The following is a 63834-nucleotide window of genomic DNA, read 5'->3' as shown; positions in this document are numbered from 1 at the left end:
AAGACAGGTGATTTGACTGGATAAAGTCGGCTAGCCTGAAAAGTGAAACAGAAGGCTTTGCTGCTCAGAACCAGTCACTTTTGCATCAAAATGTAAATTATGAAATGTAGATTATGCAATAAATGTGATGAGGCTGTCGAACACATTGTGAGTGGATGTCCAGCTTTGGCACAAACACAGTAACTTCAGCGACATGATGGTGTGGCTCGATCGTTGTATTACCGTCTTCGCAATGCTTGTGTGTTTTGACTAATGTGATTGAGAAGATTCAGGCAAAACATGGCAAATATGCAGACCTCACTTTCGAAATTATTCTCGGTGCCTTAGGTTTGGTACATCCCAATTTGTTGACTGACAACGGGAGAGTACCCGGGTTTGCTACCAGGAATACAGCCCTTCTGACAATCTGGGTAATACAGAAGGCTTCAGTGTTGGGGAGACTTCACATTCTCCGAAAAGTTCTTGTTGGGTTTGACTTGACAGCGCTTCCTGGGAGAAGTCCCATTCGTTGTCTGGGCTGCGTGTAGAGGGAGGGGGCAAGGACCCTGAGCTGATGATGAGCCTAACAAGCCCGACTGTGCCAGGATCACCCAAACCCTTTTTGCTGTATTTTTATTTCAATCTGTAATGTGGAATATCCCATAGACGATCAGAACGTTAGACGAATGAGCCTTCACACTTCATCTCAGTGTATATCTAGAGTCAGAAAACTGAGTAGTTGCCAGGGAATGTCAGTGCCAAATAAATCGGAAGCATCCAAAGCTGCATGGTCAAGTTCTATGAGTGAGTGAGCTTGTTTTACGCCGTTTTTATCAATATTCCAGTGCTCATGGGTTTCACCAAAGTGGTAAACGTCACTTTGGGATTTCCGCCAAAATTAAGCTTGGGACACGCTGCGATATATATAACTAGAGTACTGTTCAAAGCAGCGTTAAACCTCACTCACTCACTCACTCACTCACTCACTCACTCACTCTACATCATATGTGAGTGTGTATTGGCTAACTTTCACAATCCCACTGGTAGCTGATCATGAGGTAGTGACTGAAAACTGTCCAGAACATCATGTGGGAAGCCAATGTTTGGTCCCCATGATACCCAGTTAGCTGCCTTAGGTTTGGTTCCCCGGGGTCTGTAACCAATCTTTCTGATAGATAATATATATTGTTCATAAAATATGTTTCATTCTTGAACTAGTATGTTATAATAACAAATTATACTGCCATTTGTTGACAGTATGTAATAATATGAAACTTGTTTCGATTGTTATATGGCTGAATATTGTCAATGTGATGGAAAACTTACGCGCAACAGGTATCGCGAGGCGGAATAGATATTTAACGGCCGCTTCAAATTTGAGAACGCAAGTTTCAGCACAGCAAAATGTACTTACTCCAGAGGCTAAAGTGTACCTGATTCTTTCATATCACTATAGTTACTCTGTCAGTACTTACAACTCCAGAGGCTAAAGAGTACCCGGTTCTTTCATATCACTATAGTTACTCTGTCAGTACTTACAACTCCAGAGGCTAAAGAGTACCCGATTCTTTCATATCACTATAGTTACTCTGTCAGTTCTTACAAGTCAAGAGGCTAAAGAGTACCAGATTCTTTCATATCACTATAGTTACTCCGTCAGAACTTACAACTCCAGAGGCTAAAGAGTACCAGATTCTTTCATATCACTATAGTTACTCTGTCAGAACTTACAACTCAAGAGGCTAAAGAGTACCAGATTCTTTCATATCACTGTTCATGACAGATTAGCTGTAGTGATATGAAAGAAACGTTGGTGTTCTTTGTTTCCATGACAGATTAGCTGTAGTAATATGAAAGAATCGGTCGTTCTTTAACTTCGTTTGAATGGTATATACCCAAAGAATCATGGTTAGACTCTAGGATTTGGTTGACTATATGCCATCGTATCCGATGTCGCAGGCTGCTGATCATGGTGGCCCATACTCTGTTTACAGGTCACCGCCATACAAATGGAACTGGAAGATTGCGGCGGTGTAGTAGATGTTAAAGCGCTCGCTCTTGAAGCAGACAACCCACGGTACGATGGGGAATCAGACAACTTAGTACTTGGGATGAAAGCGTGACATTTCGAAGGTGACATCCGCATGTTTGCCATGCATTTCCTGAATATGTCAATCACATTAGTGTCAAAAGGACAGAAAATTCAATAATGTTAATGATTGCATTGGATTTATCATAAAGCACAAAATTAGGTTTGTTGGCCTTGATACACATGAGGCTGTACACGGGCCTTTTCCAAAGAATTTTGTATTCATCATTTTCCATGACGCCCTCAACATATTCTTCATGTTGTTCATATTATTATTCATATTAGTATTATTATTACGGTCGTACAGTTGATTCTGCTTTAACCACAGTTTTCTGATAAATATGGAGAATGTTCTGTGGCATTTATTCACTACTTTGTCAATGACAGATAAAACATTACCTGCCCATGGGCGATTATCAACACCATCATAGAAATAACATGCTGTGCAATTATTTAAGTGTCAAAGGTAGGCTTGTTTGGCTGGAGGGGTAGTATGATATCATCTGAAGGAGTCTAGACGTCTAGAGTGCCCCTAGTTTTCTTCTCAACGTGGTACCTTTAGTACGCAGTTAATGAGAGTTGCTTCTTAACCCTACAACTTACGTCTGGCCAAGAGCGATTAATTCCCTGCCATTGTCTCCCGTCCCGACAAACAGCGAATGAACTTTTGAGGACTAGACTTCACAGTATTGTGATTGTAAAAGGTCATAGGATCATTGAACACTTGCCTCGATCAATTGCATTCATTACCTCCAAGGATAATTTAATCTATAGTTTCTTTGAAAGAAGAGTTAAACAAGTAAAACTAGAAGTCCTCATTTTAGACATGTTCCATTCGGCAAAAACCTAGGAGTGTGGGTTTGAATCCCATTCAACATTATCGTCAATACCTCACGGAGTTGAATACCGTCTTCCATCAGAAAAAGGACTGTTGACCGTTGTGGTATCCGATGGGCCATGAACACCTCCATCGCTCCCGTAGGGATTCCGGGTAAGAATATAGGTCCCCAGCACCATATGCTTGTCGTTAGAGGTGACTACATGGACAGGGTGGTTATCTGTATGCCATCGTATCCCAAATACGAGGAACGATGCTCATGTTGTCAGTCACTGGATTGTCGGGTCCAGACTCGATTGTTTATAGACCGCTGTCATATGTAGCTGGGATTGTTCTAAAAGTGTGAAAGCGTTAAACAACAAACAATTAATCATATCGATCAAAACACAAAGATAGCCAACACATATTGAACAGAGTAGAAGAAAAAAATATTTCAAATTCAAAATAATGTTTTGAAATTGCTATTATCTTTACAGTAAGATGTATTTTTAGGCATTAATACCAGTGTAGGATAACCAGTAGACGGAACTATCCAGGTTCTTATATTTCGACCATCGGCGCTAGCTGTACCTACAATGTCAGCCAATGAGTGTAGGTTCCAGAAAGATTCACTCAACTAGAGCGGATTTGACCTCCGTCCGTTGCACATGGTCACATATCATTATTTGACTAAAATTAGAAATCGTCACCACGACGATCCATCCTTTGTGTTGTGTAAGTCATTGAATTGTATACGATACAAATAGTTCGCTACAATGCAAGGTTTTAGTGCATGCATGTGTTTGTTTGGTTCTTGTTTAACGCCGCACTATTCCAGCTATATGACGACGGTCTGTAAATTATTAACCAGAAAATCCAGTGATTGACATCATCAGCATCGATCTACGCAATTGGGATTCGATGACAAGCATCAATCCAGTCAGCCAAATTGACCACCCGATCAATCAAACACAACGTTAAATGACACAATGTATTGAGGCCGTCTCGTGGTTTCCTTCAGAGAAAGGATCAGAGGCCGTTACAATACTGAAACACTGTGACAACATGAGATAATCAAACACAACGCTGTACCGGTTCGAATCTCATTCCATGTGTTTGGAGGTCGACTTGAGCACAAAAAAACACATCTTTTCTGATTTCGAGTTGAAGTTGATTATTCTTATGATCAGCATATGTTTGGCCTAAATTATTTTGCAAATGTACAAACACGTAATAGAAATATTTATTCACAGCATAAAAAAACACAATTTGCATCTTGGCTTCATCGATATTAGCTCATCATTTAAACACAAGAAGTAACAAAAAATGACAAGCGCAAAGCATTATAAAAATGAAAACGGTCAAGCCAAATACATTTGTGAACTCTGTACAAATGTATAGACAGATGTAATGTATTTTTGTTGCATGGCGACCTTCTTTTCTAGTAGTTACTAGTGTAGTGAAACATTGACTGTACAGTGCACGCACATCGCGTTAGTTCCCACGATTGATCAGTACAATGACGATGACGTTCACAGCACTCCCGATGACGTCAGCACCACCCCCGATGACGTCAGCACCACCCTGGCGTCCATGTGTTGTTGTATCTCTTGGGGTCCCCTTTTGGGTCAGGGTGGTCAGGGTAGTTGGCTGGAACCATATGTCTCTTATATTCAAGAAGGCGCTCTCGTAGCTTAGCAACCATTTCTGGCATGGCTTCTGCAAGATCATGTTTTTCCAGGGGATCATCTGAGAAAGTGAAAACGAAACGGCTCTATAGGTCAACTGGTTTAAATACATTAACAGAGAAACGCTGAAATTTTTATGTAAATCGTCAATGTCAATTAACAAACAGATTCCTTTGGGCATAAAAGACAATTGTACTGAAAATTATATTAAAGGATCACTGAAAATCAATGATGACACCAGGCATTCGTGGAAGGATGAGCATGTCCTGCTCTCCCAGAAGAACCCGCCACTCACACAATTTGCATAAATGAAAAATAATGATCACTAATAGCTTCTTATGTTCTTTGACAAATCATTTATCAGTTATGTCTTATAATGACTGGTAAGCTTCAATATAATGACAGATCACATACCAAATCATACGAGATTCATTGTGATCACAGACACTGACATTCTAAGCTCAACCAATCAACATGGTTTATTCTTGACATTGTATTTTTAGGCCATAGAAACGCTTGTACTAGTCTGGATCTGTGCCAGTATGATAGCGCTACTCCACTGAGATACCAGTCCTTGTGTTATCCCTTCAGGGACCGCCCCCGTGCTTGGGTGGTAGAGCGTCCGCCCAGAGAGCTAAAGGTCCGGGGTTCGATCCCTGACCGTCATACCAAAAGACGTTAAAAGATGGTACTTGTTGTTACCCTGTCTGGCGCTCGGCTAAAACAAGGACTGGTCGGCTCGGAGTCAGTATACTGTGTCTGAGTGTGGTGTTCATGTTAAACTGCGGCATGGTATCGCAGTGAGCTAGCACTATAAATCGGCTTCAGTCCGGACTAGTACACACACATGCGTGCATGCACGTCGCTATATAAGTGCAATAATCTTGTACACGGCTTTAAACCCAATTTCACCTCACCTCATGCCTTTATGCCAAGCGCCAAACGTTGTTTGGTTAACGCGGACGGCATTGAAACACCTTTCGCTGTCGGAGCAGCACAGACAGATTGTAGTTTACACATACACTTACAGAGCTGTTACACACACCGCCAATCCCACGTGTTTCGTCAGAACATTCATAGGGGATACGGACCCTTGGAGATACGGGGTAGAATATGATGACAGCAACCCATGCTTGCTGTGAAAGGCGACTAAGCGTGTCGTAAGAGGCGACTAACAGGATCGGGTGGTCAGGCTCGCTGACCTGGTTGATGCATGTCATCGTATCCCAATTGCGTGGATCGATGCTCATGAAATCAATCACTGGATTTTCTGATCCAGACTTGATTATTTACAGACCGTCTTCATATAGCTGGAATATTGCTGAGTGCAGCGATAAACAACAAATAAACAAACAAATAAACAGAGGATACGATTTTTAAATGTCTGTTTAAGTGGAAATATGTACTAAGAGGTGTTTCACTATTTCTAGGTTTAAATATGAACAAAATATTAAACATTGTATTGTTCTTTCGGTTTACTTCAGGGATGTCAAGCGACATAGGTTACGTTGGTGTGTTATTCATATTTCAGTTTTTCACTCCATTGGTGATTTGTGCTTTGTATCGTACTTTACAAATTGGTTCAACATTTGGACTCCGATCTGTGTACCTTTGAGGTTGAACAAGTGTGTCTCCTTTCCCTGAGGGTCGTACAGGTGCTTCTCGTATATGTCATCCTTGGTGTTGTTCATGGGACGATGCCATCCATCCTGAGTTCCGGGGTATCCCAGCAACAGCTTATAGTCCCCCATCCTGCAAAGACACGGATATTGAGGCTGCTTGTTTCCCTCTGTGCGCGCTCATGATAAAAGATGGCATCGCCGTTGATATGAAAGCGAAAGGTGTGATAATTGCGTTAATTCTCATAACCTAACAACCACTAGAGGCCAGTTTCACAGCTGTTGTGTTTCATACATCCAATCATTACATGTTAATTGTAATCTGTACAAATGTTATTGGCAGCGTTAACCGATGATGAGGCCTAACAGCATCCCTAAATGGAATATGGTGTTTAAAAGGTAACAGATGAGGTGAGATGAATTGGGGTTCGCGTTCACTCCTACAGCTACTTAACAATATTAGGGGTGGTCGGGTAGCCTAGTGGTTAAAGCGTTCGCTCATCACGCCGAAGGCATGGGTTCGATTCCCAACATGGGTACAATGTGTGAAGCCCATTTTTGGTGTCCCCCGCCGTGATATTACTGGAATATTGCATGGGTTCAATTCCCAATGACAGAACAGAAACACCGGTCAAAGTGGCGTTAAACCAAACTCACTCACTCACCCACTCACCTTATGCCTGCTTGCCCTTGTAGTGGTATGACGTAGTCGTCTAGATTGTAGATGAACTCTGACCTCTTTGAGGGTCCTCCTGTGCTAACAGCTTGCCACTGATCAATCCCATCGATACCCTTTACTTTATAGGAAAAGATCAAATAAATAAGACATAATAAAAATATAATTATTTCACGTCATCTGTGATCTTTTGTACCCTTTACTTTATAGGAAAAGATCAAATAAATAAGACATAATAAAAATATAATTATTTCACGTCATCTGTGATCTTTTGTACCCTTTACTTTATAGGAAAAGATCAAATAAATAAGACATAATAAAAATATAATTATTTCACGTCATCTCTGATCTTTTGTACCCTTTACTTTATAGGAAAAGATCAAATAAATAAGACATAATAAAAATATAATTATTTCACGTCATCTGTGATCTTTTGTACCCTTTACTCTATAGGAAAAGATCAAATAAATAAGACATAATAAAAATATAATTATTTCACGTCATCTGTGATCTTTTGTACCCTTTACTTTATAGGAAAAGATCAAATAAATAAGACATAATAAAAATATAATTATTTCACGTCATCTGTGATCTTTTGTACCCTTTACTTTATAGGAAAAGATCAAATAAATAAGACATAATAAAAATATAATTATTTCACGTCATCTGTGATCTTTTGTACCCTTTACTTTATAGGAAAAGATCAAATAAATAAGACATAATAAAAATATAATTATTTCACGTCATCTCTGATCTTTTGTACCCTTTACTTTATAGGAAAAGATCAAATAAATAAGACATAATAAAAATATAATTATTTCACGTCATCTGTGATCTTTTGTACCCTTTACTTTATAGGAAAAGATCAAATTAATAAGACATATTAAAAATATAATTATTTCACGTCATCTCTGATCTTTTGTACCCTTTACTTTATAGGAAAAGATCAAATAAATAAGACATAATAAAAATATAATTATTTCACGTCATCTGTGATCTTTTGTACCCTTTACTTTATAGGAAAAGCTAAAATAAATAAAAGACATTAAAAATATAATTATTTCACGTCATCACTGATCTTTTGTACCCTTTACTTTATAGGAAAAGCTAAAATAAATAAGAGACATTACAAATATAATTATTTCACGTCATCACTGATCTTTTGTAGTCATGTTAAATTCCATACACTGGACTAAAGATATATTTTACAAACGCTTCAACAAGGGAGGTAATTGTCTGGTCGAGACTCGATTATTTACAGACCGCCATTATAAAGCTTGGAATATTGCTGGATGCGGCGTAAAACAAACCAAACCTAATTGAAATCCTCATTGATTGTTTATAAATAAGATGAGGGGAGGGACACTGGTGCCCCCCGGTCGTCAAAAGCTGAGCATAGTTGCGTTCCTTGCATGGTCGCGTCAGAAACTTCGTGGGTTCGAAACCAATATTCGCCGTCATAATAATTCTCAGTTTATCAACGCCATGCCATAAGTTGGTTTCACTGAAGTGTCCATAACACCAGCGCCACTTCGGGTTTTCCTCCCACATTTAGCTCACGCTGACATCCTGTGCAAATCACTTACGCACATTATGATGTGTTTCTCGTGAATCGCCCTGATTATCTGTTAGTTGATGTTTTTCAGTACCATACCAGTGCAAGTTTGGAACAGTAATTCACTTATATCACGGCATGTCAGCTTACTGTTGGAGGAGGGGGCACGGTGACCCAGTCGTCTCAGGCGCCGCAATTCGCTGTGCAGAGTTGCGTCCCTTGGGCAAACCAGAAACTTATGATTGTGGGTTCGAATCCCTATTCGCCCCGATTATGTTTCAAGGTTTGTCGGCACCATACCTGTGCTCGTGGGTTTCACCGAAGTGGTAAACGTCTAAGACCTGCATCACTTTCCTTCCACATTCAGTTGACACGCCGTGAGAAAACTGGAATACTGTTAAAAGCGGTGTACAACCCAACTAACTCACTATTATTGAAGGAAAGCACGAAGTGATACAGTTCAAAGACGTTTATAGATTTGGTGAACCCAACAAGCACAGCACGGGTATGATGCTGAAAATACAGCGGCTTTAAACAACATTGTGTCAGTTATATCACCAACTGTCTGTTTGATGAAACAACAAAGCCCAAAGCGATAAAGGTCAAGTTTACCACTTTGGTACAAAATATGTTCCCTCACCTGGGGTCCCCCCTGCAGCAGAGATGAGAGTCGGCATCCAGTCCACTGCATGGATCATTCTGTGAGCAGGGACAATAATACCAGCATGAGGACGATGTTAGAGAATAGCATAGGAGCCAAGAGGAATTCCTCTCCCGAGTGAATGAGTTCATTTGGAACCTTTAATGCAAACTATCATTATATATGTTCGTTTTACGATCACAAGTAGGTCAGCTGAGTCAATTTATTATTTAGTGATGAAAAATATGATGCGATACATGTACCGTTTTTATCCGAAAATATATGATGAGATACTGTTTTTATCCGAAAATATGTGATGAGATAGTGTTTTTATCTGAAAATATGTAATGAGATACTGTTTGTATTTGAAAATATGTGATGAGATACTGTTTTTATCAGAAAATATGTGATGAGATACTGTTTTGATCAGAAAATATGTGATGACATACTGTTTTTATCTGAACACATTTGATACTTTTTTATCTGCAAATATAATATGAAGTACTGTTTTTATCTGAACATATATATGATGAGATACTGTTTTCATCTGAACATATAATATATGATGAAATACTGTTTTTATCTTTCGTGTGAAATAACACTTTATGTTGGAAATTATTCCAGAGAACGAGCGTGACGATGTACGGGAAAAGGCGTAATAAATCACCTTTTTAATGTCGCTACTGGACCAATAATATGTTTATCTTGTGACCTGATAAAGTTGTCATTTAGAAATGAATGAATGCTACACATGTTACTTGACAAGCAAGTCATCTAAGTTGGAACTACGTCACATGAAACTGGCATGGACAATATTAGATTTATTCTGATCGACTCTCCCTCTGATGCTCAGCATTCGACTGAGAATCAAACAAAACAATAAAAACAGCCCAACATCAATACTACAAACAGTCCATCTCACCCGTTATAGGTGTAGCCAGTCTTCTTGAGCCCCGCCCCGTGCAGGAACGCCGTGCCCCTCGTGCCCCCCTCCCAGATGGAATGTTTCCCCCCTCTCAGGGGCCAGTTGTTGCCGTGGCTGAAGATCTCGGCTCCATTCTGGCAGCATGTAACATGCAGTATACACACAATGAAAAGACATATTTCAGTTTGATCGAAACCTTCTGGAAATGTGACTGAAATAAGGAACTGTGCACAGTCAAGGTCAGCATTGTGTTTTGTGTATCTCAGTATGTTCATATCTGTTTTCTCTCCACCCCAAAACGTATAGCATTTACCTGAGTATAGCATTTACCTCTGTATAGCATTTACCTGTGTATAGCATTTACCTCTGTATAGCATTTACCTGTGTATAGCATTTACCTGTGTATAGCATTGACCTGTGTATAGCATTGACCTATGTATTGCATTCACCTGTGTATAGCATGTACCTATGTATAGCATTTACCTGAGTATGGCATTTACCTGTGTATAGCATTGACCTATGTATTGCATTCACCTGTGTATAGCATGTACCTATGTATAGCTTTTACCTGAGTATGGCATTTACCGAAGTATAGCATTTACCTCAGTATAGCATTTGCCTAAATATAGCATTTACGTAAGTACAGCATTTACCAGAGTACAGCATTTACCTGAGTATAGCATTTACCTACGTACAGCATTTGCCTAGGTACAGCATTTACCGAAGTATAGCATTTACCGAAGTACAGCATTTACCTACCTACAGCGTTTACCTATGTACAGCATATACCTACGTATGGCATTTACGTCGCTACATAAGTGCAATAATCTTGCACGCGACGTCAAACCCAATTCACCTCACCTCACCATTGTAGAATGTTTGACGTTCTTGATGTGAATCGTCTGGAACGTTGAGTTTCCGTCATAACGGAGTCTGGACTAACGAGGGTTCGCGGTACTAATTGCCGAAACAAGTGTAAGAGAAGTGTATAAGACACTACAGAAATATGCAACTCACATCCGTCGTCAAGAGAAACAGTGTGTTGTCATAGAGACCGGTTTGTTTGAGAGCAGCGGTTACGTTGCCAATCGCTTCATCGAGAGCAGAGACCATTCCTGATGGATACAACAATAACATATAAAGAGTTCAGTGGACAAGACGTCTCTTTAATTGAAATTGCCTGGAACGTCATTAAAATAGTGAACTTCCATTGCTGTATGTTAAACATATTTTGGGGACGTCATGTCATACAACTAGTTGAACAAGTAGTCTAAATATGTCATATCTTCCCTAAACGCCATACCAATGCCTCCCAGACCATTGCAGTGATCAATCATTGAAATGATAGAGCATTTACGGAACATGATACGTACCGCTGAAAACCCGCCTTCCTTCGTTGTTAACATTCTTGTACAGATTAACATAGCGTTCGGGAGCCTGTAAAACATGGGAAGAGAATCACAATTAACGCTTTGTGGGATGGTGTTAACCATTCCTGCTGTTATCAAACAGATAATAATAGTGACACACATAGCACCCATGTCCATCTTGTATCAGAATGTCTTCAGACTTGATGCCAAGTGATGGGGTCCCTTCGTGGAAGTCTGTTGGTTCAGAGCTGTGTTATGTGCCTTCCTGGGCTCTACTGCTTACACGTCCGTCTCGTGTGGCCTTATACCAGATAGAGTGCCTTGAGATTAGAATTTAAATATGCAAGTTTCATCAAAACAGCTCCTCAGCAGTTACCGTGGATCACTGGATACTTGATCAGAAGTAATCTGTCAAGGACGCACGAAGAACGTGGAGGGGATACACACGAAATCTTTAGCTTGATTTGTGAATGTGACATTCAAAATACAGTCACTTACAGAGTAGAAGGGTGTCTCATGTTTCAGTACCTGTGTGTCTGTCTGTGTACCTGTGTGTCTGTGTCATTGTACCTGTGTGCGTGTGTGTCAGTGTACATGTGTGTCTATGTCAGTGTACCTGTGTGTCTGTGTCAGTGTACCTGTGTGTCTGTCTGTGTTCCTGTGTGTCTGTGTCAGTGTACCTGTGTGTGTGTGTGTCAGTGTACCTGTGTTTCTGTGTCAGTGTACCTGTGTGTCTGTGTCAGTGTACCTGTGTGTGTGTGTGTGTCAGTGTACATGTGTGTCTATGTCAGTGTACCTGTGTGTCCGTGTCAGTATACCTGTGTGTCTGTGTCAGTGTACCTGTGTGTGTCTGTGTCAGTGTACCTGTGTGTCTGCATCAGTGTACCTGTGTGTGTGTGTGTCAGTGTATGTGTGTGTGTGTGTCAGTGTACCTGTGTGTCTGTGTCAGTGTACATGTGTGTCTGTGTCAGCGTACCTGAGTGTCTGTGTCAGCGTACCTGTGTGTGTGTGTCAGTGTACCTGTGTGTCTGTGTCAGTGTACCTGTGTGTCTGTGTCAGTGTACCTGTGTGTGTGTGTCAGTGTACCTGTGTGTCTATGTCAGTGTACCTGTATGTCTGTGTCAGTGTACCTGTGTGTCTGTGTCAGTGTACCTGTGTGTCTGTGTCAGTGTACCTGTGTGTGTGTGTGTCAGTGTACCTGTGTGTCTGTGTCAGTGTACCTGTGTGTCTGTGTCAGTGTACCTGTGTGTCTGTGTCAGTGTACCTGTGTGTCTATGTCAGTGTACCTGTGTGTCTATGTCAGTGTACCTGTGTGTCTGTGTCAGTGTACCTGTGTGTCTGTGTCAGTGTACCTGTGGGTGACACAGTACCTGTGTTGGAGAGTGCACAGACTGGAACGGCAGATAGAGGAACAATGGTCGGCTCTTGTCATGTTTTTCAATAACACTGACAATCTTCTGGGAGTACAGGTTCTGGAAACCAAAGTCGAACTTTGTACGAAAGTGTGTATTAACATAATACCGTTTTGTATGGAGTATCATTAAATAATATATCATATGATTTCCAAAGATGTATGAGCTCTCACTAACTTTGAGATATTGAACAAAAGTACATTAAACTGTAGTCCTGTGTATGACAACAATGAGGGTATTATTTCGTTATATAAACATTGTATTCGTTGTATATTTCATGTCATCACATGAGTGACGTCACACACACATACCGCAGAATACTGGCCTTCGTACTGCCACGCAGCTTTCTGGTCATCCCGGAAGTCCAAATATCCTGCTGTAATACAAGCACCGGGGTCAGCGGCAAAGTCCAGACAACTTCGTCTACACTCAAACAAGTACATGTTTTGCATAAATGTAGTAATAGTGAACACATGAGATGTTTCACAGACGTTGGATGCTCATTAAAATTACAAGAGGAGGGGGGGCATAAAATTGACTGTCACATTGTTGTGATTGCACTGGTTCATTCATGCCGCTTTCGGCAATATTCCAGCAATATCACGTCCGGGGTGGGGGTGGGGACACCAGCGTGAGTGAGTATGGTTTTACGCCGCTTTCAGGAATATTCCAGCAATATCACGGTGGGGGACACCAGAAATGGCCTTCACACATTGTTCCCATCGAACCCGGGTCTTCGGGTATCCCACCGACCTCAGAGACCATTCCTAACACCACAATGAAGTATTCAGACTACAGAGCTGAAGGTTGATAAACATGAAGGGTGGCTTATATTATCTTCAGCATCTTTCCATTGAGATATGTCTGTCATAACTTATCACAAACCAACAATCATAAATGACAATCAATAACACAACAATCTTTCAATCATGTATATGTGTGAGTACTTAAACAACAGCAATTTGTGTTCATGCAGGGAATCCCAAGGGGTTTCCGAGGAATTTGGAAGTGGCGATGTTTACGTCATTATGAAAACCCGTCTCGACAAAAAGACATTTGAATGTCAACATGTGTCCTTCACCTCTAGGGTCACGTGACGCGCCTCTCGTCCAATAGAAAAGGCGAATGATGTTTGACCTTCACTTTAAAATCGAGTAGTAACTAAATCTCTGTTGTACTTACACAGTTTATGGCTGTAGTAGTCCTCGCGAGAGTTGTAGTAGCCGAAGAAGCTATCGAAGCCTCTGAAGGTGGGCGTGCAGTCCCAGTTGCAGAAGCCGAGATGCCATCTTGGAAACAAGAACCGAAAATTGCGTTTCGTTAAAAAACCGTTGAACACCATTAAAATACCAAATAGATAAGCAGTACAGAAATTCATAGCTTTTTGTCGATCAAGGTGTTACTTTACTAAAACGCAACAATATGTCACACAATTGTAGAATTACGAAACTCTGGTAAAAGACTGAAAGGATTAATGATGATAATCATTACAATTGCGCGAACATCTTTACAAGTGTTTCAGTAAGGTAACTTATGCGCCAACACTAACTTGCCCACGATGTGAGTTGCATAGCCCAGGCCTTTCAACACTTGAGGCAGAAAGGTGTGGTTCAAAGGGGAACAGACGTTTTGCCACTGCCAGATGACTATGTGCTGCAACAAACAAATGTGCGGATTCAACACGAATCATTCAAGCAAGAGGGAGTTCAACACGAATTATTAAAGCAAGAGGGAGATCAACACGAATCATTCAAGTAAGAGGGAGTTCAACACGAATTATTCAAGCAAGAGGGGGTTCAACACGAATCATTCAAGCAAGAGCGAGTTCAACACGAATCATTCAAGTAAGAGGGAGTTCAACACGAATTATTCAGGTAAGAGGGAGTTCAACACGAATAATTCAAGCAAGAGGGAGTTCAACACGAATCATTCAAGCAAGAGGGAGTTCAACACGAATTATTCAAGCAAGTGCGAGTTCAACACGAATTATTCAAGCAAGAGGGAGATCAACACGAATCATTCAAGTAAGAGGGAGTTCAACACGAATCATTCAAGCAAGAGGGAGATCAACACGAATCATTCAAGCAAGAGGGAGTTCAACAGGAATCATTCAAACAAGAGGGAGTTCAACAGGAATCATTCAAACAAGAGGGAGTTCAACACGAATTATTCAAGCAAGAGGGAGTTCAACACGAATTATTCAAGTAAGAGGGAGATCAACACGAATTATTCAAGCAAGAGGGAGTTCAACACGAATCATTCAAGCAAGAGGGAGTTCAACACGAATCATTCAAACAAGAGGGAGATCAACACGAATTATTCAAGCAAGAGGGAGTTCAACACGAATTATTCAAGTAAGAGGGAGTTCAACACGAATTATTCAAGTAAGAGGGAGATCAACACGAATTATTCAAGCAAGAGGGAGTTCAACACGAATTATTCAAGCAAGAGGGAGATCAACACGAATTATTCAAGCAAGAGGGAGATCAACACGAATTATTAAAGCAAGAGGGAGTTCAACACGAATTATTCAAGCAAGAGGGAGTTCAACACGAATCATTCAAGCAAGAAGGAGATCAACACGAATTATTCAAGCAAGAGGGAGTTCAACACGAATCATTCAAGCAAGAGGGAGTTCAACACGAATCATTCAAGCAAGAGCGAGTTCAATACAAATTTTTCAATCAAGAGGGAGTTCAACACGAATCATTCAAGCAAGAGGGAGTTCAACACGAATCATTCAATCAAGAATGTGGCAAAGTATTCAGACAGGTCATCGAGCGCGCAAACAAGACACACATTAAACTTGTGTGTTTGTGTCACTTATTTATTCGTTGTAAGCATCCTTCTTGTCCAAATTTTATATTTTCTTACGCTTTTGGGTAAATCAAATGCGTGTAACCACAAGCTAAGTGAAACTTCCTACCTGAAGACCCACTTTGAAAGGATATACACCTGTCATGAAAGCATTGCGAGATCTGAAACACGAGGAGTAACACATTCAGAAACAAATTACCAACTACTGGTGCTGCTGTTGCTATTACTACTGCTACATGTATTACTACTAGCGCTACTGCAACTCCAGATGCTACTTTTTGTTTGTTTTGGGGGGTTTAACGCCGCACTCAGAAATATTCCAGCTATATGACGGCGGTCTGTATATAGTCGAGTCAGGACCAGACAATCCAGCGATTGATATCATGAGCATCGATACACGCAATTGGGATCGATGACATGCATCAACCAAGTCAGCGAGCCTGACCACCCGATCCCGTTAGTCGTCTCTTACGACATGCATAGTCGCCTTTCAGGGCAAGCATGGGTTGCTGAAGACCTTGTACTGCTGCGACTACCGCTGCTGCTACCACTACCACTACCGCTACTAATACTGATGCTACTTGTACTGCTACTACTGTTGCTGCTGCTACTAATACTACTACTGCTGCTACTACTACTACCATCACTATTACTACCTCTACTACTGCCACTAATACTACCACTACTACTGTTACTACTACTGTTGCTAATACTGCAACTGCTTCTACTACTGCTACTACTACTGCTACTACTACTACTGTTACTACTACTACTACTACTACTGTTACTACTACTACTACAAGTACTGTTACTACTACTGTTACTACTACAACTACTGTCACTACTGTCACTACTACTGTTACTGCTACTGCTACTGTTACTACTACTGTTACTACTACTGCTACTGTTACTACTACAACTACTGTTACTACTACTGTTACTACTACTGCTACTGTTACTACTACAACTACTGTCACTACTGTTACTACTACTGTTACTGCTACTGTTACTACTACTGCTACTGCTACTGTTACTACTACTGTTACTGCTACTGTTACTACTACTGTTACTCCTACTGTTACTACTACTGTTACTCCTACTGTTACTACTACTGTTACTACTACAACTACTGTTACTACTACTACTACTACTACTGTTACTACTACTACTACAAGTACTGTTACTACTACTGTTACTACTACAACTACTGTCACTACTGTCACTACTACTGTTACTGCTACTGCTACTGTTACTACTACTGTTACTACTACTGCTACTGTTACTACTACAACTACTGTTACTACTACTGTTACTACTACTGCTACTGTTACTACTACAACTACTGTCACTACTGTTACTACTACTGTTACTGCTACTGTTACTACTACTGCTACTGCTACTGTTACTACTACTGTTACTACTACTGTTACTCCTACTGTTACTACTACTGTTACTCCTACTGTTACTACTACTGTTACTACTACTGCTACTGTTACTACTACAACTACTGTCACTACTGTTACTACTACTACTACTGTCACTACTGTTACTACTACTGCTACTGTTACTACTACAACTACTGTCACTACTGTTACTACTACAACTACTGTCACTACTGTTACTACTACAACTACTGTCACTACTGTTACTACTACTGCTACTGCTACTGTTACTACTACTGTTACTCCTACTGTTACTACTACTGTTACTACTACAACTACTGTTACTACTACTGTTACTACTACTGTTACTACTACTGTTACTACTACAACTACTGTTACTACTACTGTTACTACTACTGTTACTACTACTGCTACTGTTACTACTACAACTACTGTCACTACTGTTACTACTACTGCTACTGCTACTGTTACTACTACTGTTACTCCTACTGTTACTACTACTGTTACTACTACAACTACTGTTACTACTACTGTTACTACTACAACTACTGTAAGTACTACTGTTACTCCTACAACTACTGTTAGTACTACTGTTACTACTACAACTACTGTTACTACTACTGTTACTACTACAACTACTGTTACTACTACAACTACTGTTACTACTACTACTACTACGACTGTTACTACTACGACTGTTACTACTACTGTCACTACTACTGCTACTCCTGCTGCTACTGCTTCTGCTTTTGCTACTAAAGTTGCGTCCTTTAGACTCTATGATTGTGGGTTCAAATCCAAGATTTGACCCAACTTAGTTTCAAGGCGTGTCAATGATATAATGACAGCCAGTTCAAGACAGGGTAGCCCAAAATAACTGTCAATAGAGTTTGGCAAGCTTTTTGTTTGTGCTTTTTCTACACTCATTCTTCGTTAGAGTTTTCACTCACGCAATTACTCAACCACCCATTCACTAACTCACTCACTAACTCTATTGCTATTGCCCCCACTGCTCCCAATTTAATAGAGTTATAAAGAATAATTTTAACAGTAATCATGGAGTACATTTTTACCATGATATCGTCGATGCCCTATAGAAAAAGCGAGGTGAGTTGAAATTGTGTTTAACGTCGCGTCCAAGATTATTGCACTTATATAGCGCCGTGCATGTGTGTGTGTGCGTGTGTATGTGGCTGCTTGAAATAGTCCGTACTGATGCCGCCTTATAGTGCTAGCTCACTGAGATACCATGTCGCAGTTTAACATGAATACCCCACTCACACACAGCATACTGACTCCGAGCCGACCAGTCCTTGTTTTAGCCCCTTAATGCCGAGGGCCAGACAGGGTAACAACAAGTACCATCTTTTAACGTCTTTTGGTATGAACCCCGGACCTTATACCGTTATAGAAAAAAATTATAACAGTAATCATGGAGGATATTTTTACAATGACATCATCGATGCCATAAAGCAACATACGGACTACAGACAGGCTGGACGTAGGAACTGTTGAGGATGACCCCTTCTCTGGCCAGCTTGTCTATGTTTGGGGAGAGGATGTCAGGGTTCCTAAAGCCAACGTCATTCCAGCCTGAAATACAACACGCTGACAATATGGAGGATACCTAACAAAATTGAATACGATATTAATAACTACGACCAACACGCAACACACCTCTAAACAATCCACAGGGGCGGTCGGGTAACCTAGTGGTTTAAGCGTTCTCTCGTCACGTCGAAGACCCGGGTTCGATTCCCGATACGGGTACAATGTGTGAAGCCCATTTCTGGTGTCCCTCGTCGTGACATTGCTGGAATATTGCTATACGCTGCTTAAAACATACTCACTCACTCAGTAAACAGTCCCCAGTTCAAACTTACACATAACAACCCCAGTTTCCTGTTACACTCTGTAATGCATATGCGGATAGGAAGGACCTGTTGAAAGAGCTTAAGGGCTGACCTGTGGCAAAGGCCATCCATAATATTTGGTTTCATTCTCATGTTCAGCGTCAAAAATATAAATTTAAACACATTCTTCACATCAAAAGCAAAGCTTTAAAAACGTTTTTTTGGTAATCATGTAGGGGACATTTCACAATTGCACGAACCAGTGACAAGAACTATGTCCGATGCAATTCCCTATTTTGACAGGTTCCAAACGTTCCCGTGTTGTTTTTAAGCTGAACGTTTGACTTGCCTTTGCATGTGTGTGCAACGGGTACCACCGGTGGGGCGTTATACAGCTGGCATATTGCTGAGAAAGGCGTTAAACAATAAACAAATAAGGAAACGTGTCCGCAGGATTGATATACTTCAGGAAACATCTCTAAAATCTCGCGGACAAGACGTCAATAACATGTGATCGCCATAACAGCTGTTACGTTGTTTAATCGAGATGGCGTTTCGCCATGCATCACATGGTGAGCCTTCAATGTGAGATTGTACATCCAAACGTTGATAAAAGCTCCAATAAATAATTGAAATGCAAGATGTATTGCAGTCTTAATGAGGTTTATCACAGCAAATAATGTGAACATAGGATCGATGGATCTTCGACAAGCGTGCACACATTGTCAGGTTGCTAGACTAACGCTTAGTCTCTGAAAATATATAACTTGGAGGGTACAATCAGTGATATGATTACAGTAAGGGCTGGGCAGAAGGGCAAATGATTATGGTTCAGGAGCTGCGAGAGAGTATCGTATTAATTCAGCATGACATTAATCATCATCAGTCCAGCTTACCTAGGTCGTCAGCTACGATGAACACAATGTTGGGGCGCTGTGGAGATGAAGAAGAGGTGCTCGTTGTAGCCCACAGCAACACAGCCAATACTGCTATTCCGCGACACGCCATTGTTGTGAACAGATCTCCGATACTGTGCGAGAAACAGCTGGTATTAGCGGTATAATATGCAAAGAACGCCTGTGTGTGAAGCGCTGTAACGCCTCCTACAGCTTACTGATGCTGTAGTGTGTCTTTATAAAGATATTGATCATTGATGGTCAGACTGTATCAGGTTTGACATACTTATACCTATCTATATCAACGTGCACAGATACGTGCAACGTGGTGCAGGTCACACTATCAGGACATGCAAATGTAATGCGCTGTGCATGACAAGATAGTGTCAGTCGGTCAGTGAAAAGGATTTAGGTGCGTGATAATTTCACCAATAAATGATATATTTTTTCGGTTGAAGTTTGAAGTAGTGTGTCTTTAAAAAGATATTGATCATTGATGGTCAGACTGTATCAGGTTTGACATACTTATACCTATCTATATCAACATGCACAGATACGTGCAACGTGGTGCAGGTCACACTATCAGGACATGCAAATGTAATGCGCTGTGCATGACAAGATAGTGTCAGTCGGTCAGTGAAAAGGATTTAGGTGCGTGATAATTTCACCAATAAATGATATATTTTTTCGGTTGAAGTTTGAAGTAGTGTGTCTTTAAAAAGATATTGATCATTGATGGTCAGACTGTATCAGGTTTGACATACTTATACCTATCTATATCAACGTGCACAGATACGTGCAACGTGGTGCAGGTCACACTATCAGGACATGCAAATGTTATGCGCTGTGCATGACAAGATAGTGTCAGTCGGTCAGTGAAAAGGATTTAGGTGCGTGATAATTTCACCAATAAATGATATATTTTTTCGGTTGAAGTTTGAAGTAGTGTGTCTTTAAAAAGATATTGATCATTGATGGTCAGACTGTATCAGGTTTGACATACTTATACCTATCTGTATCAACGTGCAGGTCGTCCTATCAGGAAATGGGAATTTAATGCGCTGTGCATGACAAGATAGTGTCAGTCGGTCAGTGAATAGGATTTAGGTGCGTGATAATTTCACCAATAAATGATATTTTTTTCGGTTGAAGTTTGAATGAGAGGGAAATAGTTTTCTATTTTATTCTATCATGCAGTGTTTTATTGTACAATAAACAACGACCATGTATCGTTTATTTTTTTATATGAAATATCAATATTATGTACAGCCTCTTCAAGGATGGTAACAAAATTTAAAAGCTTTAAATGTATTTTCACGTATTTAAATAATGATGATTCTCTGAATAGAATCTGACCTCGTCAATGTCTGACAAGTCAATTTTATTAAAAGGGCTGGGGGCGGGGGATCTATTTGGTCTTTCCCGCATATTCTCATAATTTGCACGTCGATAACTGTACCTTTTCTCCCAATACCGATTGTCATATCTCTCCCGCTTTTGGATACGATCGTTCTGCCATTGCGTTTATCTACGTTGCCCGGCTACATCTACGGGGAACAACTCGTTGGACAATTCCCTCTTAAAAGTAACGTCGTCCAAAGTTGCGAGCGCATGTTCAAATCTCCAGAAATGACGTCATGGTAGAACAATGTTTTATCATGAAATAAACCACACTGCGGCCCTCATGGTTTATTCTCCCTGCATTGTTTTATTGTACCATAAACAGCTCCCACTCCCACTCCCACTCCCACTCCCACACCTACAGTTACTATACATGAGTTTGGCTTTATCCAGTAACTGGTACACTTGGAGGCTAAACATGACGTGCACATGTATGGATATGCTTTATGTTTTGTGTTATTTTGTTTGTTTCATGTGTTCCAGGTGAACACCCGTCATGAGAATGGAGTTTGTCTTTGGCTGGTGAGTTTTATGGCACGTTATGCAATGTCCTTCCTGCTCATCGAAGTTTCAACTACCCATGACCAGTTCCATTGGTCGGAGAGCCGCTATAATACATGAGGTCAGTGGTGCGGCTGCAGAGGCGTTATAACACTCTCATGTGTAATAACCTTGGCTGCAGAGGCGTTATAACACTCTCATATGTAATAACCTTGGCTGCAGAGCCGTTATAACACTCTCATATGTAATAACCTTGGCTGCAGAGCCGTTATAACACTCTCATATGTAATAACCTTGGCTGCAGAGCCGTTATAACACTCTCATATGTAATAACCTTGGCTGCAGAGCCGTTATAATAGTCTCATATGTAATAACGTTGTCTACAGAGCCGTTATAACACTCATATGTAAATATTATGTTGGCTACAGAGCCGTTATAACACTCTCATATGTAATTATATTGGGTATGACGGTGTATTCCTGGGTATTCCTTGGTATTGCGTTTTATTCCTGAGTATAGCGGCGTATTCCTTGGTTTGATTGGGTATTCCTTGGTATTGCGGGGTATTCCGAGGCTGTGAGAGCAGCACATGCTTGCCCTTAGAGCCGACTATTATGATAATCAGATGGTCACGGTTTGTGAGTAGGTCTAAGGCACTGCAATGTGAGGAGTTGAATCTCTCAGGAATGCCGGACACCTAGGACCGGGGGTGAATCCCAGTTCGTCCTGATAGTTTTGAGGTTTGTCAGCGCCATACCGATGAGTTTCACTTCTTATCAATTCCCAGATTTTGTAATAAGTAACTTGTGTGAAACTGGGACGCTGTCTGTGTAATAGTAAATGCAAGATATATATGATTAATCAAATCTTCCTCAGCTGATACAGGTTGTCGTGTTTTAGGGATATGAATCTAATTGGTTGATGCATGTCATCGTATCACAACTGCATAGATCAAAACTCATGGATTAATTATAATCACTGGACTGTCTGGTCCAAATTGATTGTATACAGACTGCCACTATATGGTTGTAATATTGTTGTGTGGCGTTAATCAACAAACATGATGTAAGTATTTATGAGTAACCTTGATCTCCAGTGCCATCTAATTAGGTCAGAAATATTCCCCTGGAGGTAAACTGGAAGAACATCAGACGAGAAATGGTCCATATAATATTTTGAACAGTGAAACGAAGGGCCAACAGTACATGCAAAATAAGTGAGCGAGTAGGTTTTTACGCCGCTTTGGGCAATATTCCGGCAATATCACGACCGGGGACACCAATTAAGGCTTCACATCGTACCCATGTGGGGAATGGAACCCGGGTCTTCGGCGTGACGAGCAAACGATTTAACCACTCGGCGACCCCACCACCCAGAAGCCTCCGTGCAGAAACGTGTGTCAGCTTCATGTATTCAGTGGTTTATTGAACATGTTCCTAGATTTACTAAGGTGATCAAAGTAACTGATGGCTCTAGTGGTTGGACAAACCTTTTATTTATGTGTCAATCTATTGTGAGATGTAAACATTATGACAAGGTCACTTCAAATAAAGCTCTGTCCGTGGACCACTGCACGTGACAAGATAGGCCAATCAGGGCCGAGTATGGTGACAGGTCGTCCGTGCAGCATGTGCAGATCAGCCTTGTCTTCCGTCCTGTGTGGTCGATCTGAAAAAGTATTTTGCGTGCCGGCGGGCAGCTTTCCTTGTTGACACTAACATTTGATGACAGGTGGAGAACGTTTGAAGGTACGACAAATGAAAATCCAACGTGGAAGTAAAAAAATGACTTTGTATTCCATTTTCATGACAGTTTTTGTTGAGTGTGCCACACGGAGTCAGGCCAGCATGCCCGACCCAGAGGGAGAGAATTCGGGTGGCTCTGGGAACCCCAAACAGCTTCCACTGTCGGGGTAGGTTTTAATATGCCAGTTAATTACCCCAAGCAAATGACATTTTCTGCATACATCGAGAACGTTTAGGAAATGGATTTGGTTTGAGTTTAAAACAGAACTTCCCGGACTTGTCCTTATTTTACCACCAAACGTTCGAGAAGTATTTTATAGAAGTTGACAGAACTGTCGTACGTACAAGACGCAGCTACTGATTTCCATACTAAAAAAAAGGCTTCTCAACCCACTGATGAATTTGAAATCAACATGTCTATGATGTTCTGTAGTCCAAATCTGTTAAAGATAATTTACAAGACATTTTATAGTATTAATTAACTGACTATAAAAGTCCAGTTTACCACCCTTGGTGAGTTGGTAGCATTGCTCAGTGAATACAAATGCAGCAGTGTCATAATGTATATATTTTAAAGTGTATTTAATTTCAGTTACTATTTAAATGCCTAGGTCTTAGTATTAGTACTTAATCTGACGTGAAATCTTTGGTGGGCATTTAGAAGTTGGGAGAACATGAATGCATGGCCCTTTTAATGGATAATAACTTCTTTTATTCTTTGTACGACGTACAGAGCTACCTCTTGCTCCTTCGTCAGGTAAATGCTTGATGAGGGAGCAAAAAGTAGGTCTGAAACTTTCGTTCAAACAGTAAAAGAAGTTGCTATCCCTATAAAGGTGTTATGTATTTAATCTAACCTGCCGCACTGTTATAACAGCAGTTGCCATTGTGTTTGCCTGCACTATTGTTTCTCTGGGCTTTGGGCGACAGGGTGACTCGTCAGCTCACTTGTACACTTTCATTGGAGTCTCTTGGGTGCAAGTGGATATATTAAAATTGCAACAATGTATTCCTTGCGACCGACAATATTATCTTTTTCAACCGTCTGAAGCAGTTTTTTCCTGAAATCTTTCGATGACAATTTATTTTATCCGGTAAAATGCTAGCCATCCAAGAGTCTGTCCCTTACTAGGTCTGCTAAAATGCTTCACATATGTAAGTTTATAATTGCTCTTTTCAAAAAGCATTCTCAAGTGTGTGTGTTACTTATCGTGTACACCTATTATATCTATCTACCTTTAAATAAATTAAAGTTGTTTACCTAACATGGGGACCAGTTCAAAAGTTCGATGATAGATAAAACTCTTGTGCAGTGTGTGATATGGAATGGCAGATCAAACCGAACTTTTTGTTGACATTTACCTTCAGGTGGGTGACCATGGTAATTACATACCTGGGGTAACTGACGTCATTGGGGTCAGTGCCATACACACGGTGAGTTATTTCTTGTATTTTATTCTATTTTTGCATATTGTGCACTCAAGTTATTGTTCAATGTAATCATGATCAATTTCATAGAAAACCTGTTTGTCAGTATACATTATGTCTACTCTTGTGTACGGAGACACACGGGTGGCCCAGTCAGTGTCGTCGCAATTCAATGTACTGAGTTGCTTCCCTTGGACACGTCAGAATCCTATGACAGTGGGTTATGGTTCTTGGTTTTTGAGCATGTACCCATGCTTGTGGGTTTCCCCAAAGTGATAAATGTCTAAGATCTGCTTTCCTCACACATTTAGCCGACACGGCATGATATGATCGTTTATAGGATGATACATCGATATGTAAAGGTAACTAGTTAGTTACTATAATCAATAATTATTATGTGATCATATAAGATTCTAACCGTAATGTTGTATGTTGCATAACTTAACTCTGTAATTATTTCCACAGGGCCTTTCATCAGTCTTCCGAGCTAACGCCATCTGCTATGATGAAACTATCATCTAAAGAACTTCAACCTGCATTTGGATTCCATCAACTGATTACTCTGGATACTGTACACGTATTTAGGGACCCGTGAAGATCCGGGGTAGAATAGGTCTTCAGCAACCCATGCTTGCCATAAATGGCGACGGGTGGTCAGGCTCGCTGACTTGGTTGATGAATGACATCGTATCCCAATTGCGTGGATCGATGCTCATGATATCAATCACTGGGTTGTCTGGTCCAGACACGATTATTTACAGACCATCATATAGCAGGAATATTGATGAGTGCGGCGTTAAACAACAAACCAACATGGATTTAGGCAAGATGCATGTCTTACTCCACGTTACCTTTGCTCAAATTGGGATTAGGTGTATCACGTCTCTGAAACTTTCATTTCATTAAGGATAGCAATTTTGGTTTCTCAATTGAGAGGTGATTGCGTAGGACTCCTGGGAATAATGGGTACTGAAGCTGTCCAGAATTACCCTGTTCTTGGGAGCAAGTTTGGCTGCACTGCTCAGATGTGTCCCCAATGATTCGGAGTTGGGCCTCAGTGAGACTAGAGTGACAAAACCAAGTTTTAGCACATCCTGATGAGTGGCCAGTAAAATGGATTTTGTGGGTGTACGTTTGCAGAATGATTGCAAGTCGACAGCATGGGTTACTTTAAATGTAGAAATATCTTGTGTAGTTGAGCAGAATAAATGTTGTGTGCCAGCCACCAGTCTTCTTTGTTTTCCCATCACACTACCCGGAACCGCCCATATTGCTGTAATATCGATAAGAGGCGACTGAAGGGATTGCTCGGTTGATACATGTCAATCATTAAAGCCTGTCACAGGATTGTCTAGGTGAGACTTGACAATAAAAGACCGCAAAAGCAATTTCAAGCTAGCAATTATCCAGTGTCTTTTTGCAACTCAATATATATATCAGCAGCATATTCATAAATCATCCAATGCTTGGTAATTTCATATGGGCCATCATCATGTGTTTTCATCGCAGATATTTCTTTGTAAATGTCCATTATATTGGCTTGACATCTTCATAGCATCCACCAGCTACCAGGTGATCTTGAGGCAGATGTCGGAGCACCACAAAAAGACACTGGATAACCAATGATAATTGCTAGCTTGAAATTGCTTTTGCGGTCTTTCATTGTGCAACATCTGATGTCAAACTCAGCAATATTCCAGCTATGACAGCAGTCTGCTCCAGACAATCCAGTGATTGACGCAATTGGGGTAAAAGTCCTGGTTAACATGGAAATACACCAATAGCAATGTCACAGTTGGGGACACCAGAAATGGGCTTCATACATTGTACCCATGTCGGGAAGTGAACGCTTTAACCACTGGGCTTCACTGGATTTCTAAAACTGATGCTTGTCTTACATGATTTGTTGATATACCAAAACAAGTGAGAAAATACTCAACTTTAATCCAGATATGTTAATACAAGGTCATATTCATGGAGGATAACATCATTGAAAAGCAATATTTAGGTAGAGAATGATGACCAAAATGGCATGTCCCAACATTGTAACTGTTGACATTTAATTTCAAGCAAGAATAACTTCAAATTCGATTGTGCAAGGAGCAAAACATTGAACCTTCAAAAGATACATACCAAATACATCTTGCTATACTTCTGAGAGACCTGTTCCACATTTTGACACAACTGATCTAACTGCAGAGGTTTTACTAGTTCCGAAGTCGCCACACATTGCCCAAATGGCAAATGTCGAGTCTGGACCAGACAATCCTGTGATTGACATCATGAGCATTGATCCATGCAATTGGGATATGATGACATGCAGCTTTTACCGCAAGCATGGGTTGCTGAAGACCTATTCTATCCCGGATCTTCACGGGTCCTGTCTGGTCTGTGATAGATTACATACATAATACCTGAGAGGCTGCTCTTAACACATAAATCAGTTACATCAGAACCTGTCAGCTTAATGTGGGAGTAAAGCCCGAAGTGATGCAGGTCTTAGATGCATACCCATGAACACAGGTATGTTGCTGACTGATCTGGAAACAATCGGGGTGAACTGGGATTCTGGCAACTCTGCACAGGAAATTGGGGCACCTTTGACTACTTGGCCACCAGTGCCCCCAAGAAACATAATTTATCAAATATGAAACATCCACTGCCAGTGTGTTTTCATAAGAACTGATTAAATGCAAAGTCACTGCAGGACCTACAACAGGGCATTAGCCCATTCTGAAACAATTTCAGACAAAACATACATTTAGTGTAGCAAAGTGGCCAGATGATCCACTGCAAATAATTAATAATGGGTCCTTGTTTAGAAAATTTATTTTTGGTGCAAAATGCTATCACTTATTATTGGTGGGATAAAAAAAGAGTCAAATTCAGATTTTTTCCCCCATTTCAACAGTTGGCAGCTCCGTAAAACATGAGTACACATCATGATGGTCATATTACTTGGTATTCTGGGGATGGCCTGGGACTTTAGAAAAAAAAGTGTATATTGTCTGGAAAAAGGCTTCAAACAATAAATTATGCTCAGATTGTCAAAACAGAAAATTGTCTGCCACAAAAAAGTACATAGTTCCAAGATGTTTTTTAAAAAAAAAATGATTTAGGCACAGTTTTCATTAAAAAAATATATCTGGTTTTACAGCTGAAGCTTAAAAGGTATCTAGTCTGCACACAGAATATCAAATGGTCAGTCCCTGTGTGGTCCTGTTTCACAAGACTTCTTGCAGAATCCTTCAACACATCTTCCTGAAGCAAGGGAGTTAACTCACTATAAAAGTCTTTTACCAGTAATATCCCTTCCATTGGCCAATGAGATTCCACCTCTCATATCATTTGCTTAAAAATATTGTCGGCAGCAAGTCAAAACGATCTTATTGATAATCAAGATTTATACCCAATGAAACGGGTCTTACCTCCAGTTAGGTCGACCCATGCCCATATTAGGGCATTCCTGTACATGGACAGATTACAGAGGAGCTCCTAGGTACTTTTTCATATCTCAGTAAATGAATGTCAGGATATCTGCCCATGAATCAACTTTCCTGTTCCCTGTGCATACAGAACAAGTGGTTGACAGAATAAGTCAAAGAGACCAAAATGTCTCCTGCTCATGAGCTTGAAATCAACAGCCACACAAAATGAACCTACCGATATGATTAACTGAATGAGGAGACTGTTATCGTGGTTATAGACAAACACTAAAAGCTGACAAGGGACGGAAGTCCTTATGCAACCATTAAGACAGTACTCATCACATCGCTTCTGCCAGTTCTTCAGTTCCGGCTTCTGCCAGCAGCTGGAATGATGAAGAGTTGCACACTCTAGTGAAGAAGTTATTCTCCATTGATGACCCAAACGTCTTGTGATTCCAGCAACTCCACAAATCCAATATCCAGCACCAGTTGGAACTCTGCTGTAGGTGCCATCTACTCCCTATATTACCCTGATTCACAGTGAAGCCTTCCTATATTACCCTGATTCACAGTGAAGCCTCCCTATATTACCCCGATCCACAGTGAAGCCTCCCTATATAACCCCAATATAATCCAGTGAAGCCTCCCTATATTACCCCAATCCACAGTGAAGCCTCCCTATATTACCCCAATCCACAGTGAAGCCTCCCTATATTACCCCAATCCACAGTGAAGCCTCCCTATATAACCCCAATCCAGTGAAGCCTCCCTATATTACCCCAATCCACAGTGAAGCCTCCCTTTATTACCCCGATCCACAGTGAAGCCTCCCTATATTTCCCCAATCCACAGTGAAGCCTCCCTATATTACCCCGATCCACAGTTAAGCCTCCCTATATTACCCCGTTCCACAGTGAAGCCTCCCAATATTAACCCGATCCAGTGAAGCCTCCCTATATGTAAGGCATGCATCCATCAGTGTAGACATGATCCATGTATTGGGCTGAGTTCTTTATTGCACAGCTTGATCTCGTGGTTACAACGGTCCTGTCAACATTATCAAATCCAATATAAAATACTCTATTCCAACTGTAACTGACATACATGTAGAGCTGGATGCACATCACTCTGTACAGGACATACAAAATAGCTTAAAAGCAAAATAACATTACGACATACAAAACATTAACAAAAGGTAAATGGCAAGAGACTGCTTAATTACAATAGAGATATTAACAAAATCTTTTGTACTGTACCTTACCATAATTATCATGAATTAAATGACGGCAATATATACAACACTTATAATTACCAACTATGGGCTGAACCACATGTTCTCACAAGCAGATATTAACCTGGTCGCCACTGCCATATCCAACCTACAGTTTCTTAAAATACACCAAATATTACAATAATTAACTGCATAGACAAACCTGCCAAATGTTTACTATCAACAGTTATTCTTTACCCAACTACACACTTGAAATGTTCCAAGTTAAGTTATTACCAAATTGCATGAACAACAATTATACTACTGTTATAAAGTGTAAAACAATACAACAATTTTTATCCATATTTTATACTTTTTGTAAAACAACTTTTCTTAAACAACTAAACTAACCTGAAGTTTTCACACACCCAGCAAGAAAGGAATGTGTGTTTCCACTCCTGATGTCACCAGCCAAGTGATCATGCATGAAGCATGCTCACAGCATGAAAAGCATGTGCATTGCCAAACCAATCAAACTGGTTCTACTTGGTTTACAGAAACTTGTAGCCAATCAAATGTGATGACACACTTCTTGTTTAGAAATGACACCTTTCAATTACCATGAGGATCTCTATGGCCTGGGGGCCCTTATTGGGTTGTGGGAAGTATTCATTTCTCTTGGAAATACTGAATTAATCATGCTGAACTTAAAATCCACCACCAAATAACTTCAAATAACATTATTCTCAACTCTGCTACATATACTCTGAGCCAGTGAAGCCTCCCTATATTACCCTGATCCACAGTGAAGCCTCCCTATATTACCCTGATCCACAGTGAAGCCTCCCTATATTACCCCAAACCACAGTGAAGCCTCCCTATATTACCCTGATCCACAGTGAAGCCTCCCTATATTACCCCGATCCACAGTGAAGCCTCCCTATATTACCCTGATCCACAGTGAAGCCTCCCTATATTACCCTGATCCACAGTGAAGCCTCCCTATATTACCCCGAACCACAGTGAAGCCTCCCTATATTACCCTGATCCACAGTGAAGCCTCCCTATATTACCCCGATCCACAGTGAAGCCTCCCTATATTACCCCGATCCACAGTGAAGCTTCCTATATTACCCTGATCCACAGTGAAGCCTCCTTATATTACCCCGATCCACAGTGAAGCCTCCTTATATTACCCCGATCCACAGTGAAGCCTCACTATATTACCCCGATCCACAGTGAAGCCTCCCTATATTACCCTGATTCACAGTGAAGCCTTCCTATATTACCCTGATCCACAGTGAAGCCTCCCTATATTACCCCGATCCACAGTGAAGCCTCCCTATATTACCCCGATCCACAGTGAAGCCTCCTATATTACCCTGATCCACAGTGAAGCCTCCCTATATTACCCCGATCGACAGTGAAGCCTCCCTATATTACCCCAATCCACAGTGAAGCCTCCCTATATTACCCTGATCCAGTGAAGCCACGCACACACACAAAGCATGCGCACACACAATGCACACACACAACGCACACACAATGCACACACACAACGCACACACACACGCACACACACACACATACAATACACACAAACAAACACATACAACAGACACACACACACATACAACACACACACACTCGCGCGCACACACATACAACACACACACGCACACACATACAATACACATACACACACACACAACACACACGTGCACAAACACACACACCTAACTTCTTCACATTTTCACTCACGTCAACAGCCCTCAGATGCAAGATGCTGTTGGGTATCCTGAAACCCGAGTTAGTCACACCACAACAGCGAGAATTATTCAGCGGTAAATGTTTAGACAGAAACCTTATACCAATATATGGTCTCTGGTTTAGAAGGTGGGCCAAGATCGTCCATGTCTACAGACACTGAGACAGTACACCATGACCAATGTGAGACGAAATGTAACCTAACATGAGTAAAAGTCAGTATCTTACCTGAGAGAAAACTATATTCAGCACTGTGCAATGTGGCAAACTGTGCAGCTGAAACACGAACAGAAACAAACTTGACAAAATGTCCCCATGATAAGTGGACATCAGGCAAAAAATAAAGCTGAAACAAGAATTTGAAATTTAGACCTGGACAAACTTGTGACTTACTGTGCATAATCAAGACATCCTCATGAAAGACAAAACTATCAGAATTGAAAAAGAATATTTATTTGTTTACAATCAATTCTTGTCTGTCTGGGTTTTATACCCAAAAGTCAAGCAATGCAAAGTAGACATTACCAGTTGATTACCATGTGTGCCTTACTCTGGTTCCTTCTGTTGTCTCCTGAATATTTGTAAAGAATCCTCAGCTCAGCATTGTCATGTTTGTCGGATATACTTTACATGACTGACAATTCCAATGGATTGAGTCTATGTATCGTGAAAAAGTTTAGAACATATCCATTTTTATCATATAATTATTATAATGGGTAGGTTTCTTGGCAGGATAAAGCTATAAACTGATAAAAACAATATCCGTAGGGGTCATATGCGGATAGAGATGTAAATATCAAAGGTCAAGTAGGCACTACTTTCAGTGTTCATAAACAATCATGGCGTCGCCCTTGTCATTCGGCAATCGAGTCAGAATTAACCATATGGCCTAGGCTCGCTAAATCCAATGTTTATTCCTAATGCAGGATATTTACCATCCCCAAACACACTCACGTTATAACCTCGATATATCCTCCAATAACATGTACATGTTGCAGGAGTGCAACAAGAACATAACAGGTGTCTGTATGTAATGTTTGTGACACACCATGCAAAAAAAACTGCCTTTTTAAAGACTACCCTTGTTTCATAATTTAGCATTTAACTGCTACGAATGAAAATATGGTTTGAAGTATGACTTAGTGTGTCTTTTAGGTCCAGGGTAAATACATCATTTTTGTTTGTTGTTTAACGCCGCACTCCAATATTCCAACTATATGACGGCAGTCTGTAAATATTTGAGTCTAGACCAGACAAACCAGTGATTGACATCATGAGCATCGATCTACACAATTTGGATATGATGACATGTATCTGGCAAGTTAGCGAGCCTGGCCACCTGATCTCATGACTCGCCTCTTACGACAAGCATAATCGCCTTTTATGGCAAGCATGGGTTGCTGAAGACGTATTCTACCCCGGATCTTCATAGGTATCTTTAACCATCAGCTACACAAACTCTCCTAATGACACCCTGTAATATAAATCTTCTCATGCTGTGATGTATCTTGTGACTATACACAGTCTATTTGACCACTTGATGCACTTGAAGTTTGTGTTTGTAAAGCTGCCATATGCATTTATAAATAAAGTCCAAAGTTGTGAGGCGAATATCACAGAGCAAACTTTATGCTGTTGATACAGCTGACACGGAAACGAGGTGACGGTTTCACACCTTCGCACATGCATAAAGGTTAATTTACATTCGCATGAGGTGAGGTGAAGTGAATTTGGGTTTAATGTCACGTCCAAGAATATGTGAGTGAGTGAGTGAGTGAGTGAGTGAGTGAGGTTTTACACCACTTTTAGCAATATTCCAGCAATTTTACGGTGGGGGAAACCAGAAATGGGCTTCACATGTTGTACCCATGTCAGGAATCGAACCCGGGTCTTCGGTGTGATGAGCGAACGCTTTAACCACTGGGCTACCCTATATTTTAACAGGAGAACAAGAAGGTAGCCGACATGAAAGCACCCCAGCCTACAGGGACTGGTCTACAGTCTACAGGGTTTGGTCTAGTCTACAGAAACTGTTCTACAGCCTACAGGGACTAATCTACAGTCTACAGGGACTGGTCTACAGTCTACAGGGACTGGTCTACAGTCTACAGGGACTGGTCTACAGTCTACAGATACTGGTCTACAGTCTACAGGGACTGGTCTACAATCTACAGGGTTTGGTCTAGTCTACAGAAACTGTTCTACAGCCTACAGGGACTAATCTACAGTCTACAGGGACTGGTCTACAGTCTACAGGGTTTGGTCTACAGTCTACAGAAACTGTTCTATAGCCTACAGGGACTGGTCTACAATCTACAGGGTTTGGTCTACAGTCTACAGGGACTAATCTACAGTCTACAGGGACTGGTCTACAGCCTACAGGGACTGGTCTACAGTCCACATGGTTTGGTCTACAGTCTACAGATACTGGTCTACAGTCTACAGATACTGGTCTACAGTCTACAGGGACTGGTCTACAATCTACAGGGTTTGGTCTAGTCTACAGAAACTGTTCTACAGCCTACAGGGACTAATCTACAGTCTACAGGGACTGGTCTACAGTCTACAGGGTTTGGTCTACAGCCTACAGGGACTAATCTACAGCCTACAGGGACTGGTCTACAGTCTACAGGGACTGGTCTACAGTCTACAGAAACTGTTCTACAGCCTACAGGGACTAATCTACAGTCTACAGGGACTGGTCTACAGCCTACAGGGACTGGTCTACAGTCCACATGGTTTGGTCTACAGTCTACAGATACTGGTCTACAGTCTACAGATACTGGTCTACAGTCTACAGATACTGGTCTACAGTCTACAGGGACTGGTCTACAGTCTACAGGGTTTGGTCTACAGTCTACAGGGTTTGGTCCTACAGTCTACAGGGTTTGGTCTACAGTCTACAGGGACTGGTCTACAGTCTACAGGGTTTTGTCTACAGTCTACAGAAACTGGTCTACAGTCTACAGATACTGGTCTACAGTCTACAGGGTTTGGTCTATAGTCTACAGGGACTGGTCTACAGTCTACAGGGTTTGGTCCTACAGTCTATAGGGTTTGGTCTACAATCAACAGGGACCGGTCTACAGTCTAGAGATGCTGGTCTACAGTCTACAGGGTTTGGTCTACAGTCTACAGGGTTTGGTCTACAATCAACAAGGAACGGTCTACAGTCTACAGATGCTGGACTACAGTCTACAGGGTTTGGTCCTACAGTCTACAGGGTTTGGTCTACAGTCTACAGGGTTTGGTCTACGGTCTACAGGGACTGGTCTACAGTCTACATGTTTTGGTCTACAGTCTACAGTTACAGGTCTACAGTCAACAGGGCTTGGTCTACAGTCTACAGATACTGGTGTACAGTCTACAGGGACTGGTCTACAGTCTACAGGGTTTGGTCTACGGTCTACAGGGACTGGTCTACAGTCTACAGGGTTTGGTCTACAGTCTACAGATACTAGACTACAGTTTACAGGGACTGGTCTACAGTCTACAGGGACTGGTCCTACAGTCTACAGATACTGGTCTACAGTCTACAGGGACTGGTGTACAGTCTACAGGGACTGGTCTACAGTCTACAGAGTTTGGTCCTACAGTCTACAGGGACTGGTCTACGGTTAACAGGGACTGGTCTACAGTCTACAGATACTAGACTACAGTCTACAGGGACTGGTCTACAGTCTACAGGGACTGGTCTACAGTCTACAGGGACTGGTCTACAGTCTACAGGGACTGGTCTACAGTCTACAGATACTAGACTACAGTCTACAGGGACTGGTCTACAGTCTACAGGGACTGGTCTACAGTCTACAGGGACTGGTCTACAATCTACAGGGACTGGTCTACAGTCTACAGGGACTGGTCTACAGTCTACAGGGTTTGGTCTACAGTCTACAGGGTTTGGTCTACAGTCTACAGGGACTGGTCTACAGTCTACAGGGACTGGTCCTACAGTCTACAGGGTTTGGTCCTACAATCTACAGGGTTTTGTCTATGGTCTACAGGGACTGGTCTAAAGTCTCCAGGACCCACTGTGATCATTTGTCTACATACTTGTCGACCTGTCTGTGGAGGAACATGTCGTTGTAGGAGGCCATCACCAGATACATGTTGCTGAGGAAACCATTGCAGCCTGAGACCCGGGGGTAGAATAGGTCTTCAGCAACCCATGCTTGCCGTAACAGGCGACTGTGCTTGTCGTAAAAGGCGACTAACAGGATTGGGTGGTCAGGCTCGCTGACTTGGTTGATGCATGTCATCGATCCCAATTGCGTGGATCGTTGCTCATGATATTAATCACTGGATTGTCTGGTCCAGACTCGAATAGTTACAGACCGCCGTCATATAGCTGTAATATTGCTGAGTGCGGCGTTAAACATCAAACCAACCAACCAACCATTGCAGCCCGAGTCCAATCTCCAGCATATCCTGAACATCACAGTAAACATCACACTCACCATGTGTTGAAAACACCATGAAAACATCCCATTAGCTGGCCAGGTAATCAGGACTACAACAGATCAATGCCTCAGTTAAACTTGCAACAGACTCTTCACTTATACTGAACACAAAAAGCTAGGGATCCTGAATATGTTTGGGGATATCTTTTTGAAGTGAAGACCATGAAGACTAAGCACACAATTTCATAACGATATCCCCAAATATATTCATGATCCTTAACTGTTTTTTTAATTATATATTGATGCGTTTTATGCCATCACAAAATCTTTATTAGATGTTTTATCCATATTTATTTAAAAATATGAAGTGGGAGACTATGATAACTTTTCAAGCAATGATGTGGACATCCACTGTGGAAGGATGTGATTCATGGGAAGCAGGAATGTTTGGGGGACAATGTTCTGGTAAATGATGCATTTCACCAAGAAGGAGGGGCTGCCAGGTGTACTCCTCTACTCCTAAGGGGATGTCAGGTGCATGTCTAGTCTCATGCCATGCGAATAAATCTTTGTCTTTTCCCTGCCATCGATGTTGAACCACTATATACACTAGAGGAACTACTCCATGTACTAAGTAACAGAACAAGAGTCATCAGTCAGGTGTACTGCTCTACTCCTAAGGTTCTGTCAGGTGTACTCCTCTACTCCTAAGGGGCTGCCAGGTGTACTCCTCTACTCCTAAGGGGCTGTCAGGTGTACTCCTCTACTCCTAAGGGGCTGTCAGGTGTACTCCTCTACTCCTAAGGGGCTGTCAGGTGTACTCCTCTACTCCTAAGGGGATGTCAGGTGTACTCCTCTACTCCTAAGGGGCTCCCAGGTGTACTCCTCTACTCCTAAGGGGATGTCAGGTATACTCCTCTACACCTAAGGGGATGTCAGGTGTACTCCTCTACTCCTAAGGGGATGTCAGGTGCATGTCTCGTCTCATGCCATGCGAATAAATCTTTGTCTTATCCCTGCCATTGATGTTGAACCACTATATACACTAGAGGAACTACTCCATGTACTAAGTAATAGAACAAGAGTCATCAGAAAGATGACATTTCCCCCCTGGCAGCTGTCTGTAAAGTAACCACAAGTTAATGTGCTAGTCTGTATTCTGTGTTTTTATTTTCTGCAAACAAATGACAAATTACAAGAAACAATGACTAAACAAGCGTACTGTTACGAAGACATCTATATCCCCCGCCCATTTTAACATGTTATGGTCCCAAACCAGATAAGTGACCAAACATTTCTTTTAGCCCATTTCAAAATAGCTGCAATGGAAATTCTAAAATAAACATTTCTAAAACTTATTAACTTCCTTAATATCAAATGGCACCAGTTCAGTATGTGCTTTATAAATATATATATATAGACATGCAATGTTTGGCAAGGAAATATTTAACAGTTTATTTGTTTTACTCTATAAGTGAACCCACCCTGTATTAAAACTTAAATCCATTCAAATTTATAAAATTCCTAAATAGCAAAAGGCACCAGTTCAGCAAGAGTCTGATAGACATGCAAAGTTTTGTTAGAAAGTTGTGAATAGGTTTTGAGTTATGCTCCGGAAACGGACTCTACCCTATAGAACCCAAGTCCAACTTGTTGCCATGGAAACGTAAAAAATAAAAATTTGTAAAATTCCTAAACTTCAGTATGAGCCTGATAGATTTGCCAAGTTTCAATCAAATACACCTAGTGGTTTTCAAATTCTGCCCCGGAAAAGGAAATGGTTACGGACGGACAGATGGACAAACGGACGGACAGACAGACTGGCTGATCGCTATATCCCCCCACATTATATGCCGGGGGGATAAAAAAAGGAACAGCCCCCAGACTAGACCTAACCTCATACCAAATAATTAAACAGCTCCCCAAATATCTTCTGGAATCACTACTAAAACTATACAATCTCATCTACCAAAACGGTCAGGTTCCTACTTCAAAGAAAGTGGCATTGGTCATCCCAATGCCAAAGCCGAACAAACCAGCAAACAAGGCAAACTCTTACAGACCAATCTCCCTAACCTCAAACTTATGTAAAATCAAGGAGGCAATGGTAAAAAATAAACTCCAACACTATCTAGACCAAAACAATATAATAAACCAGGATCAAAGTGGATTTACCCCAGGCTGCTCAACCTTAGGCAACCTCGCCCGAAGACTTCAAAACAGGCCAACTAAAGCAACAATACGCAATAGGCATATTTCTAGACTTCTCTTAAGCTTTCGATATGGTATGGCAAAACGGACTCATACAAAACGTAAAAAAAAAACAGGACTTAAAGGCCAAATAATAAACTATATCCATGACATCCTAACCAATCGCAAAATAACCGTGGGTGTCGACCAAACGCTATCAGACCAGAGTCCCTCAGAAAATGGCACACCCTAAGGTAGCATTCTAAGCCCAACACTCTTCAACATTATGATTAATGACCTATTCGAGGGAATACCCAATAAAATACAAACTTCCAAATATTCGGATGATGGAGCCCTCTGGATCCACACCAGAAGCATAAATATGGCTAAAAAATTACCGCAGAATGCAATAAATAAAATTCAAATATGGGCAGATAGATGGGATTTTCCACTAAAAGCTGAAAAAACTACAGGGATAGTATTCAAACACAGAAATATGTGCGCAAACACCCCCAAACTACAACTAAACAAAAAATCCACACAATTCCAAAATGAAACCAAATTTCTTGGACTAATCTTTGATGAACACCTCACCTGGGTTGCTCACATTAAAAACCTAACAAGTAGATGCACTAAAGACCTAAACAGACTACGCTGCCTGACAGGCTCCAACTGGGGGGCCTCCAAGGAGACCCTACTATCACTTTACAAATCAGTAATCAGAACAAAAATAGACAATGAATGCCAAATATGTAACACCTTAAACTCCTCATTAAGCAAAAACTAAACTCAATTCAAAATCAAGCACTCAAGATAATTACACGCACTCAACATGGCACGCCGCGCATATCGTCACAGGCACTTACAGGCGAAATACCCCTGGATCTTTGGGGGGAACATCTAACAATAAATTACTGGGCTTCAACCCAACAAAACCAACAAATCCAACAAAACCTTAAAACCAACATAAGCACAAAACTCTAAGCTCTAGCTCGCAAAAATCCTCAATTAATACCAATCTCTCAACGCATAATAAATTACCTAAATACACACAACCTAAATAATTTAAAACTAAACACAGCACCAAATATCACCTCCATACCCAAACTCCAAACCCCGCAAATCGACATATCTCTTTCCACCAGACTAAAGAAAGAAACTGATCCAAATACCACTATATCCACCACACAAGCATACCTTCACAAAAATGGCCAAATTGGTGCCACATTTACACAGACAGGTCCTTTGACCCAGGCTCAAAACGCACGGGATTCGCACACCCCCTCCCCCCCCCAAAAAAAAAGAAACAAAAGACTCCCAAATAATCAATCAATTTTCACAGCCGAATTAATGGGGACAGTTAGAGCCCTGCACAGCACAGACACCAAAAAACCCTAATCCTTTCAGACTCATTCAGTGGGCTCCAGGCCATAAAAAACAAAGCCACAAAAAAGCCGTAAACTAATACAACAGGTAATTAAAAGTGCCAACAATCTACATAAACTAGGTAAAGACATAGAAATAGTTTGGATCCCTGCCCACGTTGGAGTGTTTGGCAACGAATGTGCAGACAAAGCAGCCAAATCAGAAATTAGAAGAAGTAAGCATCAACCTACCAATATCAAAATACAAAATTAAAAGTATCACAAAGGAGAAAACCTTCCAAATGTGGCAAAATAACTATCAGTAATCTGACTACAAACTAAAATACCTAAAATGGCATATTTCAAAATACCAAATTAAGTAAGCAACCCTAAAAGCCCCACCTAGGTTGCCCCACCTTTTCAGACATACCCTTTTCGACCAAACACTAAACGGCCTGGCAGACCCGTGTGCGAAATATGCATATGTTGGAAAGCGCATGTTAAATTCCCAATTTAAGTAAGTAAGCCATCGATGTGTCCGTTTGTGTTTGTGTGTTTGTGTGTCTCTCCTTGCGTAGCCTTGAGACACTACAGTAGTGACTGTGTACTCTGTGCCAGGTTCTCTGTTGTGTGTGGTGGTGATGGTGTGACCAACAGCTGGTTGCAGTGGTCAGTTGCAATACAATTACCCATTTCATTACGGATAACAATGATAAACATGATCCTGAATGAAATTCTCAAAATAAACCTGCACAATGTCAAACAAATGAAACGGACTCACCGAAATGTGAAACTGTGAACAGACCACTGAGTATATCTTTGCCAAAGAATGTCAACTCCTCTCAAAACATCATTTTCGTAGGATGCAGATATTTTTGCAGACCAACAACAAACAAAAGATGTATGGAGGCATATTTCTTGAATTCACTTCCACATCAGAACTACAGATAAGCAGCATATAAACGTAAAATACCCATTGTACTCAAAAGTGTGGATCTGGTGTTCAGGTCATTGTATCTAACAGTGTGGACTGGTGGTCAGGTCATTGTATCTAACAGTGTGGATCTGATATTCAGGTAATTGTTTCCAACATTGAGGACTGGTGTTCAGGTCATTGCACTCAAAACTGTGGATCTGGTGTTCAGGTCATTGTATCTGACAGTGTTGACTGGTGTTCAGGTCATTGTATCTACCAATGAGGATCGGATATTCAGGTCATTGTTTCAAACATTGAGGACTGCTGGTCAGGTCATTCTACCCAACAGCGTGGGTCTGATGTTTGGCTCATTGTCCTCAACAGTTTCAACCTGGTGGTCAGGTCACTGTATGTAACAGTGTTGACCTGATGGTCAGGTCATTGTCCTCAAACGTATGGACTGTTGGTCAGGGCATTGTAAAGAACAGTGTGGACTGGTGCTCAGGGCATTGTAAAGAACAGTGTTCACCTGGTGCTCAGGTCATTGTATAGAACAGTGTGGACTGGTGGTCAGGTCATTGTATCTAAAAGTGTGGACTGGTGGTAAGGTCATGGTATAGAACAGTGTTGACCTGGTGGTCAGGTCAGTGTATAGAACAGTGTGGACCTGGTGGTAAGGTCATTGTATAGAACAGTGTGGACTGGTGGTCAGGTCATTGTATAGAACAGTGTGGACTGGTGGTCAGGTCAGTGTATAGAACAGTGTGGACTGGTGGTCAGGTCAGTGTATAGAACAGTGTGGACTGGTGGTCAGGTCATTGTATAGAACAATGTGGACTGGTGGTCAGGTCATTGTATAGAACAGTGTAGACTGGTGGTCAGGTCATTGTATAAAACAGTGTGGACTGGTGGTCAGGTCATTGTATAAAACAGTGTAGACTGGTGGTCAGGTCATTGTATAGAACAGTGTGGACCTGTTGGTAAGGTCATTGTATAGAACAGTGTGGACTGGTGGTCAGGTCAGTGTATAGAACAGTGTGGACTGGTGGTCAGGTCATTGTATAGAACAGTGTGGACCTGGTGGTCAGGTCAGTGTATAGAACAGTGTGGACTGGTGGTCAGGTCATTGTATAGAACAGTGTGGACCTGGTGGTCAGGTCAGTGTATAGAACAGTGTGGACTGGTGGTCAGGTCATTGTATAGAACAGTGTGGACTGGTGGTCAGGTCATTGTCTGTAACGGTGTGATCTGATGGCGAGGTCAATGTAGTCAACAGAGTAGATTGTTGCTCAAAATATCAGTCACTGGATTGTCTGGTCGAGACTTGATATTTACAGGTCATGGTCATACAGCTGGAATTTTGCTGAGAGTGGTGTTAAACCACAAACACAAAACTGTATCAGTTGTTGGTTTGATGTGAGATCATACTCAAAGGAACTTTTTGGAACAATGATTAAAGACCAATGTTAAGCATCACCATATATTCTGAGATGTAAAACAAGGTTCAAAATTAACCATGAGACTCAAAGGGTACTTGTTTAACTACTTGTTTTACTAAGTTTAAACTTTAGGGGGGTTCCTTAATTCAAATACTAATTACTATAGCAACACACCTGGAGGACCCCAAGACCACCTTATATTCCAACATATAATAAAACAGTTCATAACATTAAGGATTTCTGTTAATCTTAAACACAGACACAGATTTTTGCCATTTCTTATGAGAAAAGTAATTTATAGATTTTACTGGCATGAAAAAGTTTAATGATTTAAGGTATCATCTTCCTATGCTGGGCCCTATCTCAGAATTTTATTTTTTTTAAATTTTCAAATTTGCCAACAAGACATTTGACTGGCATGAACAATCCGTGAAGATCTTGGTTATAATTGATCTTCAGCAATCCATGCTTGTCGTAAGAAGCAACTAATGGGATTGGGTGGTCAGGCTCGCTGACTCGGTTAATGCATGTCCTGGCAACCTAACTGGTTAATTGATGGTTCATGATTTCAATCACCAGATTGTCTGGTCCAGACCTTATTATTACAGATGCTGTCATATCGCTGAAATACTGCTGTATGTGGCATTAAACAACAACAAAAAACAAAAAAAAAACCTGACATGTACAACTTTGAGCCCCACAACTCTGCAGCTTCCTCAGCACTGTAGTTTCTTGGAAGGTTTGAAAAAGTAACTTTAATTTAGGCAAAAATCAATTCATAAAAACAAATTATATTATAAGTCCCATTGTTAGATTACACATCATAGCAAAGTCTTTCGGTCTGTGGTCTCTGAGAAATAAAGTCTGAAAGATCTTTTCAGATCTTTTACAATTTTTTTTATGAAGTAATTATTTGTTCATTCTCCAAGCAGGAACAGCTCTGAGTCAAAATGTGTTTCTATAAAGCATATCAAAGTTACTACGTAGATTTTGAGAAGAAGTTTTTAAAGATTACACAAAATTTTACTGAGGAAAGCTACAGTCAAAACATGCTGTTAACAATAGTTTTTTTACCATAGTCAGTGGCCACTTCAAATATATTAAAATTATCTGAACAAATAACACACGGGTAATGGCTAACATTTGCGTGTTGCCATTTCAACCAAACGATAGTTTGGAAAAAAAAGAGTTGTTTTAATAAACTTTAAGCTGACATTATTAGAGATATATCATGCGAGTTTCATCGTCGTGTTTTTTTTATGAGAACTAGTCAAAACAACCGAAATGTACACTGGATACACTAACGGCGCATCTGTGTATACAAGAATTCTGTTCATTCACAATTAGCGGTCAAAATAATAATCATTGCTTCATATTTCCTGAGAGGAGCGAGGATTGACAATAATGAGCATGTCTTGCCTCGGCCGCACGCAGTGCCTGTTGGTGCAGGCGATAGCAAGTCTTGCTAGATCCGTGTCTACAACTTTATCTATACATGCAAAATAATTGTAAAAAGTATTAATAGTGAAGATACTACCTTATGTATCCACGGGCTGATAAGGCATCCCATGACATATCAAAGTTTGCTTATAAACAGCTAACATCGTCGTTGTAATTTCTAAAGATCCCTTCCTGGCCGCCATTTTGTTTGAGAAAGTTCAAGGTCGTGTTCGATGGTGCAAGACTAACGTTTGGTCTCTAAAAAATATATATATGATATAATTAATTAGAAAATAATTAATGAATCAGCTTATTCTTCTAGGACATTCAACTCCATTACGGATCACAAAATGGAAAGTAATTTTAATAGCGCTAGGTTGCTTTGAAATATAAAAACATATTCACAATTCAATGTTAATAAAAATGGAAACTGCCTAAATATAATGTATGATTGGACATTTGTAAGTGCTCGCTCCATATTTCAAAAGTTTGCCTAGACAACAAAGTCATTTACATGAAAAACAGTATCCAAAATATTGTATTTTTCATCTTTTGTCACAACATATATTATCATTAATCCAATCTAAAGTTAAAACTCATAAAAAGACAATTGTCAATTGTCAAAAGAAGTCATCTATAAAAAAAATCCTGACGTAACAGAGTTGAGTTTGTTGTAACAGAGTTGTAACTCATATATTTTGTTATTGCTCTGTAGCATAAAATAACAACCTTTTCATCCCTTTTGAGATGAAATGTGAAAAATACAGGCACTGTATTGTGTTACTTGTTAGGACTTTGGTACTCGGTTTATAAGCCAGTTACTGCAGTAATCATGGTAATGGCATACAAAAGTGGGTCTACTAAATTACTTATGTTCAACCCTTTGTATAAACGTTGAAATAAATAAACACAAAGCTGCTTAAAATACCACTATAGATCACTATAATATAGTTACAAAACTCACAATTGTAATGATCAAATTCCACATCAATCATAACATCAACACTGTCAGAAAATATGTAGTTTATACATGCATATTGAAACTGCTTTCTGCAGCCAAAACACAATAGCCAGGTATTCCATCAATGTAAAAAACATCAGTTCTGTCTTCAATAATCAGTCCACTGTCTGAAAGGGGGCTATCAATAGTATCAAATCCACATTTTGCACAGGTCCTAACATCTTGTTCATCAGAAACATCAGAGTAATCTGAGTGACTATTTAAAAAAAAAAGTTCTTAAAATTGACTGTGGGAAAATTATTTGTCAGGTTTCGGGTTAAAATAAAATAAAATATTCTTGACGAAAAACAAAGCTATGTACCGACATTAACTATCAAAATTGTGCAGATGCACAAATTTTTCCTCTCCGTTATGCTGTACAGCATTACCGAGGTGAGTGTAACGAAGTTGAGAAACCTTACTATATATAGCTCATATCCCACCATGCTTTGCTTTTTATGGAAATTAAAATACGTAGTTGCTAACATGGTCTTACAAACCAATTTATCTTGGAATAGTGAAGGAAAATAGAGTGAGACATAGATCTACTTGTAGCACGGGTCCTCGGTCCTCGGTCCTTTTGTCTGTCAATCAAATGCCAACCCAAACCGTGCTCTTACTGCCAAAACAACTCGTCTTGGTGTGTCGTAACTATAACAGACAGTGTTACAGAGTTGAGGCTTAGAAAACATACTGTACTAACCAGAGACATCTTGATGTCGTTGGCTTGAACATTGTACCTAAATGTGGCATCTATCTATCAGCAGCAGATGATCTTCAAACACATGTTGCCAAAAGAGGAAGCGTATGGGATTTATCTCCCATAGCGCAGTTATTTTTTTAGTATTGGTACATTGTAACGGAACTCTGAGTGCCTTTTGAGTGGCATCTTTTTTTCCTAATTTATTTTTTTCAATTAGGTTTTAGATAATATTGATGGGATACATGTAATTAATGTTCATTTGAGAGTCTGAAAAACAAAATTTGTTACATTTTTATAATATTTAGATATAGATTAGGCATTATTTTTTATTCTGTTCCAGCTGAGGGACAGCCATGTTTAAAGTAAATCCAGAAAAAATATTTGCTTATAAACAAACAAATATTAACTTGAAAGTACATTTTTTGAGCATTTTACATTTGAAGGAAGGTAATCGACTTGTGAATAGCCATGAAAAGGAAATCAAATATTTAAGAATACATTTCTGCAAACAAACTACTGATGTACAGGTCAAGTGGGAAATTGTTGCGGTGTTGAGATATTCAACCTTCTGCATTATATGTAGGGAAATTAAAGACAACATCACGTGACGTAATGGCGGGTGTGGTCAGAAATTAAACAGACAACGGAATGTGAACTAAAACGTATTTACGCTCACCAGAAAAAAAACCGCACGCACACACGTATATATGTAGTATGTATTCAGTGGATTTCGTTTAAAACAGTGAGAGAGTTGTGTTACGTGATACAACTAGAACAACATTTTAAAAGGACATGGATTTGTATTTGATTCTGAAGCATTGTTTCAAAATGCCACTATTTATTATCATCATAGACTGGTAACTGTTCCCTCCCCTCGGGGTAGACTTATTCGTGGTATTGTTGCACTGGAGGTGGCGTGTTTATACATTACAGTCCATAAAAATGAAAATTATAAACGCACCCATTACCCACCATGCCAGAATACGCTGGTAGTAGGTTTGCATTCTAGATTCTCTCTGATCATAAAACTTGGACCACTATTGACTATCAAACGTGTATCAGATCAATGTGCAAACGTGTTTCCATTACCCCACCAGACTCAATTACTTACAGACCGCCTTCATAGTAGCTGGAGTGCAGCAAAACAACAATCAAACAACTATTTGTTGTTTGACGTTCCAAACTGTGCCCAGTGTTTGTACAGAGAGTGTTGTGTCCCCCTCAGAATGTTATATACACTGTATATGTGAAGGATAAAACACGAAACAATCCTCACTCGAGTTTTTTTTATCTTATTTGTGAACCGAAAGAATTTTCAACACTTTCCGTGAATCTTAGGAAACGGACGTAAAATATCTGTGGCTGGCGAATAATTATGTACTTGAAAATGAGATTCTTAAAGCATTGTGATTTATTTAGTAGTTTGTGTGTGAAATCGGAGAAGAGGGTAAACATTAGTACATTTGTCTGAAACAAATTCATGAAAATGAGTTGGTAGCATTAATGCCAGAAACGTTGGATAAGGCTTTGGGATATGTGTGTTTGTTTGTTTGTTAACGCCGCGCTCGGCAATAGTCGATCTGTATAACGGTGGTATGTAAATAATCGAGTCTGGATCAGACAATCCAATGTTTGCTTTAGGAAATGAATGATATACACCTTATATGACACCAGGAACACTTTGTTTGGGACAGATTTAAATTAGTATATAAAATTAAATCTTAGTTCCCCAAACAGAAAATACAAGTTAAGTTTGAGAATAATTAACATGTATTTATAAAAGAGATACCCCTTAATGCAGTGTCACTCTTACACAGTTGAGATAACTTCAACTAATCGAATGATAGTGAGTTAGTGACTAAGGGTGGTTTTACGCAGCTTTTAGCCACATTCCAGCAATATCATGAATTTTAAGGGAAACACCAGACATGGGCTTCACACACTGTACCCATAATGGTATTCGAAACAAGCCTTCCACATGACCAGGAAACACTTTAACCACTAGGTTATCCCACTGGCCCTAATCCCATGATAGAACACATGGGTTGGTCATCAAAGGCCTCAATCAGGGTGTTTATGCTTAAGTTGAAATAACGAGGTAGAAGATGAATTCGATATTTTTAGAACATATATATATTCAGAATTTGTTATTTATCAAAAATATACTTCGAAGATTTCGAGTATATGATTATATGTTTTGAATTGATGCGTTTGCTACTACAAACCCTGCATAATGGAACGATAGGGATATCATGTGTCTATTTTACTGCTTTACTTCACTAAAAGAGACAAAAGTCTACCATTTCAAGGAAAGTCCTTCATAGTACCGAGGCAATAGTAGTATCGCTTGAAAGTGTCTTTCTCCCAAGGAAATAGGTGTATCATATAAATACTTACCTAAATAATAGTGTTATGGCTTCTGAGGATATATTCCAAGCATGAATATTTTGTGTCTATTATTGCGCGTCTTTCGTAATCTACCAAATCAGACAATTCTATGCCATTTCAAGGCAAGCGGTTGATAGTACATACGCAATAGTTGTATCGCTTGAAAGTGTCTTTCTCCCGAGGGAGTAAGTGTATCATATAAATACTTACCTAAATAATAGTGTTATGGCTTCTGAGGATCTATTCCAAGCATGAATATTTTGTGTCTATTATTGCGCGTCTTTCGTAATCTACCAAATCAGACAATTCTATGCCATTTCAATGCAAGTGGTCGATAGTACATACCCAATAGTTGTATCGCTTGAAAGTGTCTTTCTCCCAAGGGAATAAGTGTATCATATAAATACTTACCTAAATAATAGTGTTATGGATTTTGAGAATATATCCCAAGCATGAATATTTTGTGTCTATTATTGCGCGTCTTTCGTAATCTACCAAATCAGACAATTCTATGCCATTTCAATGCAAGCGGTTGATAGTACATACGCAATAGTAGTATCGCTTAAAGGGTGTTTCTCCCGAGTTAATAAGTGTATCATATATATACTTACCTCAATAATAGTGTTATGGCTTCTGAGGATATATTCCAAGCATGAATATTTTGTGTCTATTATTGCGCGTCTTTCGTAATCTACCAAATCAGACAATTCTATGCTATTTCAATGTAAGCGGTCGATAGTACATACGCAATAGTTGTATCGCTTGAAAGTGTCTTCTCCCGAGTTAATAAGTGTATCATATAAATACTTATCTAAATAATAGTGTTATGGCTTCTGAGGATATATTCCAAGCATGAATATTTTGTGTCTATTATTGCGCGTCTTTCGTAATCTACCAAATCAGACAATTCTAGGCCATTTCAAGGAAAGCGTACACAGCAGCTACGCAATAGTAATATCGCTTGAAAGTGTCTTTCTCCCGAGTTAATAAGTGTATCATATAAATACTTACCTAAGTAATAGTGTTATGGCTTCTGAGGATATATTCCAAGCATGAATATTTTGTGTCTATTATTGCGCGTCTTTCGTAATCTACCAAATCAGACAATTCTATGCCATTTCAAGGAAAGCGGTTGATAGTACATACGCAATAGTTGTATCGCTTGAAAGTGTCTTTCTCCCGAGGGAATAGGTGTATCATATAAATACTTACCTAAATAATAGTGTTATGGCTTCTGAGGATATATTCCAAGCATGAATATTTTGTGTCTATTATTGCGCGTCTTTCGTAATCTCCCAAATTAGACAATTCTATGCTATTTCTAGAAAAGCTGAACATAGTACATACGCAATAGTTGTATCACTTGAAAGTGTCTTTCTCCCGAGTTAATAAGTGTATCATATATATACTTACCTAAATAATAGTGTTATGGCTTCTGAGGATATATCCCAAGCATGAATATTTTGTGTCTATTATTGCGCGTCTTTCGTAATCTACCAAATCAGACAATTCTATGCTATTTCAATGTAAGCGGTTGATAGTACATACGCAATAGTTGTATCGCTTGAAAGTGTCTTCTCCCGAGTTAATAAGTGTATCATATAAATACTTACCTAAATAATAGTGTTATGGCTTCTGAGGATATATTCCAAGCATGAATATTTTGTGTCTATTATTGCGCGTCTTTCGTAATCTACCAAATCAGACAATTCTAGGCCATTTCAAGGAAAGCGTACACAGCAGCTACGCAATAGTAATATCGCTTGAAAGTGTCTTTCTCCCGAGTTAATAAGTGTATCATATAAATACTTACCTAAGTAATAGTGTTATGGCTTCTGAGGATATATTCCAAGCATGAATATTTTGTGTCTATTATTGCCCGTCTTTCGTAATCTACCAAATCAGACAATTCTATGCCATTTCAAGGAAAGCGGTTGATAGTACATACGCAATAGTTGTATCGCTTGAAAGTGTCTTTCTCCCGAGGGAATAGGTGTATCATATAAATACTTACCTAAATAATAGTGTTATGGCTTCTGAGGATATATTCCAAGCATGAATATTTTGTGTCTATTATTGCGCGTCTTTCGTAATCTCCCAAATTAGACAATTCTATGCTATTTCTAGAAAAGCTGAACATAGTACATACGCAATAGTTGTATCACTTGAAAGTGTCTTTCTCCCGAGTTAATAAGTGTATCATATAAATACTTACCTAAATAATAGTGTTATGGCTTCTGAGGATATATTCCAAGCATGAATATTTTGTGTCTATTATTGCGCGTCTTTCGTAATCTCCCAAATTAGACAATTCTATGCTATTTCTAGAAAAGCTGAACATAGTACATACGCAATAGTTGTATCACTTGAAAGTGTCTTTCTCCCAAGGGAATAAGTGTATCATATAAATACTTACCTAAATAATAGTGTTATGGCTTCTGAGGATATATTCCAAGCATGAATATTTTGTGTCTATTATTGCGCGTCTTTCGTAATCTACCAAATCAGACAATTCTAGGCCATTTCAAGGCAAGCGGTTGATAGTACATACGCAATAGTTGTATCGCTTGAAAGTGTCTTTATCCCGAGGGAGTAAGTGTATCATATAAATACTTACCTAAATAATAGTGTTATGGCTTCTGAGGATATATTCCAAGCATGAATATTTTGTGTCTATTATTGCGCGTCTTTCGTAATCTACCAAATCAGACAATTCTATGCTATTTCAATGCAAGTGGTCGATAGTACATACCCAATAGTTGTATCGCTTGAAAGTGTCTTTCTCCCGAGTTAATAAGTGTATCATATAAATACTTACCTAAATAATAGTGTTATGGCTTTTGAGAATATATTCCAAGCATGAATATTTTGTGTCTATTATTGCGCATCTTTCGTAATCTACCAAATCAGACAATTCTATGCTATTTCAATGCAAGCGGTTGATAGTACATACGCAATAGTAGTATCGCTTGAAAGTGTCTTTCTCCCGAGGGAATAAGTGTATCATATATATACTTACCTAAATAATAGTGTTATGGCTTCTGAGGATATATTCCAAGCATGAATATTTGGAGTCTATTATTGCGCGTCTTTCGTAATCTACCAAATCAGACAATTCTATGCCATTTCAAGGAAAGCGTACACAGCAGCTACGCAATAGTAATATCGCTTGAAAGTGTCTTTCTCCCGAGTTAATAAGTGTATCATATAAATACTTACCTAAGTAATAGTGTTATGGCTTCTGAGGATATATCCCAAGCATGAATATTTTGTGTCTATTATTGCGCGTCTTTCGTAATCTACCAAATCAGACAATTCTATGCCATTTCAAGGAAAGCGGTTGATAGTACATACGCAATAGTAGTATCACTTGAAAGTGTATTTCTCCCGAGTTAATAAGTGTATCATATAAATACTTACCTAAATAATAGTGTTATGGCTTCTGAGGGTAGATCCCAAGTATGAATACTTTGTGTCTATTATTGCGCGTCTTTCGTAATCTACCAAATCAGACAATTCTATGCTATTTCAATGCAAGTGGTCGATAGTACATACCCAATAGTTGTATCGCTTGAAAGTGTCTTTCTCCCGAGTTAATAAGTGTATCATATAAATACTTACCTAAATAATAGTGTTATGGCTTTTGAGAATATATTCCAAGCATGAATATTTTGTGTCTATTATTGCGCGTCTTTCGTAATCTACCAAATCAGACAATTCTATGCTATTTCAATGCAAGCGGTTGATAGTACATACGCAATAGTAGTATCGCTTGAAAGTGTCTTTCTCCCGAGGGAATAAGTGTATCATATATATACTTACCTAAATAATAGTGTTATGGCTTCTGAGGATATATTCCAAGCATGAATATTTGGAGTCTATTATTGCGCGTCTTTCGTAATCTACCAAATCAGACAATTCTATGCCATTTCAAGGAAAGCGTACACAGCAGCTACGCAATAGTAATATCGCTTGAAAGTGTCTTTCTCCCGAGTTAATAAGTGTATCATATAAATACTTACCTAAGTAATAGTGTTATGGCTTCTGAGGATATATTCCAAGCATAAATATTTTGTGTCTATTATTGCGCGTCTTTCGTAATCTACCAAATCAGACAATTCTATGCCATTTCAAGGAAAGCGTACACAGCAGCTACCCAATAGTAATATCGCTTGAAAGTGTCTTTCTCCCGAGGGAATAAGTGTATCATATAAATACTTACCTAAATAATAGTGTTATGGCTTCTGAGGATATATTCAAAGCATGAATATTTTGTGTCTGTTATTGCCCGTCTTTCGTAATCTACCAAATCAGACAATTCTATGCTATTTCAATGCAAGCGGTTGATAGTACATACGCAATAGTTGTATTGCTTGAAAGTGTCTTTCTCCTGAGTTAATAAGTGTATCATATAAATACTTACCTAAATAATAGTGTTATGGCTTCTGAGGATATATCCGAAGCATGAATATTTTGTGTCTATTATTGCGTCTTTAGTAATCTACCAAAGCAGACAATTCTAGGCCATTTTAATGCAAGCGGTTGATAGTACATACGCAATAGTTGTATCGCTTGAAAGTGTCTTTCTCCCAAGGGAATAAGTGTATCATATAAATACTTACCTAAATAATAGTTTTATGGCTTCTGAGGATATATTCCAAGCATGAATATTTTGTGTCTATTATTGCGCGTCTTTCGTAATCTCCCAAATCAGACAATTCTATGCTATTTCAATGCAAGCGGTTGATAGTACATACGCAATAGTAGTATCGCTTGAAAGTGTCTTTCTCCCGAGGGAATAAGTGTATCATATAAATACTTACCTAAATAATAGTGTTATGGCTTCTGAGGATATATTCCAAGCATGAATATTTTGTGTCTATTATTGCGCGTCTTTCGTAATCTACCAAATCAGACAATTCTAGGCTATTTCAATGCAAGCGGTTGATAGTACATACGCAAATAGTAGTATCGCTTGAAAGTGTCTTTCTCTCGAGTTAATAAGTGTATCATATATATACTTACCTAAATAATAGTGTTATGGCTTCTGAGGATATATTCCAAGCATGAATATCTTTTGTCTATTATTGCGCGTCTATCGTAATCTACCAAATCAGACAATTCTAGGCCATTTCAAGGAAAGCATACACAGCAGCTACGCAATAGTAATATCGCTTGAAAGTGTCTTTCTCAGGAGGGAATAAGTGTAACATATAAATACTTACCTAAATAATAGTGTTATGGCTTCTGAGGATATATTCCAAGCATGAATATTTTGTGTCTATTATTGCGCGTCTTTCGTAATCTACCAAATCAGACAATTCTATGCTATTTCAATGTAAGCGGTCGATAGTACATACGCAATAGTTGTATCGCTTGAAAGTGTCTTCTCCCGAGTTAATAAGTGTATCATATAAATACTTACCTAAATAATAGTGTTATGGCTTCTGAGGATATATTCCAAGCATGAATATTTTGTGTCTATTATTGCGCGTCTTTCGTAATCTACCAAATCAGACAATTCTAGGCCATTTCAATGCAAGCGGTTGATAGTACATACGCAATAGTTGTATCGCTTGAAAGTGTCTTTCTCCCAAGGGAATAAGTGTATCATATAAATACTTACCTAAATAATAGTGTTATGGCTTCTGAGGATATATTCCAAGCATGAATATTTTGTGTCTATTATTGCGCGTCTTTCGTAATCTCCCAAATTAGACAATTCTATGCTATTTCTAGAAAAGCTGAACATAGTACATACGCAATAGTTGTATCACTTGAAAGTGTCTTTCTCCCGAGTTAATAAGTGTATCATATAAATACTTACCTAAATAATAGTGTTATGGCTTCTGAGGATATATTCCAAGCATGAATATTTTGTGTCTATTATTGCGCGTCTTTCGTAATCTACCAAATCAGACAATTCTAGGCTATTTCAATGCAAGCGGTTGATAGTACATATGCAAAAGTAGTATCGCTTGAAAGTGTCTTTCACCCGAGTTAATAAGTGTATCATATAAATACTTACCTAAATAATAGTGTTATGGCTTTTGAGAATATATTCCAAGCATGAATATCTTTTGTCTATTATTGCGTGTCTATCGTAATCTACCAAATCAGACAATTCTAGGCCATTTCAAGGAAAGCATACACAGCAGCTACGCAATAGTAATATCGCTTGAAAGTGTCTTTCTACGGAGGGAATAAGTGTATCATATAAATACTTACCTAAATAATAGTGTTATGGCCTCTGAGGATATATTCCAAGCATGAATATTTGGTGTCTATTATTGCGCGTCTTTCGTAATCTACCAAATCAGACAATTCTATGCTATTTCTAGAAAAGCTGAACATAGCACCTACGCAATAGTAATATCGCTTGAAAGTGTCTTTCTCCTGAGGGAATAAGTGTATCATATAAATACTTACCTAAATAATAGTGTTATGGCTTCTGAGGATATATCCCAAGCATGAATATTTTGTGTCTATTATTGCGCGTCTTTCGTAATCTCCCAAATCAGACAATTCTATGCCATTTCAAGGAAAGGTACATAGCAGCTACGTGATAGTAATATCACTTGAAAGTGTCTTTCTCTCGAGTTAATAAGTGTATCATATAAATACTTACCTAAATAATAGTGTTATGGCTTCTGAGGATATATCCCAAGCATGAATATTTTGTGTCTATTATTGCGCGTCTTTCGTAATCTACCAAATCAGACAATTCTATGCTATTTCAATGCAAACGGTTGATAGTACATACGCAATAGTTGTATCGCTTGAAAGTGTCTTTCTCCCGAGTTAACAAGTGTATCATATAAATACTTACCTAAATAATAGTGTTATGGCTTCTGAGGATATATTCCAAGCTTGAATATTTTGTGTCTATTATTGCGCGTCTTTCGTAATCTACTAAATCAGACAATTCTAGGCCATTTCAAGGAAAGCGTACACAGCAGCTACGCGATACTAGTATCACTTGAAAGTGTCTTTCTCCCACGGGAATAAGTGTATCATATACATACTTACCTAAATAATAGTTTTATGGCTTCTTAGGATATATTCCAAGCATGAATAATTTTTGTCTGTTATTGTGCATCCTTTGTAGTTCCCCAAATGAGACAATTCTTCCCCGCTTCAAGGCACTTCAAGTATGCAAAAACACCTACAACATACACAATAGTGGTATCGCTGGACATGCTCTTTCTCCCAAGGGAATAAGTGTATCATTTTCACCTTTTACGCAAATGATAGTATGATAGTTTCTCACGATTTGTTCCAAGTATAAGTATTGTGTGTCTTTAATTCCGCATCCTTGGTAAATCACCAAACAGGTCCATATGGTTTCTTATATGATAAATTATACTTTGTTTCCAAACATATTACAAGAGTTGTTTTCGAGACAATGTGCAAAAATCTTTAACAGAATATGACTGCAGGATTACTTGTTTAATGCTTCAGCTGAAATGTAATCTTAACCCGCTGCCTTGCCACATTTAGCAAGATTCACAGCTGTCTCTACCTCCTCCGGGTTGTATTTGCTTCGAAAAAGATCAGTGTCAACAGGAATAACAGAACTCCTCCACAAGCAACATCCCCTATAATTATCTGGAAATAGGCCTCATTCAAATTAATCACTGTCTTCCTCATTATACAAGGACTGATATTCACTCTTCCATCTATTAAGGGCAACATCTTTATTTGTAATAATACAATCCACCTGGATTACCTCCCCTGGTATAGAGCTGCGTTTTTTCAACAGTTATGCCAATTTAGTGTATTGGTTTAAAAAAATCCCGGCTGGCTGTTTGTTTACATTAATCCAGAAGTCGCTACTGTTCCTTTGATTGAGATTCCTCTCACATTAATAGAGTCACTTTGCCAAATGGTTTTCGCTCATACCCATACCTATGCTTTAAAATCTTCTTCCCAAAGGCAGATTTACAATTACGCCATTCCTGTTCCGAAGAGATTTCATTACCCCATGCACTGGGCCTCGAGTGCGTCACACCAATAAAGGTCTATGAAATGGCTTGTCCTATAACCAACAAGTACTTTTCTGAGCGGTAAACCCAGCTTTCCTATCAAGTTCAAGACACAAACATTATAATATATATATATTCCAAATTATATACAATGGAAAGCGTCCTTCAGGGATTCATCAAACTCTTGCAGAGGTAGATCCAGCTTGTTATATCTATTTTTGAAAATAATCATCCCACAAACCATAACATTATATAATCCGTTTAACTTCAAATGTATATATACTGACAGAAAAAGTAAGGGAAAGATTATAACGAGCAGGAAACGGCTGGTACGTTGTTCCCTTCGGTCCTCACATGGCAGGCTAGATACATTTGTGACAATAAGTTTCAAAAACACTTGGACGATAATACTGACTTTGTGCCCTTCTGTTACTCATGGCATGCTAGATACATCTGTGACAATAAGTTTCAAAAATACTAGGACAATAAAACTGACTTTATGCCCTTCTGTCACTCATGGCATGCTAGATACATTTGTGACAATTATACTGGCTGATGTATTTTCAAGGGCTAAATTTCAGCCTAAATCATATTTACCCATGGTACAATAATCACTGCTACAATTTATTTCATACACTTGTATTGGGAAGCATGCAGAAAGTATCTGGAAAAGCGTTTTTCAAGCATAAATAGCCGAAAACGATGCTTTTGGCTCCGCATTGTAAATTGTTAAGGGTCATTCACATTGCGCTGATTCCTTGACGCATGTGATGCCCAAGGCTTCTTCCAGAGGCAGAATGTTTCGTGGCATGTTTTTCTCTGGTATCTGTTCCTCACAGTGCAACGGGATTTGATGATAAAGTCAATTTTATTATATGGAAATAGTCAATGAAATTCAGACACGTGCCAAGAAGTCAAACTAGCCTTCTGTTATGCACAGTTAGTTCTATCAGACAATCTGTTGTGTATTATTTCTTTCTGTTATTGTTTTTAAAAAGAAATACCTGTTACATAAAATGGGCTTTCACCCAGGGTAGCAGAAAGCCCATGACACATAGCACAACTTATCAGTACATCTTAGATTTTTTTTATGGATATAACATACTTCTCACTCACACATTCACTCTAGTACTACAAATATACTGCATATATCAAGTATGCATAAATTATTGAAGCTTATTTATCATTTTGCAGTGCTATAAAGTACATGGTCTCTAACATTAATGTTTTAGTATGGAACTAAAATTAAAACGGATGCTGCTCCTCATTTTCGAAAAATTCATAATGCCACATCCAAGCTTCATTAAATATCTGCTGATTACCTGTCTTGAAAGCAATATCTTTTTCAAAGTTGTATCTGAAAACCTGCCCTTTTATAAACATGAAAATAAGGTTTTTTATTTTGAAATTTGCTTCTATAGATAATGAATTTTTCAAAAAGTAAATGTAAATGGAACAGTTTATCTGTTTCCATGTCCTCTTTATTAAAGGTTGTGTATTGTTTTGTTACAACAGTAAATGAAAGTAAAAAATATGACATGTTGGTTATAGGGATTACAATGGACTATTATTAATTGAATCTTTCATAGAGTGTCTTTTGATATCAAATATATCAACATGAGTTGATGAAATTGGAAAAACTCTGAGGCTTGCCAACGAGTTTTTCCACTTTTATCAACGAATGTTCATATATTTGATGTGAAAAGACACGATGGTGAGATTTTATTTTTCATCCAACATCATTCTTCCAACTTTTTCAGTTTGTAGACAGTAATATGCAGTAAAAAGTACTGTCAAAAGCTTCAGTGGCAGAGCCATTAGTGATGTCATTTGATTGTAATGTCATGGTAACAATGACATCACAATGGTCTGCAAAGCATTGTGATGCAATTTCATTGCAGCAATATCTACAATGTATACATCACGTGATCTCACCCAAGCGATATCTCCTGTGGTAGCCTGTTTTGGATGATAAAGTTACTTACACTCAAAATTGTCTTTGTTATTGTTTGTAATTGTAATAATCTGTCCTCAAGATCAAATATCCCAACCACTCGGTGCAGCCCACTGACCACTCGCACGCGCCATTGGTCAATTGTTCCTGACATTGAAATGTGTAATTAAAAAAACAAAACAAATTTCCCTACTGTGGACAGCGGAACCATATATAGGGCGTCGTCTACTTTCAACAACAGTGCACTTCCGCACTGTGTTATCTAAACAAATTAATGCACGATCTTATGTACCAGTGCCTCGCCTACTTTTGCCTACAGTGCAATTTGCCAACAGTGTCAACAAAACAACTTTATGCGCCAGTGATTTATGTAATTTCCAGTTTACTCCTTCAGTTACAATGTAGCCTCACACAGGCAGCCGGTTACAATAGAGATGTTACTGTGGATCCATCACACAGTGTCCCTCAATAACAAAGCGAGATCACAAAATAATTCAAGGACAATTTATTGCTGGCAGCAAATAAAATCTTGCTTATATATTGCCCCATGTGCCATCAAGCACCAATGAATTTCCGATTGCACATAAATCCATCGAAATCTAGTTGATACATTTTCCTGTTCAACCTGGATTTACACATTGTTACACATTAGTTACAGCCCACCGTCATATAGCTGAGATATTGCTGTGTGCGGCGTTATGCAACAAACGGTTGCAGTAACTCAAAATACAGTGAGTGAATGGCAAACACTGGTACACTAATCTGCCAGGTGGCGCGTCGGAATTTCTGTCCCGGAAGTGGTGCTAATGTAATGTAAACATGTCGCGCTACAGCTGTTTGACAGTTGAGAAGCTGAAGACAGAGTTGCGATGCAGTGGAGCAACTACACGCGGAGGAAGATCGATTTGATTGAAAGGTATGTAGTTGTACAAGAGATTTTCCAATACTGTGTCAGTTTGTGATGAATCTTGAAAAGTCTTTGTTTTGTTCCACGACCACCCGAGATAACCTGGGAAATCCGAACTGAATGAAAAATGTTCTTTACAAGCTACAGTCCTGGCAAAATAACCATCATTGAAGTTATTTTGGGTATGATCTGATGTTCTTAGTTCTGGCAGAGACCATATACCGAGAGATATCGGTATATGGTCTCTGGTTCTGGGGTTTGACATGACCTGTGACATTTTCATTCTCAATCTAAGTTATAATTCCAGTACTTGGAAAATAGAAATACCTTCTTACACGAGTTCGAATTCAGTTCCAATGAAGGGTCTAGTTGCACAAAATATTTTCATTCATAGTAATTTAATGCATAGTTCAGCTTCATATAAAATTCATATCTCAAATATATACAGGTTTCTTATAAAATTAGTTTCAGATTGGAGTCCTACGACAGGAATAATAACTTCTACCACTGAGAAGGTGACATAAAGTTACCAAAGCCTGTATGATTTGAATCATTGCCAGTCACAGGGTTCCAGCAACTGATGCCATCACACAAAGACAGGTTGTCGCCCATGGCCTCTTCAGATGTCGAGGCATATTTTAGATACGGGTTAGCTGTAGATAATGAAGAGGTAAGTGTGCAATTTGTTTCTATTTGTTACTAAAATTTATTGAAATTATTACCAATAGTAACACTAACATTAACAGATGTATTTAAGAATACATATCCTGTGAAACATACATGAGAAATATTTTCAATAAAGAGATACTAAAATGAGCAAAAGGAAATCTTTTGCTTTCAGACTGCAGATTTGAGAAGGGACATCAACTTTTGAAATCCAATCATGTCCTGGCTTGCAGTGTTGTCATTGATCACCATGCCTACTTCAGTAGTCAGTGCTGCTTTGAAGAAAAAGGTTTGTTGCCTTAGAAACAGATTGGTCATAAGCTCCATTCTCAAGCACATATTGCGTCGTCAGTGATTTATAGTTTTAAATGAGTGAGTAATCATTCACAGTTTTGCTATTCATGATAGTACATTTAAGTCTGTTGGTTAATGCATGTCATTGATCCCAATTTCGTGGATCGATGCTCATGATATCAATCACTTGATTGTCTGGTCTAGACTCGTTTATTTACAGACCACCGTCATATAGCTGGAATATTGCTGAGTGTGGCGTTAAACAACAAAACAACCAACAACCAACCTTTGTGTAAATAATGTGTTATACCATACATAAACAATGACATAAACAGGAATAATGCATAACGTGTTATAAGGATGATAGTAAGATAACTCCATATAACACGTTTTGAATTCCTTCACTTATATCTACAGCTTTCGCATCAAAACAGCAGAATATGGTGGTGGTGAACACACACTGTGAATGCCCAGCTGGTAAAGGTCCCAATGGAACCTGCAAACACCTTGCTTCCTTCCTCCTCATGTTGTCTCAGTTCAAGTCTACAGGTGTGATTGCTGTGAGGTGTGATCCTGCACAGACATACTGCAGACATTCCACAGGCCACAAAAGGAATATTCAGGTACCTTACCATGTTTACTGGGGAGCAAATATATTAGTATTCAAAGTGCTTATACAGCATGTTAAAATGAATTAGTTATCAAGTTTTTTGTGTCAATTATTTTCTTATGAAAATAAAGTTTTTATTCTTTTAAAAAATAGATATTCAGTTCAGCTTTACACATTAAAATAAATTAAATACCCCTTGGTTATATTATCACATTTATTAAAATTAAATATACAGAATGATTATTTATTTCATGACATATGAAACTGATCTTTCTGCTAATGTATTCAGTAGGCATTGATCGTAACGCTTAAAAATAATTACTTTAAAGCCTCACATGTTATTTCTGCAGACCATAGTTGTGTGATCATCACTCTTTCAATTGTTTCTCCCGTTGCGCGTATACCCCAGATTATGAATTGTCTCAAATTATGACAATTTCACTTCCTGTATCTATCAAATTGAAAATAGTGCTTATTGGCTGTTTCTACATTCAAAAGTTAAAAACTAATGTATCCCAGTATCAGTAATATGTTTTCAGCAAAAAACTTATTCCTCTTCTTTTTTCACCTTTTAATAGATTCACCAAAGAAAGCAGTCTCATTCAAGTGTGGGGCGAAGCAGCCATCAATGTTTGATGACCCAAGACTGTCAAAATACAGAAATAGTACATCTTATAGGGACCATGTGCAAAACATCACCGTCAGCTAATGCTCTTCAGCGTCTGAGGATATCACGAACAGATACCTGTTTGAAAGAGCCAGTCTGTCATCTGCAGTAACAGATCATGACTATCTGGAAAGCCCTTCACTGGGTGGAGAGAGCCTTGAAGGTATTTTACACTCATGTTTTCCGTAATTGTAGCTGAAGAGATCTTCAATCCTGAGATCTATGTATTCTTACAAATCACTAATTTAAGTTATTACTTTTTAGGATATCAATAGCTACTGTTTTGTTGCATTCAAATAAGTAATTCTCTTTTTTCTTAAAAAATACCCAATATTATTCATCATATGGTTAGTTCATTTTTTACTGCAGATGACAGATATCTGATCACATTATCTTCAGACTTTGCAGTGTGGTAGTTGATGGTTAGGTTGAATGACATGTCAATGGATTTTTTCTGGTCCCTTTGAGCTAGATACGACATGGTTAAACTGTTTTAGCCATGTTATCTGATTGAATTGTTTTGTTCTGATTTGCAAAGGAGTTTCAACAATGTTATTGATACGTTTTTGCGTGATTTAATGAAATTTTCTTCTGTCTATCTTTGACAGATTACAGACAACCAGGCTGCAGACAAAGACTAGGAAGCAGGCCAAGTGTAGCTTGTGGCATGAAGAGAGGAGATGGAGGTTGACAGCATCTCAGTTTGGGGCAATTTGCAAATGTACAAGGAGAAACAAAACTAAATTATGTAAACAAATTGTCTCCGGAAGAAAACTAGTTTGTAACTCTGTGAGGCATGGGTTACAGCAGGAACCCAAAGCTGTTGCCAAACTTGAGATAGAAATGTGCATTTTAAACAGTTGTGGAATGTTTGTTGACTCTGGACTCCCTTTCCTTGCAGCAACCCCAGATGGTGTCATTGATTGTAATACCATTGTTGAGGTTGTTTAAATGTCCTTACAGTGCTAGAAATGAGGTCATTGCTCCAAGGAAACTCTTTCCCTTATCTTTGTGAGAGAAATGGTCTCATACAACTAAAAGAAGACAGTAATTACTACTTTGAGGTGCAACCCGTGAAGATTCCGGAGTAGAATAGGTCTTCAGCAACCCATGATTGTCGTAAAAGGCGACTGTGCTTGTCGTAAAAGGCAACTAACAGGATCGGGTGGTTAGGCTCACTGACTTGGTTGATGCATGTCATCGATCCCAATTAAGTGGATTGATGCTCATGATAATAATCACTGGATTGTCTGGTCCAGACTCGATTATTTACAGACTGCCATCATATAGCTGTAGTATTGCTGAGTGCGGCGTTAAACAACAAACCAACCAACCAACTTTCAGGTGCAGGGTCAGATGTATCTATCAAAGCGAAAGTACTGCTTATTTGCTGTTTCTATGTTTAAAGACTTCACTTGATGGGGAATACTGTACAGGAAGTTTGATTCCCAGACTCTCATTATTCTTTGAGTCTTTCCTCAAGCCTTATATTGCTACTCACTGCATTTGTTAAGATTCACGAACAAACTTCCTTTTGTGGATTTATACATCCATGTGAAGACCATGTATCTAAAAAGTACTAAAAGTCACATCAAACTTACTTTTGCCTTGCTCTTAAAAAAAATATGTGAAAGTAGTGACTTTTCACAGTTAAGGAATAAAAGTAAATATTTTCAACAATTGAAATCTGGTGATGAGAATGATACAAATATGTACAGAGGTATATCCCTGATTGACACCATGTGTAAAGTAATTATTTGTATTCTTAGCTGTAGACTACAGCAGTTCGATGAAGATTATAACATAACTGACAAGGCCCAGGCTGTATTCAGACCCAACTCGTCCACTATATGTTTACAGGCAAATAGAAAAAAATATACTACTGTCTTTTTTGTGTACTTTTCTGAAGCTTTTGACACTGTTTGATTCTTATATATCACTTGTAACTCTGAAGGATGTTAGAACAAGGGGTAGGTTATATAATGCACTTACATCAATGTAATCCAACTTCTGTGCCTGTGTTAGGAATTCAGTTGGAATAACAAGCTAGTGCTGAAATCTGGAGAAGAACTTATTTCAAGATTATTAAAGATGTTCAAATTAGATTAATCTCTTGATGTTGGAAAAATTCACATTCAATATATTGGCCCTTGTTCAGTGTCTGAAACTCCTTAGGGCCAGCACATTTAAAAAACTGTAGGCCCAGTGGAAAAACTGTAGACCCAAACATTTTAGCTGAAGCAGTTAGACACTATTCCTGCAGCAGGTAGAAATTGTACATCTACATCCCAATTCAAGACATACATACATAAAGAGCAAATCATTGCACCTCCACATTTTTCCTATGGTGTTAGAAAGTTGAATATTTATCATACTCGATTAAGATACATGAAAAGCCAGTTAAATTATGATTTATACAGAATAGAGATAAAATGTGATCCAATATGTCAATGTGGTAATCCATGCGAAAACGCATATCATTATTTATTAAAGTGTCCATTGTACGTCCACCAACGAAAAACTATATTAATAATAATTCGGGACATTTTACAGAACACCGGGAACAAAAATGTTAAATTAGATTTATAAGTTTGATGTTAAATGGAAATGAATGTTTGTCCATTATCGAAAATCAACACATCTTTAAAGCAGTGCAAATGTCATACAAAGAGATTTGGGTAACACTTTAATGTACATATACTAGTCTCTCTTTTGTACATTTCTTGTTATCTTTACACTCATCTTCTTTTCTGTTTTCCTTGTATATGATTTACTGTACAAGCTTTGTAAATACCATGGAGAGGGAGTCCTAAGTTGGATAACTTGTTCCCAATCCATTTCATATTGAATAAAATATGTTTAAATCAATCAGCAGTTAGACATACTCTTGCAATATAAAATTACAAAATACAACCAGTCAACCATAAGCTAAATGATAGATGGAGCCTACATTTAACATGGCAATTATCAGCTTTTAAAACCTTGGAACACTGGCCTTGGGAATGTGGTGGAGCTCCTTTGCAATGAAATTACATGACTGAATGTCTGTCTGACAACCGTGTGATGGTGTTGTACTATTGCAATCATTGTTCAAGTGGTGGAGAGAGAGAGAGAGAGAGAGAGAGAGAGAGAGAGAGAGAGAGAGAGAGAGAGAGAGAGAGAGAGAGCAGATCAGCAAACAAATGTGAAATATTCAATGGTATTTTTTATATAATATCACAGGTACAGTCTTATGTACATATATTCACCATTTCAACTGTTTAAAACACAATAAAGTTGTTATATTTGAACATCACATGTTTGTCCCTAAATGTTGATCCACAATCTATAAACACTTATGCATAAACATGCTTACTTTGTGTGGTTAAACAATGGAACTCAGTAAAGTGTCCCTCTTTCACCAGACTTAGACACACTGCATAAGTAGTCCTTGTGATGAGATGCTTGTCAGATTATCCATGGTATCAGAATGCATCTCACGTCTTCATATCCTATGTACATCTGACTGTTTACACAAATTGCCCGTGTTATTTTGCTTTTTTCTGACTGGTAAAACATGCTTTGTGTGTGACAACTTGGCATATACATGGAAACCAATTTCAACCAGTATGGACAAATATTCACAGGCACTTGTATGCTGATACAATTTTCACCTTTCAACCACCATTTTTCAATTTGTTTGAAACGTCCTC

General features: G+C 39.1%; 1 protein-coding gene and 2 long non-coding RNA genes across 5 annotated transcripts; 2 read left to right on the top strand and 1 right to left on the bottom strand.

Annotated features, from left to right (window-relative positions):
• Positions 1-4106: 4106 nt before the first annotated feature.
• Positions 4107-43161, bottom strand: LOC124121947 (arylsulfatase B-like). Of its 3 annotated transcripts, none has more exons than XM_048397236.1 (16): positions 43066-43161; positions 31448-31495; positions 19740-19873; positions 18472-18583; positions 15697-15748; positions 14320-14423; positions 13953-14059; positions 13082-13146; positions 12729-12830; positions 11362-11425; positions 11006-11103; positions 9986-10122; positions 9064-9122; positions 6866-6989; positions 6183-6325; positions 4107-4634 (listed from the first exon to the last, which is right to left on the bottom strand). In XM_048397236.1, exons 3-16 carry the CDS (start codon positions 19849-19851, stop codon positions 4459-4461), a joined length of 1455 nt encoding a protein of 484 aa, XP_048253193.1. In that variant the 5' UTR covers positions 19852-19873; positions 31448-31495; positions 43066-43161; the 3' UTR covers positions 4107-4458. The 3 variants fall into 3 exon arrangements, with proteins under 3 accessions (XP_048253193.1, XP_048253194.1, XP_048253192.1); XM_048397237.1 differs by lacking the exon at positions 43066-43161 and adding an exon at positions 35273-35356; XM_048397235.1 differs by lacking the exon at positions 31448-31495 and having other exon boundaries at positions 43066-43154.
• On the top strand, positions 23020-25522 carry LOC124121951. The gene is made up of 3 exons (XR_006859117.2): positions 23020-23553; positions 24755-24820; positions 25280-25522. It is a non-coding gene; the product is annotated as an uncharacterized LOC124121951 (long non-coding RNA).
• Positions 43162-57804: 14643 nt separating the features above from the next.
• LOC124122748 lies at positions 57805-58856 on the top strand. The gene is made up of 3 exons (XR_007221681.1): positions 57805-57914; positions 58377-58575; positions 58747-58856. It is a non-coding gene; the product is annotated as an uncharacterized LOC124122748 (long non-coding RNA).
• The last annotated feature ends 4978 nt before the right edge of the window (positions 58857-63834 follow it).

This window comes from Haliotis rufescens, unplaced genomic scaffold (genome assembly GCF_023055435.1).
Source record: "Haliotis rufescens isolate VD_foot unplaced genomic scaffold, xgHalRufe1.0.p SCAF_169, whole genome shotgun sequence".
In the NCBI taxonomy this organism is placed as follows: Eukaryota; Metazoa; Mollusca; class Gastropoda; order Lepetellida; family Haliotidae; genus Haliotis; species Haliotis rufescens.
Note: the sequence above shows the minus strand (reverse complement) of the source record. Positions and strands in the feature narration are given on the sequence as shown.

What these genes read in the sequence shown, in the direction of transcription:
- LOC124121947 (XM_048397235.1), bottom strand. Translation starts at nt 43,103, where the DNA reads ATGTCATGGGATGCCTTATCAGCCCGTGGATACATAAG. An exon ending in GTCCAGCCTGTCTGTAGTCC is followed by an intron (nt 15,749 to 18,471) that starts GTATGTTGCTTT and finishes CTCGTGTTTCAG; the next exon opens with ATCTCGCAATGCTTTCATGA. An exon ending in TGTTTCTCTTGACGACGGAT is followed by an intron (nt 10,123 to 11,005) that starts GTGAGTTGCATA and finishes ACATGCTGCCAG; the next exon opens with AATGGAGCCGAGATCTTCAG.